This window comes from Phaseolus vulgaris, chromosome 8 (genome assembly GCF_000499845.2).
Source record: "Phaseolus vulgaris cultivar G19833 chromosome 8, P. vulgaris v2.0, whole genome shotgun sequence".
Taxonomy (NCBI): Eukaryota; Viridiplantae; Streptophyta; class Magnoliopsida; order Fabales; family Fabaceae; genus Phaseolus; species Phaseolus vulgaris.
The window spans coordinates 12,999,897-13,071,985 of NC_023752.2; the positions used below are offsets into that span (position 1 = coordinate 12,999,897).

At 34.2% G+C, this 72,089-nt stretch overlaps 2 protein-coding genes and 1 long non-coding RNA gene across 3 annotated transcripts; 2 read left to right on the top strand and 1 right to left on the bottom strand.

Moving 5' to 3' along the window:
• Positions 1-19,139: 19,139 nt before the first annotated feature.
• LOC137824600 (uncharacterized) lies at positions 19,140-19,851 on the bottom strand. Its single transcript, XM_068630264.1, has 3 exons — positions 19,564-19,851; positions 19,348-19,454; positions 19,140-19,242 (listed from the first exon to the last, which is right to left on the bottom strand). The coding sequence occupies exons 1-3, from the start codon at positions 19,849-19,851 to the stop codon at positions 19,140-19,142; spliced, it is 498 nt and encodes a 165-aa protein (XP_068486365.1).
• Positions 19,852-33,711: 13,860 nt separating this feature from the next.
• On the top strand, positions 33,712-43,903 carry LOC137826717 (uncharacterized). Its single transcript, XR_011083577.1, has 2 exons — positions 33,712-34,014; positions 43,461-43,903. It is a non-coding gene; the product is annotated as an uncharacterized lncRNA (long non-coding RNA).
• Positions 43,904-49,133: 5,230 nt separating this feature from the next.
• Positions 49,134-49,907, top strand: LOC137827192 (18.1 kDa class I heat shock protein-like). Its single transcript, XM_068633419.1, has one exon. The coding sequence runs from the start codon at positions 49,218-49,220 to the stop codon at positions 49,728-49,730; it is 513 nt and encodes a 170-aa protein (XP_068489520.1). The 5' UTR covers positions 49,134-49,217; the 3' UTR covers positions 49,731-49,907.
• The last annotated feature ends 22,182 nt before the right edge of the window (positions 49,908-72,089 follow it).

The following is a 72,089-nucleotide window of genomic DNA, read 5'->3' on the forward strand; positions in this document are numbered from 1 at the left end:
CCGTTGAAGCTTCAACAAAAGTTTCATCCTATAATGAGGAGGAACAAACCACGCGAGCATGCATTTTTTTAAATCATACCAAGAGACCACGATTGACCTCTTGTTCAAACCAATGTCCATCACAACTTGATGCCACTACTACATGGCATCATCTACAAAATTCTAGGGAAGCTAACTTAACTTTTTGGTCTTCATCGACCTCATACACATTAAAAATCTGATCTACTTTAGCTTTCCATCCTAGATATACATCGGTGTCCCTTTCCCCTTTAAAACTTGGTAACTTAATAAAAGGAAAAGAAGGTTTTTGGTGGTGGTGTTGGAGACGCCTATTATCCGCATGATGCACTCTCCACTCTTCGTCTTCGTCTTCATAACTCTCGTAGTGCATGTGATGTCATGTTTGGCACTTAGGCTCCCGCCTCCTTTCTCGGGCCATGCTTTCTTGGTTGGCTTCTAAACTCTGTATTTTCTCTAGCAGTTATCTATTCTCCTCTTCTTTTTGGGCTAAAGTTCCTTGGGCTTCGACTAATTCCCCCATAAGACATGCCTTTTGAGGGGACTGGGGCTTGGAAGACTCCCCGGAAGAGAAATTAGCCATTTAAAATTTGCACAAAGAAAGCAAAGGGTTAGTGGAAACAAACATTTTAAACCTTAACTCACGTGTATCACTCAAAAAAGATATTCCCTCAAAAGGGTCTACACTTGTAGCAACACCTCAAGTGAAAGATGACAAAACTCTTACACTTGCTCACAACCGTACCCCCAAAACAAAACTTAAGAAACAATGAAAGACAAGCAAGAAAAGCTTTAAAACAAAGAAAGCAAAACCAAAAGGAATTAAGGTGAAGACAAAACTTTGAACAACAAACAAGAAAAGAACGAAAAAGACGCAAAAAAAACTTACTTAAACTTTAATTATGAAGATTTGAAAGTTCTTAGAAATTGAGAAAGAAAGTGGGATTAAACTCCACAATTATGAAAACATTTTGTCATATACTTAAAACCCCGTTTCGAAATTGAAATTTGGAAAGTGACTGCACTAAAAAAATTTGTTGTTTTTTTTGTTTTTGTTTTGATTTGATGGATTCAAATTTTGAGATGATTTTGTTCATGCAATTGGAATGCACTTTTCAATTATTTGAAAAAGAAAAGACGTTGGGATTCAATTCATATGAACGCTTGTATTCTATGTTTGGAATTAAGTCAACAGTTACTAAAACAACTTCTAATGTGATTTTAGTTCTTCACAATTAAAATGAAAATAAGCAGAATAATAGTAAGACTCCTAGAACACTAAGAACATCAAACACAAGTAAAAGCAGTAAGAAAACTTTTTTTGACACAAAACGAAATTCAAAATGCGGAATTTAAAGTTCTTAACGAATGAAATGGCAGAATTGTAAATGACAAGAATTTAAAGGCAAAATTTAAATTGCTTGAATATAAAAGCGAGACTTTAAAATGTGCAGAAAATTAAAGACAAAATATCAAATCAGAAAGATAAGCACAATTAAAGCCATTCTCTGATTACCACATGATGTGAGTTGATTTTAGGATTTCACATTTTAAAGGTTTCACTTTGTTTATGATTTTTGGGTTTAGCAATTTAAGGTGAGAGCCCTAAGATGATTCCCACTGGACACGAACTTAACCAAGTGGTTAAGTAAGTGTGAAGGTTGACTTCAGAAGGGCAAAGATAAAACACAATAATATGGTGACATTGATGCAATGGTGCGGAATTGAAGAAAACATAAAAGATGGAAAGAAACAAGACAAGAATAATAAAGATGACCGAATGAAAATAACAATAAAGAACATGAAGGAATGGAGCCGCAAAGGAATATTAAAAAAAGGAAGAGATGAGTAGAACTTATGAAGAAAAAGGAAGTCATGCCACTTGGAGAAGAGAAGGCTCCAAGATGAGTGGTGCAAAGAGCCGCCACTTGAGATGTTACTCACCCAAGATAAGACCCAGATAAACTAGAGTACTCAGACTCACAAATTCACTCAACCAGAGTTTCTTTACTTCAAATTTCAATGTGTCAATACATGAGGCAATGCACCTTATTTATAGGAAAGGGTGCCTTGATGGGCAAATTGAGCAAGGGTAGAAAGGGAAAAGGGGAGGGGCAGCCAAAAGGGGTTGACTAAGGTCAAAACTGCCCCTTTGGCTAGGTTTTGTACAAGGTAGGGCAACCTTCCTCCTAAAGAGCTAGGTACAAGCTAAAATGATAAGCACACCCCCTGTTATGCAAAAAGAACCCTACTCTACTGAAATTAAAAATAAAGAAACTAGCTAATGCTCACCTCCCATGACTTGGGTTCTACTTCTTGTGATCTTATGAGGAAGACCAGACGCTGAAGCATTGGCTAGAGGTGGATCCTGACCTAGCCCTAAATCTTGGGTCATGCTCCGAGTCTTCCTTCTGGTACATGTTGGAGAGATTATGTTTTTATAAGAAGTGGATTAGATGGATGAAAGGATGTTTGGAATAATCCACAATCTTTGTTATAGTAAACTGTAGTAAAACCCGAGAGTTCACACCTAGTAAAGGATTAAGAGAAAAAGACTGTTAGAATTGTAGGCCTTAAACAAGAGGGGGGTGAATTGTTTTAAACGTTTTTCGAATGTTTTGAAGGTATGAAAAAAGCCAAAGAACAATCACAACCAAAGGAATCAAAGAAAAACCAGTTGTTTTTGCGATTCAACCGATTGTTTTTATCAGGAGAGTGTAAAAACAACTAAAAACAGATATACAAGAGTTAAAAGAGAGAAAGAATCATACAAGCAATTTTATACTGGTTCACTCTTATTCCAAGAGCTACATCCAATTTCCAAAAACCTCTGGGTATCTACAAAGTAATCAAAACCATATTACAAACACACAACCACCAAAGAAGTGATCTTGATCCCCTCAAGAACACACACTTCCTTTGGCACACCACAAACACACCACAGATCAGAACACCCTTTGACTTTGTCAACACGAGTACTAACAGAATTACAAATCAAGAAGAAATAGGATTGATCACACTTGTTACAAATCAAATCAAAGTACACAGCAAGTCCTACTTCACTCTTAGAGAAATATCCAAAGCTTTACGCAATCTTGGAGAAAACTTGATTTCAAAAACTGATCTTGTAACCTTAATTCTTGGAGCGTGTAACAAAACATTTATACTCCAATTAGTAGTTGAAAACATTTATTGGAAAAGCCAAATCAGTTTCAAATCATTTAAAGCAGATTTAACAAAATTCTGTTAAGGTAGTTAAAAAAATAGTCAGTTGTTTTGTCGAAAAAACCGATTGAATTGGTTTGACAGCAAAGTCAACCAAATTCTAATATGCCAAAACCAGTTTCAAAAACCTTAAGTATGAAACAACTGATTGAAACGATAAAACAACCGGTTGTTTTTCTACTTCTTCATAAAACACTCTTTTCAAAAAGATTTGAAATAAACCAGCTTTTGGATTCAAACTACCCAGAACACACCCAACTATGCTACAAACAACCTCCAAGCAATCCATGGAGATTTGGAGTCATCAAAACTCTTCTTCAACAATCCCCCCTATTTGATGAAGAGAAATCTCTGGTTTCTTACGGTGAATATGCTACAACCTTCTTAGGGTACCCTATTTCTCTGTGAAGGAAGTGTGTTTTATCATCAAAAAAAGTATATTGAGATACTTAGAGCTCATGTGAGGTCTCAAGTTTAATTTTTTTATAAATTCATCTACTTTGGGTTTTCTCCCATTCAAACCACTCTCTTCTCCAATCGAATTCCCAAACCCAGTTGTCCTTGTTCAATTTACCAAAGTGGCACAAGGGATTATATGATGAGAGAGTTATTAAACAACCTTGGGAATCTAACTTTGAATTGACAATTATCAACCCAAATGTCTTCGCACAACTTGACTTTTCACCAGACCCAATCGCCCATTCCATATTAGAATCAAACAAATTGGTGCTCTGTCCATCCTCACACGCTTTGTTTAAATCGAACCACCATCTAGAAGCATTCTTTGAAATTCTAGATTCAGATAAATTTCTCCAAGAACCATATTTAGAAGCAAGAATATCTTTCCATAAATTGTTCTCAAGAGACCCAAGTCTCCATTTCCAGTTGCCAAGTAAATCTTTGTTGAAAATATCTATTTGCCTGATTCGTAACCCACTTTCCGCTTTAGGTTTACATAAATTATCCCATTATTTAATCAAAACAATTTTCCTTCCCTCAGTATCCCAGCCCCACAAGAACTTATGTTTAACTTGGTAATCTTTTTGCATATAGATGATGAAGCTTTGAAGAAAGAGATATAATACAGGGGGATTATATTCAACATAGAACGAATCAAGCACACACGACCAACAAATGATAGATTTTTACCTTTCCACATAGACAACCTCTTCTTAACCTTTGTAAGCATCGAGTCCCAAAAAGAAAAATTCGTAGAATTTCCCCCCAATTGGTAAACCAAGATATAAAAAAGGAATATTCATAATGCTGCAATGGAGAACCTCAAAGAAAGATTCTACAACTACAATTTTGCTATTAAAGAAGTTTATTCTAAGCCCAAAGTAAATTTCAAAACATCTAAGGATCACTTTAATAACTCTAATATTTTGGATATTAGATTCACACATGATGAAAGTGTCATCTGCAAACTGAAGTAATTTCACCTCCACATTTTTTGTGTTGACTTTCAATCCAGAAAACACTTCCTTTCTAGCCACTTGATTTACTAAACCTGATAAGCCTTGAGCCGCAATTAGGAATAAGAACGGTGCAATTGGGTCTCCTAGTCTTAGACCTCTAGATGGTTTGAATTCCTTAGTTGGGCTTCCATTGACTAAAATAGAGATAGAAGAAGATTCTAGGCACTTTTTGATCCAATGTACCCATTTTTCACAAAAACCCATCCTAGCCGTCATATAATACAAGAATTTCCAACTGACTGAGTCATATGCTTTTTCAAAGTCAATCTTTATAATCACCCATCTCTTCTTTTTCCTTTTCATTTCGTCCACTACCTCATTTGCAACTAGAACACTGTCTAACAAACCTATTTAGGATAAGAAAGTTGATTGTGAGATATCGATCAAATTCTCAAGTACTTTCTTGATTTTGATAGATAAAATCTTGGAAATGACCTTCTAAATGCATCCAACTAAAGAAATGAGTCTATACTCATCCAAAGATAGAGGATTAGAAGATTTAGGAATAAGAGTGATGAAAGAAGCATTACAACCTTTTGGTAAACAACCATGAGCATGGAAACTCTGTATTGTCGCACCTATCTATAGTGTGACTCTTCCCACTATTAAGAGAGGAGTTTCCATGGTATCATCCATAAAAGGATGTTAATGTGATGGCGAAAACATGACATTGTGTTTTGATTCTTTGACTACTGTGAGCTTCGTGTGCTTTTGTCATAGAAGGTGAAAGTTGTGAGTAACTTGGGGCATCTTTAACCTTTTCACTGGGATCTGGTTGATATGATTCATTTTATTTTTTCCTCCACTTTTTATTCTATCTAAGTACTCATTAAAAGAAAATCATTAAATAGAAACTAGTTTTAGAGACAAAAAATAATTAGTCATTACATTAACTAAATTAGATACTATTTTAAAGACTAACAAATTTATTGGTGTCTAAAGTAGTTTCTATTATTAATAAAATTTATAAACTAGTTTCTAAATTGGTGTCTAATTGCTACCAATTTAAAGCAAACTTGATTAACATGAAAAATGTTTTGAAATGTGAGGGAGTTTGCAGCTGGGAATGGTGGAGGGGTGACTCTAAGCCCTTGGCGAAAGGATAAATATGTTTACATGTGAAAGATATATAAGGAATAAGGGGTCCATAGTAATTATAGGTAAGTTCGGAAAGGATAGTATACCGATAATTATAGTTAATGTATACTCGAGATCTGAAGACAAAGATAAAAGGGAGATGTAGGAAGCATTTGTTAAGATAACAAAGAAGGAAGCTCGCACAAAATGGTGTGTTGTTGGAGATTTTAATATATAAAGGAATATAGAAGAAGGAAGAGGAATTAATCAAACAAGATATAGTAGGAGGGAAATAACAAGCTTTAATAATTCTATAAAAAATATGAATTTTAGGGACTTACCAATAGAGGGGAAATAGTGCACACAATATATATTAAATGGAACTTAAAAAAGTAGGTTTAATAGAATTCTAGTGTCGTGTGAATGGGTGGTTCAATAGCCTTTGAGTAAACAATATGTAGATAGAGTAATATCAAATCATTGTACTTCAATTCTAAAAATAAAACAGATTAGTTGGGATTAGATGTGTGGCAGAACTATAATGAATTTGGAGACCTAGTTAAAAGGCTAAATGGTAACTATATGGTGAATGGTACGTTCTGGAAGAGGGAGGAGTTTGGGAATGCGAATCAATATAATCAAAGCATAATAAAGGAAATAAGTGCTTTGGACAAGGGGAATGATGAGAGTAGTTTAGATGAGAGGGAAGGATGGAGAGAAAAAGGCAAATACCAAATGGATCAATCAGGGTAATTCTAATATAAAGTATTTTCACACTCTAATAAATTGGAGAAGACTGGAAAATGAGATTAAAGGGATAGAGATTCAAGGTGAGTGGTGTGAGGAATCCAACAAGGTGGAAGGAAAGGTTGGAGAACATTTTGAGGATGAACTCACAAGGGGATGATTTCAAGATTAATCTTAGGAACACATAATTTCCAACTATTAATTTGGAAAATAGTAAAGAACTGACATTTTCATTCACGAAAGTAGAGATTAAGAAAGCGATATAACTATGTGAGTATAAAAAGCCTAGGTCATGATGGATTCAACTTTGGTTTTACTAAGAAGTAATGAAAAAGCATGGATGTGATATATGCTTTAAAAACCTTCCATTATTGTGTGAAATATATCAAAGGGGCGTAACACAACATTTATAACATTAATATCTAAGAAGGACGATCCCATTAGCTTAGAAGAATATATACCTATATCGTTGATTGACCGTATGTATAAGATAATAACTAAAGTATTAGCTAAAAAGTTGAAATTAATTCTACCTAACATCATTGATCAATCTCGACTAGCATTCATTGAAGTCTGATGGTTGATGGATAGTGTATTAGTAACCAATGAGGTTATTGATGTGAAAAATGCACGCGGAAGCAACACACACAATCACAAATCAACTGCAGAAAATAAACAAAGCAAGATTTAACGTGGTTCGATCGCCAACTATAACCTACATCCTCACGAGCAACTATTAGGTTTTATTAATTTCCTGTTGCGTACAAAATTACAAGCACAATGATTTTTTAAATAGAGATAATAAAGGGACACAATGATTAAGCCCACTCACTAAACATGTGTCTAGTCAGCCCAACCCAATTGGTCCTGACTTCATACCCAACAGTTATAGAGGAGTATAAGTGTAAAAAAAAGTCATGTGTAATAGTTAAGGTAGATTTTGAAAAAATATATAGCTATGTGAGATGAAAATAGTTGTGGTACATGATGAAGAGATTATGTTTTTGTAAGAAGTGGATTAGATGGATGAAAGGATGTTTGAAATAATTCACAATCTTTGTAGTAAAACCTGAGAGTTCACATCCAGTAAAGGATTGAGACAAGAGACCCTTTAACACCGTTTTCATTTTTTATTGCGTCTGAAGAATTAATTGGGATAGCTAGACAGGTTATTAAGAAACACATGTTAGAAGGAGTGATAATAGGAAAGAAAAAGGTTGTGGTGAATATGCTACAACTTTCTTAGGGTTACATTTTTCTTTGTGAAGGAAGTGTTTGTGATCATCAAAAATATATTGAGATGCTTTGAGGTCATATGAGGTCTCAAGTTTAATATTTTTAGAAGTAAAATTAGAGGAGTGTGGTTATACAAAAATAGATTGGATAGATTCTTACAAACTCTAAAGCGTAGCCCCATGAGTACGCCCTTTAATTTCTTAGAAATGACTATGGAGAAAATGATAGTAGAAAATAAAAAAGAGGTTGGCTAGGTGAAAAGGTAGGCAACTATCTTTTTAGGTAATAAAATCAGTTATTACAAACTCTATCCCTAATATATAAATTTGTAGTTTTAAATTATCTTGAATGAAATATATATTATATATAAATTTGTAGTTTTAAATTATCTTGAATGAAATATATATATACAGATTTTTTAATAAACTAGTCTTTTTGTATTAATAATATTCATACAAAAATGGAAACTATGGGTATCCACTGCTGTGAGCAGTCCTTTTCTTTCTTCCTGCATGCAGCAAATGTCAACCACCAAGTTCCCGATCAAACAAAGGGTTCAGACTTGAGAAAAAAAAACAGTAGAATGGTAGGATCATTGGTGAGAGTGACAGAAATGAATTGTAGAAACATTCACATGCAATGGTGTAGTGAGGTTCCAAAGCATGTGTGCAGTTTAACTGTTACTCTATGCTGCCCTACTGCTCAATGAAATTATGTTGTCGCCACCATCACATCACCCTCATGGAATTTCTTTATGTATCATGTGGTCATTTCCTCACTTTTCAACTTTGTGGCTCAAAGTATCACTAAGGAATTGCATATTGGTATAGAGAATTTATTACATTGAAAATGAGTATGATTTCCATGTTTATGGGAACATGAAACCCATTTAATTTGGACTCTGCAATATCTTCAATAAATCAACGAGAATTTTTTCATTGAAAATATATCATATACGCTATTTCTTAGGAAAATAAAGGCTTTCTTTCAATTTGTTTTTTTAATTGTATCATATATGCGTAATATTTGTAGATATTGTTCTATTAGAAAACCTGGTCAATTTTATTTTTTTTGTCGTTTTTTCCTTCTCTTACACGTTATTTGAAAATGATAAATGCATTATGGAGAGACTTTTAAACCCTAAAATGCATTAAAGCAGGTGCCCCAGCGAGGGTTTCTTCCATCCATGATAAAGGCTTTTCACCTTTCATAATTGAGAGTGAAATTTTCTCTCCATTTAGGTGTATTTTTTTAGTGAGAGTTCTCTTTACCTTTCATCTCTCTTCTCTTTTCATCATTTCCACAATTTCTCTCTAATTTCCCTTTTTCAATTACTCAACATTGTTGTACTTATAGTTAACATTATGATTGTTTGGGGTACTTGTTTTCAATTTATCTAGTGCTGCTACTCCATAATGAACTACAAAAGAAAAAAAGTAGATAAAGTTTCGGATTCTGTGTTGGTAGAGTAAATATATTTTGGTAATTTATTGTAAATATATGCTTGTTGCTTGAAAATATTGTTTCAAACCCACGTTACATCTAAATTTTAAATAGTTAATTTAGATTAAAATCTAAATTATGAGACGATATTATCAAGTATATTCTAGTGATGGTAAAGTACATGCTTAATTCATTTTTTATATCAGATAATTATGTTGAAAGCTAAGTATTAACAGTTAGGATGATTTTCTCATATAATATAATTTTGAAAAATTGAATTAGTTTATGTTTAATAAAATAGTTAAAAATATATTTTGAAAAATAATATTTTATATTAATTATAATATTTAAAAAAAATCTAATTCAAATTCATAACACCGTCTCTATTATCACACTAGTAAGTAAGTATATTGAAAAAATAGTTATTATAAAACTGAAATAAGTTTAAATTTATCTTTCATAGAAGAGTTTATTGAAATAAAAATAAAATCATTTAAAACTAGAACTAATAAAAACTTTGTGAAATATATCTTTATATCCAAATTCAAATTTGGATAGATATATTATCTTGACTATATAGGTATAAAAATGAGGTATATACGAAACCACGTGTAAGTATGTTAGCACAGATGCGTGATCACAGAAAAACTGGTTTATATAACAGTGATAGTGAAGAGTGGCCACTCATTGGGAGGAGAAGGAGATTGGTGGTTGGCAGTTGCATCACAGTCTCAAAACATAGACGAACTAAAATATGATCATGCCCTTTGCCAATTGTGGTTATTGTAGGTTTCACCCATTCATTGGCTTCGACATGTTGTCAGTATTGCCTGAGATTTTGCCAGCATCCCATGGCAGGAGCTTTCTGGTTTACAGACAAATAAAGGCAGGGATTTTTTTTTTCTTTCCTTTTTCATTTAATTTTTTTTCTTAACAATGAATAAATAAAATAAAATGGAATACTTTATAGATGTCCTAAGCCGTATACAAGATGTTCAAAGCCCTCTAAATAGGTTATGATAAAAAAATAAATACTGTCACGCAACTATACAATGGACCAGAAATTACAAATCCCAAAAAACGAAAACGACCAAACGAGCATAATTGCAGAAATTACACACCCAAATAGATCAAAGAAAAACAATGTAAAAGAATGTCAACACCCAACCTTATTTCCTTCAAAACCTGAGGTCCAACTCAAAAAAACCTGCAACAAACATCAAATCCCTTTTGTTGGCCAAAGATTAACATTAGTAGCACCCAAAACAGGGCTAAAGACAATAGAAACAACCAACAAGAATACACACTTACCTACCAAACCCTCAGGACCTTCCCCCCACTAAAACCGTCCAACCCCTTACTTTTTAATTGACATCAAACAAGCCTTCGGATCCAAACACCATTGTACATAAGTAAACGAAGCGCCATTTACTTTACTCGTAAGCCATGACCACACCTTGAGTTGGGCTAAAGTGAAAATATCATAACAGTCCACTCTACCATTCTTAAATATGATGAGGTTCCTCTCCTTCCAAATTTCCCCAACTACAACAATCCACATACACCCCTAATACTGTTTATCTTCTGTGAAGCCCAGCCAAGATAAAACTGTATAAAATGGGAACAAGCATCCCAATGGTAAACTATGACTTACCCAACCCACTTACTGCACAAACTCCAAACCCTCAAAGCAACCTTACATTTGAAGAAAACATGACTCCCGGATTCCTCCTCTTCCCCACAGAAGACACACGTACTGCTTTCCAAAACAATCCCTCTCTTTTCCAAGTTCACTCGTGTCGGTAGCCTATCTACTAGAATTCTCCAAGCAGTAATCATAGCTGATGGTAATGCCTTAATGCTCCAAAAACCCTCAAATAACGAACCAAAATTTCCAACTTCAACCATCTTAACTGACTGTATGTCGAACTAATTGTGTAACCAAAACCTTCATCCGGCTTCCATACCCAATGATCCTTAGAACCGACTTATAGAGCTTTGTCCTCTAACAGAGACAATATGCGAAGTTCTTCATCCACTTCCCACACAAACAGGATACGCCTCCACTCCACCTTCCATGACCACAAGTTGTTGACCTAGACCCCAACTTGTGACACAACAACACTTTTATCCCTAGCAATCGAGTACAACCTTGGAAATCTTACGTTTAAAGCCTTGTTACCAAGCCATTTATCTTCCCAAAACTTAATATGGTTCCCATGCCCAAGTCTCCATGCAACGTTATCCTCAAAGTTAAGCCCTCACTCCTCCGAAGCCCAAAATTTCTTCAGGTCTTTCCACCAGCTTGACACCTTAGAGTTACTCGCAGCCATTCGAAGCTCCCTCCAGTCGTCGTATTTAGACTCAATAATCTCTTTCCACAACCCACCCTCTATTGACTATAACCACCAAATCCATTTCCCTAAAAGCGCCTAATTGAAAAGCCTTATGTGTTTTATACCTAAACCACCTTTCTCTTTGGGACCACACACTTTCTTCCATGCCACCCAAGCAACTTTCTTACCATCATTCCCCCAACCCCAGAGAAAGTTCCTTTGAATTTTCTTGATAGAGATAATCACAAACATTGGCATTTTGAAAAATGACATGTAAAAAAGGGAATAAAAGATATAAATGACCTAAACAAACACACTCTGTCGGCCACAGATAAAAACTTCCCTTTCTATCTATCCAACCTTTGCCGAATCATATCAACTACATTCTCCCAAAAACACGCTCTCCGATGATTACCACCCACCTCTCTACCCAAATACTTGAAAGGGGCTTTCATAATATCACAATTTAAGATAAACGAATAAATTCACATTTGAGAATGACTTATACCTACCCCTCCAAGCCTGCTCTTTGAGAAATTAACCTTGAGCCTAAAGGCTAATTCAAAGCAACACAATATAGATTTGACCACCATTATATTTTTTGTGGGCTATCCTTACAAAAGAAAAGAGTATAGTCTACAAAGTGCAACATGTTGACCTTTGCTCCTTTAGATCCCACCTCCACGCTCTGTAACAAATCCTTGACGACCACTTCCTTGACCACTCCTATCAAGCCCTTAGCCAAAATCAGGAATACAAAAGGAGCAAGGGAGTCACTGATGAGGACCTAGAAGAGAGTGTGCCCACTGACCAAGCACAACCTTCCCAAAGGATGACTAGGAGCATAACTCAAGACATATAGGGCTAGGTCAGGCTTCATCTCTAGCCAATGCCTCATCACCTAGCCAGCCCTAGAGGATCACGAGGAGTAGAGCACAGACCTTGGGGGTTGAGCATGAGCTAGTATCTTTATTTGTAATTTCAGTAGAATAGGTTTCCTTTAGCATAATAAGAGAGGTGTGCTTACCACTTTAGCTTGTTTTTAACCTAGTTTCTAGAAGAAGTGGCATAGGGTGTGGCATTGACCTCAGTCAATGCTTAAGGTCGCTCCACTTTTAGGTTTACCATCCTACCCTTGCTTATTGTTTTCCAAGGCTCTATCTCCTATAAATAGGGTACCTTCCTCGTATTTTCATGTTGAATTTTATAGAAGAAGGAAAACTTTGAACAATTTGTGTGAGGATTGTTTGCTCTAGCAATAGGTCTTATCTTAAGTGAGTTTGAGAGCTTTCAAGTGGCCTTCTACACTCATTTTGGAGGCAACCATACTCAAAGTGGTGTGTCCATTCTTAACCCAGACCATAAACTTTCTTCTTCCAACCCACATTATCACCTTATCTTGATTTTTCCTCTTTGCCTTTGGAAGTGAACCTTCACACTTACTTAACCACTTAGTTAAGTTCGTGTCCAGTGGGGATCTTCCCTAGTTCTCACCATATACTTGTTAAAATCTCAATCATAAGTAAAATGTCACCTCTAAAATGGAACCATCTAAAATCAACTCACATCATGTGGTTATCAGAGCTTTGGTTTTTTGAGCATATTTGCTTTGAGTTGATTTGGCACTTTACTTTTCTTGCACCTTTAAATTCTTGCCTTTACATTCAAGCAAATTTAAATTCAGCCTTTACTTTCTTGCTTTTTCAATTCGGCATTCTCTTTATTCAATAACTTTTAATTCGCTTTTGAATGTTATTTTGTGTCCAATTTTTGTTCTTACCTTTTTTTGAGTCATATGTTCTTAGTGCTTCTAGGAGTCTTTATTTTGCTTATACTTATTTTACTTTTAATTGTGAATGTATAAAAAGTCACTAGAAATTTGTTTAAGTGGAAGTAGATTTTAGTTCCAAACATAAATTTCAAGTTTTTGTTTAATTTGAATCTCAAACTTTTTTTTTTGTGAAAAAAATTGGAAATGAATGACAATATGCATGAAAAGAATTATGGACATCTTATTTCCATAAACCATAAACAAGGATAAAAAAAAAAAGAGGAAATGACAAGTTGCGCAAACTTCTTTTGCAAGACCAACATTTCTAAAGAGTGGATTCATTTTATTTGACAAATTGATTTTTAACATTGTGGAATTTGATCCTTTTGCTTTTACAATTTTTAGTAAGAGAAAAACTTCATTGTTAAAGGTTAAGTAAGTATCTTAGAGTCTTTTTATGTGTATTTTTTATTAACTTTTTCTTTCACAAATTGTTTGTCTCTTTGTGCAATTTTATGGCTCTTCTTTCTTCAGGGGAATCATCAAAACCTCAATCTCCCCAAAAGACTTTCCTTATGGGAGAGCTTGCGACAACAAAGACATATTTAGCCCAAAAAGAGGAAGAAATGAGACTTTTGGAGAAAAGACTTCAAAGACTTGAAATGGCACGTGAAAGACAACCAGAGGAAGGAGGTGGGAGCAAAGGAGGACTTCTAGGAGCTACAACCATTTTGGCAGCCAAGAGGAAGATGAAGATTGGAGAATTCACCAATATGATGAAAGGAGCCACCCAACACCATCTTTCTAAAATTTATTTTCCCTATGTAAAATTGTCTAGCTTTAGTGGGGAAAGTGATCCCAATATTTACTTAGGATGGGAGGCTAAGGTTGAGCAAATTTTCAATGTGTATGAGGTCCAAGAGGACCAAAAGGTAAAACTAGCCTCCCTAGAATTCTTAGAGTATGACATGCAATGGTGGCACCAGACTGTAATGGACATTGTGCTAAACAAGAGGTCAGCCGTGGTCTCTTAGTATGATTTGAAAGAATGTATGCGCGTGATTTGTTCCTCTTCATTATAGGAAGGAACTCTTGTTGAAGCTCCAACGACTTCAACAAGGACCTAGAAGTGTAGATGAGTACTTTAAAGATCTTGAAACTACTATGACTAAAATTGACATGCATGAAAATGAGGAGTCAAAGATAGCTAGATTTGTAAGTGGCTTAAGAAGAGAAATCCAAGATGTGGTAGAGTTATATGAGTATTTCTCTTTGGAAAAATTGGTTCACCTAGCCATCAAGGTTGAATCACAACTTTTAAAGAAAACCCATTTCAAAACTACTCATAATGATGATTTCTACAAATCATCATGGAAGGACAAAAATCAAACTTCTTCAAAAACCTTTCCTTCCAATTTTGTAAAAGATTCCACTTACAATCCTAAAGTTTCTAAACCCTCAACTTTTACACCTAAGTCACCCACCAAAACTTCAAGTAAAAAATGTTTTAAATGTCTAGGTTTTGGGCACAAAGTAATAAATTGTCCTTAAAAAAGAACCATGATGGTCAAATGGGGGGTTGTCATGAGTGATCATAGCTCCCAAAGGTTTAGGTTCCCTACCTCTTCTAGGAGCCAAAGTGAGGAAGAGTATGAAATGCCATGTGAGGGAGATATATGTTAGTAGTGAGGCGCATGCTTGGTCAACTTCAAACACCCTTTGATGAAAGTTAAAGAGAAAACATTTTTTATACAAGGTGCCTCATTAATGACAAATTATGTTCCTTAATTGTGGACGAGGGTAGTTGTACAAATGTGGCAAGTACAAAAGTGGTGGAAAAAACTTGGGTTACCCACCATCTCTCATGCAAAGCCCTACAAGCTCCATTGGCTAAGTGAAAAGGGGGAAATAATAGTAAGTAAAGAAGTCCTCATAGCCTTCTCAATTGGTAAATATAAGGATGAGTTCTTGTGTGATGTTGTACCTGTGAAAGCCATACACATTCTTTTATCTTCCATGGGCATAAGGTCACACTAAAATCTCTCTCACCAAAAGAGGTCCATGAGGACCAAATCAAAATGAAAGAAAAGAGAGAACATGAAAAAGAAAAAAAGAGTTTTCAGAGAAGCTTTCTCATTTCATCAAAAGAGGTTAAAAAGGTAATGCTTTCTCAAAAGGCTATCTTCACAACATATCCAAAGAAAAACCTTAAGAGTGAGTTGGCGGTAGATAGTTATGTGCTTGGATCCTTTGGTAAAAGAGTTTGAAGATGTGTTTCATGATCCCCCCTAAAGGATTACCTCCTCTAAGGGGAATTGAGCACCAAATAAACTTCATATCAGGGGCTTCTTTACCAAATAGACTTGCATATAGGACCAATTCAACCAAGAGCAAGGAAATTCAACAACAAATGGAGGCATTAATAGCTAAAGGGTGGGTCCAAGATAGCACGAGTCTTTGTGTTATGCTTGTGATTCTTGTCCCTAAAAAGGATGAGAGTTGGAGGATGTGTACGGATTGCCAAGCCATAAACAATATCACCATTAAGTATAGGCATCTCATCCTTAGGTTAGATGACTTGTTGGATGAGTTACATTGGTTTCAAATATTTACCAAAATTGATCTTTAGAGTGGTTATAACCAAATCCGGATTAAACCGGGAGATGAATGAAAAACCGCCTTTAAGGACAAATTTGGTTTATATGAGTAGTTAGTCATGCCCTTTGGCTTAACCAATGCTTCAAGCACCTTCATGCGACTTTTGCACCATGTCTTAAGACCTTTCATTGGCAAGTTTGTAGTGATCTATTTTGATGACATCCTCATCTATAGCTTGTCTTTAGAGGACCATAAGGAACATGTTAGGCAAGTATTAGAAACCCTTAGGAAGGAAAAATTGTATGCTAATCTAGAAAAATGTGTGTTTTCAATAGATGACATAGACTTCCTAGGGTTTGTTGTGAGTTCAAAAGGGGTGCATGTGGATGAAGAAAAGGTTGCAACAATTAGACATTTGCCAACACCCACCAATGTTAGTGAGGTACAGAGCTTTTGTGGCCTTGCTAGTTTTTATAGGAGGTTAGTGAAAGACTTTAGTATCATTGTCACACCTCTCAATTTCATAGTAAAGAAGGATGTGATGTTTAAATAAGGCAAACAACAAGAAATAACTTTTGAAACTTTGAAAGATAAATTGACAAAGACACCCATTTTGGCACTTCCCAACTTTATTAAGACATTTGAAATTGAATGTAATGCCTCTAACATAGGCATTGGGGCTATCCTCCTTCAAAAGGGTCACCCCATAACTTATTTTAGTGAGAAACTCAATGGGAGTCATCTCAATTACTCAACCTATGATAAGAAACTTTATGCTCTTGTAAGGGCCTTGCAAAATTGGCAACATTATTTTTTCCAAAGGAATTTGTGATACATAGTGATCATGAATCCCTTAAATATTTGAAAGGCCAAAGCAAGCTTAACAAGAGACATGCCAAATGGGTAGAATTCATTGAACAATTTCCTTATGTGATCAAACATAAGCAAGGAAAAGATAATGTGGTTGTGGATGCTCTTGCAAGAAGGCACACCTTGCTAAATGTTTTGGATACTAAATACTTAGGCTTTGATCACATAAAGGAAATCTACAAAGATGACCTTGATTTTTCTCACATCTATCAATAGTTCTCAAAGGGAGGACAAACAGACGTTTTCCTAGATGATGGTTTTCTCTTTAAAGGGAAAAGACTTTGTGCCCCTCAAGGGTCTTTGAGACAATCTCTTGTTAGAGAGGAACATGAGGGTGGTCTTATGGGACATTTTGGGGTAGCTAAAACCTTAGATATATTACATGAGCATTTCTTTTGGCCTCACATGCGCAAATCCATACATAGCTTCTTTGATAAATGCATAACATGTAGGAAGGCTAAGTCTAAGGTGCAACCCCATGACTTATATACCCCAATTCCCATCCCGGACATGTCTTAGGTAAACATCTTTAAGGATTTCATTTTAGGTCTTCCCAAAAAATCTAAGGGTATGGATTTTATCTTTGTGGTGGTTGATCGCTTTTAAAAAATGGCTCATTTTATACCATGTCACAAAGTAGATGATTCTTGTTATATTGCAAATCTCTTCTTCAAGGAAGTTGTTAGATTGCATGGGCTTCTTAGAAGTATAATATCTAAGAGAGACTCTAAGTTCTTAAGTCACATCTGGAGGACATTGTGGGAAAAACTTGACACTAAACTCTTGTTTTCTACTACTTGTCACCCCCAAATTGATTGTCAAACAGAAGTGATCAATAGGACTTTGACTCAAATGTTGAGATGCCTTATTTTCGTGAACTCAAGGGTGTGGGAAAACTTGATTCCTCACATTGAGTTTGCCTATAATCAGGTAGTTAATTCTACTACTTCTCACACCCCTTTTGAGGTAGTGTACGGGTTCAATCCCCTCACACCCTTTGACCTACTTCCTATTCTTATACTTGATGAGGTGTTGTGCAATGATGGTTTTGGAAAAACTTCCTTTATTAAAAACTTACACCATCACATCAAGCTTCAAATTGAAATGAAGGTACACAAGTATGTTCAGCATGCCAATAGAGGGCGCAAGGCATTGATCTTTAAACAAGGGGACTAGGTTTGATTTCACTTGAGAAATGATCACTTTCCTACTCAAAGGAAGTCCAAACTTCTACCACGTGGTGATGGCCCTTTCCAAGTCATTAAAAGGATCAATGGCTATGCTTATGAGTTAGATCTACCTGAAACATATATAGGAAGTAATTCTTTCGATGTTAGCAATCTGACTCCTTTCTCTGCAGGTCTTCCAAATTTGTGGACGAATTCTCTCCCACCCAGAGAACATGATGAGGACATAGAAGAGAGTGCGCCCACTAACCAAGCTCAACCTTCCTAGATGATGACTAGGAGTATGACTCAAGACACATGGCTAGGTCAAGATTCTTCTCTAGCCAATGCCTTAACACCTATCCTGCCCTAGAGGATCACAAGGAGTAGAGTATAGGCCTTGGGGGCTGAGCATGTCTTTATTTGTAATTTCAATAGAATAAGTTTCCTTTAGCATAATAGGGGAGGTGTGCTTATCACTTTAGTTTGTTTTTGACCAAGTTTCTAGAAGAAGTGGCATAGGGTGTGGCATTGACCTTAGTCAATGCTTAAGGCCGCCCCACTTTTAGGTTTCTCATCCTACCCTTGCTTCTTGTTTTCCAAGGCACCATCTTCTATAAATAGGGTATCTTCCTCCTTGTATTTTCATGTTGAATTTTATATAAGAAAGAAAACTCTGCACAATTTGTGTGAGGATTGTTTGCTCTAGCAATAGATCTTATCTTGAGTGAGTTTGAGAGCTCTCAAGTGGCGGCCCTCTACACTCATCTTGAAGGCAACCATACTCAAAGTGGCGTGTCCATTCTCAACCCACACCATAAGCTTTCTTCTTCCATCATTTTCTTTCATTTCCATTTACGACACTTTATTTTGTGTTCCTATACTTGTTATAATTCAGTTTTCCTTTGTGTTCTTGTGTTGTTATTTCATTTAGCATTCGGCTATGACCATCTTAGTTGTTTCCTTTCATGTCTTTCAATTTCCGCAATGCATCATCAGTATCACCTTATCTTGATTTTTCCTCTTTGCCTTTGGAAGTGAACCTTCACACTTACTTAACCACTTGATTAAATTTGTGTCCAGTAGGGATCTTCCCTAGGTCTCATTATATACTTGTTAAAATCTCAATCATAAGTGTCACGTCTAAAATGGAACCATCTAAAATCAACTCACATCAGTCACCTTGTCTAAGACCCTTCCCAAGTTTGGATTCCTTTGTTGGACTCCCATTCACAAGGATGGAGACAGACACTAACTCAAGATATGCGTTCACCCATCTAATCCATTTACCCCCAAACCTAAGTCTGTATTACATATAGTAAAGAAAATCCCAACGCACCGAGTCATAAAATTTTTCATAGTCAACCTTTAGGAATAAACACGAGGATTTCTTCCTTTTCGCTTCCTCCAAGATCTCATTTGTTATCAACACACTGTCAAAGAGGCCCCTTCCTTCTAAAACAACAACTTGTCTAACGTCAATAACCCCCTGTCGCACTCTTTTAAGTCTTTTTTTATGGCAACTTGGATACAATTTTATAAATACACCCAATCAAAGAAATCGGTCTAAACTCATTTAAGTTTGAAGGATTATTTACCTTTGGGATGAGGGCAATGAAGGACACATTAAGACCCATAGGCCAAACTTCAGAATTCTCAAAATTCTGAATAGCCCTCACAAAATCTGCCTTTACAATGTCCCAAGTAAACTTTATAAACTCAAAATTGTACCCATCAGGTTCTGGGCTTTTCAAACCTTCACAGTCCCAAATCGCATCCTTAATCTTCTCTTCAGAGAACGCCCTTGAAATATTAACATTACCCTCCTCCGAAATGCAATTAAAGGGAATATTGTCTAATCTAACTTGAATGTTTTCCCCTTCCATGAATCTAGCCTCAAAGAAGTCCTTAATATTCTTTTTTGCCGTTGTCGGTTCCTCCACCCAAACATCATTTTCTAGCAGTCCATTCCCTACCATTCTTAATTCTTCTCCATCTAGTCACTGCATAAAAATATTTCGTGTTCAAATCGTCCTGCTTCACCCATTTAAACTTTGCCTTTTGAAATGCTATATCATTTTGTTTAAGCCTACTCTTGTTAAGATTAGCCAATAGGGTTTTCCTCTCTGACCTTCCACCTTCACTCAACCCACTCTCATCATCCTTGTCATCTAACTCTTGCACTCTCTTACTCAACTCCTCCACTTCATGATTCACATTACCAAACACCTTTTTATTCCAATTGTTATCTCTACTTTGAGCCTTTTCAACTTTTCCTTGAGAACGATCATCCCAGAGCTGGATATCTCAACTCTTCCATTTTGACCTGACAAAGTCCTTAAAACTTGCTTCTTGTTACCAGACATCTAGTGTTCTAAAAGGCTTTGGACCTCAATCAACAACCATGTTCTTCAGAATCAACATACAATAATCTAACACGTCCCCAACACCTGTTGTTTAGACTCCGACCAACAATCCAACAATTCTCTTGAAACCATAATTCTATCCATTCTCCTTTTGCTCGTTGCATTCGGCTTGTACCACGTAAATTTCCTACCGACCATGGGTATATTTAATAACCCTGCCTGTCATATGAATGAAGTAAACTGTGATTTCAGATCCATAATTTGTTTGAGTACCTACTTTTATTCTTTCCTCATTTGAACGAATTGTGTTAAAATCCATCAAAAACACACCATGGTTTCAAAACTTGATTAACCATGACATCCACAATTTCTTGCCACACCTTTGTCTTATCGCGTAAAGTTCCAAATTCGTACACATTTACCACTGTAATTGGTTTTCTTCCCCCCTCCTTCCACATACATTCGATGATCCTATAATTTGTCCCATTAGTAAAACTGGTCAATTCAAAACTACTACATCGCCACATAGTTACAAGATCCCCATGCACTTTGGTGTTCCTCGTTTTCCACCCACCCAACTTCATTAGTTCCCCATAAAGAAGAAATAAAAAACAACTCCAAATTCTTGCTTTTAGTTTCGTGAATGCACATCATACCAACCTGCTCTTTCTAGATAATATCCTTTAAATACTGACGTTTAACACTTCCTCAAAAACCTTAAACCCTAAATCATACCAATCTGCTCTTTCCAAGTAATATCCTTTAAATACGGACGTTTAACACTTATTCCCAAACCCCTAATATTAATACTAATTATTTTCATCATTAAATACTCTTTGATCCCTTACCTCCAAATTCTCAATACATTCAATAACCACTTCTTCCTCCCCATCAAATATAAACCCCATCTCCTTACCCAAATTTCAAAGTTTCCCTGCCTCAAAGTTCTCATTCTTCATCCAAAAAAAAGTCTATTGCAATTTTTAACTGTACTATTAAAATTTAAAATTATTAATATTAATGAAGGGTTCTAACGTTACACTTGTGTTAAGGAAGCAAGTTGCAGTCAAACACCACCCAAACACCTCATCCTATTATGCCCTCTACCATGAAGACAGTTGGCCTTCAAAGGAAATGAATTCCCCAAAACCAGTAAATCCTCCACAATCGTATTCGCCGCGCTATCTTACGTCTGACATACTCGAATCCATCTCCGCAGTCTCCAAGGATGGATTACCATTCTTCACGCTCACCGCAGAACCCCCCATGGACAACAATTGGTCCCTCACCGTGGCTACCTTGGTGTGAATCATCTGTGGAGAGTGACGACCAAACACTACCAAACCGGACTGTTCCACTTCGTTCACGGCACCCCGTCATTCCGTGACACTAACCGGTCCAGGCCAAGAGAGCCTCTCCTCCACCGAGCCGTGTGGAGACACAAGGCAGTGGCCGGCGCTCATGACCATTGCACCTGAATCATCACCGGCTTGCAATGGATGCTTGTCATTCATGTCCACGTCGGAAACGGAGCGCGCGACGTTGCCGCTGCAGCCAGCGCCTCAACCCTCCACCGAATCCACCAACCACACACCATCGAGTTGGGCCAACCCTAGCCTCTCCAATACCGAACCAAGTGGGTAGACCAGCAATGGGCTGGGCTTTGCGCACATAACCGCAACAGGTGCGAAATGAGCCACATTAGCACTGCTACCTGCACCCCTGTCCACCACCAAAGACTCCCAAACACGACCTTCAGAATGGGCCGCCCCATGCCCAGCACGCACCACTTCTTTTTTATAAAAGTCCAATTAAATTAATGCATAAAATAATTTAAAAGAAAATTAAATACTTAAACTTACACGTAAGTATGGTGTGATATCCTGCTGAAATCAGGAATTGGTACTTTCAACTCACCATTCTAAGGCTCATGACAAAGTTAAGAAAAAACCAATAAGAACATATGGATCATCAACCTTACATTATGATAATTTCTCCTCACAAAACTAAATATTTTGTTTGAGACGGGAAATTTTGTTAAGCTGAACAAAGTGAAAAATATAAGAAATGACAATGTGGTACTCCTTGAGTACTTTATTGGAAGAATAGTGTTTTGTTTTACCAATCTTATATGCAATATAGTGATGCATGTAAGTTAAGACATGATTAAACATGATTATGAACGCATACAATAATGTTCACATACAGATCTTATCATATCATGATTCTCACACAATCATACATTCAAGAAGGAATAAACACTTACCTTGAATCCATGAGTGATCTACTTGAGCAGTTACTTTATCACCTTTGTCCCAATCTATCTCTTAGCAATTTCGTTCTTGTCACACACTTTCGTGATGGTTAACAGTGAGACAACTATTATTTGCAGAGACAGAACCCTATAGCCTTTAGTTCCCAATCCCCATCAGATGTAGGTTTTCATTAGGTATATCATCAGATATAAATTTCTCACATTAACCAATAAGCCCTTTAATTCTATTATTATTATTAAATCATATTCGGGCCCAAAGCCCAAACCCTTAGTCGTGTGAGTCACTTTATAGAAATTAATTTACATAATTTCTTACATTCTCCCACTTGACTCATATGAGTTATAATACTTTCATGATTTAATAATTACATAAATGCGCATTTAAAAGGCCTTACATAAATTGGTTCTATCATTAATCAAAATCAAGGATATAGAAATAATAAGAGTCATGGCAGTTACACGTCATTTCAATCAACACATTTCCTTCCATGTACTACTATATCATCCTTTCTCCTTAATATGACTTTATAATGAGAAATCCATAATAGATTCAAACATAATGTAATTTTCATCAATAACAACATAATTTGTTTTCCACAACATAATTTATATGCATATACATAAAGTAGAAAACATAAATTTCAGAAACTTTATTTATTCAATGAGCTTAGAGTGTCAAATAAACATTAATAACAACATTCATCATTCACTAGTAGACATAATGCCGATATTTACAACATGACCAATAAATGTTTTGGGAGGTAACCCTTTTATTAAAGGGTCAACAATCATAAGATCAGTGCTAATATGTTTTATTGACACTCTATGTTTCTGACCTTCTTCTTTAACGGCAAGGTATTTCAATTCCATATGTTTAGCACCTTTGGAACATTTGTCGTTTTTAGAAAAGAAGACGGTTGCGGAGTTATCACAATAAATTCTCAGCGGCTTGACAATACTGTCAACAATTTCAAGTCCTGAAACAAAATTCCGCAACCAATTAGCCTGAACTATGGCCTCAAAGCATGCCACAAATTCAGCCTCCATGGTGGATGCAACAATGACTGTCTGCTTTGCACTTTTCCATGAAATCGCTCCTCTGGCTAAGAGATACACATAACCAAATGTAGACTTTCGTGTATCCACGCAGCCAGCAAAAATCTGAATCCGTATATCCAATCACCTCAAGATGATTAGATCTTTTATAAGTAAGCATGTGATCCTTCGTTCCTTGCAAGTATCTTAAAACTTTCTTTGCAGCTTTCCAATGATCCAATCCTGGATTACTCTAGTATCTTACAAGCATACCAATTGCAAAACTAATATCTGGTCGTGTACAAGTTTGATCATACATTAAACTCCCAACAATAGATGCATAAGGTATATTCTCCATCTGTTTCCGTTCCAAATCATTCTTTGGACATTGCATGAGACTAAATTTGTCTCCTTTTTGTATTGGAACAGGAGATGTTGAACATTTATCCATTCTGAAGCTCTCTAAGGGTTTGTTTGGATTGAGGTGGGGATTTGTGGGGAGGGGAGGGAGGGGATTAGAGAGGATGTGTGAGGTTGTTTGGATTAAGGGATGATAGAGTGGATTTGTGAGGATGGTTTATTGAAGTTTGTGAGTGATGTGATAGTTAGGAGATAATTTTAGAAATTATTTTAAAGGTGTAAAATGTAAATTTACAAATTTATCCTTGTCATTAAAAAATATTTTAATAATGAATTATGATATTTTTTTTTGTAAGTTTGAGTTAATTGTTTTTTTGCAATATATAATATTTATAATTATTCTTATTTTTTAATAAAAGATAATTTTGTGTTAAATTCAAATTAAATTATTAAATATATTAAAATTTATGGTAATTTTTATTGTTATATACATTTGTTATTTTATATAATTATATATATTTTGTTGATATTATCATTTTATTTTATTATTTTTATTATTTATAATTATATGTTGTTATTAATAGTATAATTAAAAATATTTGAAATTATTAAATAAATTTATGTAATATTTAAATTTGTGTATTGTATGTATATAATTATATTAATAATTATAATAGTACTAAAATAAATAATACTGTTAATATTTTGAATAATTATATATTTTAAAAATAATGTACAATTTAAACATAGTATCATGATAAAATTCATATATTTTTATAAATATTATGAAATATTAACTACCAACATGAAAAAAAAAATAACAACTTTCGCTTATCATTAATAAACATTAGATTAACATGAAATAGTCGGTGATTAAAATAAATAAATGAAGTCATTAAATTAGAATCCTAAATGATGTGTCATGAAAATTTTAAAAAAGTTACAAACATAATAATGTCCAATAACACATTAAATTTAACTGACAATCAAAATAAGTTCAACATAAAAAATAATAATAACACAATAAAAATACAATTAATGTTCTTTATTGAGTTTAGGCTAGTGAAGTGTATCTTCGATTCGGTCCAAACATGTGTGGATAGTGTTGATATTTTCCTGCATATTTTGAATTCCCCACCAAATTTATGTTAACATTCCCGAATCATGGGGGATCTCGGGTTGAGGATGACCGCCTGCAACATGAGGCAGTGGAATGTCTTCGTGTTCTTGTTCATGTTCATCGTCAGGCCTTCAAAGTTGCCACACACCATTGACGTCAAAGATATTCATTTTCTTCATGGTTTTTTTCCCGAAGAAATTATTCCACCCTAACGTGATTGATGACTCTCTCATCAAGTTCATGCTATATAGCAACATGAGGTGTATCATATGGAAGAGGCATATCATTGTCACAACATTTTATCATATGTTGCATGATATAATGAGGCCAATTAATCATCACATTACTTTTTATGCACCATAACATGAAAACATCTTCATGAACCAACTGCGAGAAGTTGCTCCCCCGAGGACACAACATGTGCACCCATGTGTAATGAAGTAGTCTATCATTCATAGTTAAACTACCTACGTTTCTTATATTTTGGTCGTGCACCTCTTCTCTTGTCATGGTTAATAGGGCTTGTTGACGATCAAAATGTATGTCCTTGGGGATGGTATCAGGGGTTAACAAGAGACCATCATATTTCAGATTCGCCACGTTCATCCAATCCCTATGTCTAATTATAATCTTGTGGGTGCCAATCTGAGTAGCAAGGTAACCCTGTGTCGTTAGATGGAGATTTGAATAAGAAACCCTAACCATATCCTCATAATATGGTAGTCTTATACTAAGAAAGTTTTGCAATCCTTGGAAGTTCAAATATTCTTGAAACTGAAAAACCAGATGTGGCAAAAAATGGGAAATCTAAGACTTTTGGAGGTATGACTAGTCTTCCATGAAAATTTTCCTCAAATGCAACCATCTAACATTTCGTTTGGAAATACCGGGAATAATCTAAAACACCCTCCCTCCTTTGTAATGGGATCATAGGAACTTCATCATCATTTCTTTCGCTTTTACCCTTACCCTTGGGCATTTTTTGCCTATTCGTAGATGAAGATGCCATCGATAAAGAAATTCAAACCTATGATGAAAATGTTACGAAACAATGACAAAATAATAGTATATTAGAAAATATCCTCACACATAAATTTCAAATGAAAAACAGTTCAACAATAATAATATAAGAAGTACAATGTTTGTCTTAAATTAAAAGTAGATGCAATTAAATTACAAATTGAAGAACATAAAAATATAATTAAACATAATTTATTAACGCCGAGTCATGATGTTAAACAATTTTGCCATTCTTCGCTCTTTCGGCATACCAAATACTCGCATTGCAATAGCTGGATTTTCACATAGAAAGTCATAGCATTGGTCCATGACTGCTTCATCTTGAATATTTAGATCAATTAGCATGGACCAAATATCTGAAGGCGAGTATTGATATGAACTCTTACAACGATCATTTTGTACGTGTTCACCATAATAGTCATTCCGTCGTTTGATTTCCGCAGCGATTTCTTGTGATGAAGTGGCTTGTACACGAGAAATGGCTAATACCTCATCAATGACATCGTTACCACGGTTCATGGAAGCGACACAATTTTGCAGGTTCGTATTCAACATATTGAACTGATTCTCAATTACATCCACCATGGGGCCTTTTCTCTTTGATCCCCTAGATGACGATGTCCCACCGGATAGTTGAGAGGGCGCATATGGAGTATTACTTGGACTTTCTGTTGATTGAACATGCGCTACAGGTGAGCATGGAAGTTCGTGGTCTGCAACATTAAACTCTGGCGGCTCAGGTATGTAGTCCATGTTATGATCGCCTAGGTCCACACTTAAATTTTCCATGTGCACCTGTCTAGATGCCAATCGGGTTGTCCTTTGACCACTTCCAGTGGCCCTGTCGTTTGACCACAACTCCTCCATAAGATTGTAGTGCCGAATGGATTTGGCACGCCACTTATCAGCAGATGGTTTCGCCTACAAAAAGTCAGGTGTTGTTATAATAACAAATTATGGGATATTGTCATCTTTAATTATTGAATATTGTCATCTTTAATTACTTTACCTGAATCAAGTTTTCCCAAACTTCGTCCTTGGCCTCAAAACATTTTGTGGCTTGGTTCCTACCAAAACCACTAAGACCACTAAATAGGTCGTGGACCTCCCGCCACCTGTCCTTCAAACATTTTTGTCGGTTCTTTACATTATTTTTCGTAATGGCAGGGAGTCCGGCCTCGTGTAATGCAAGTACAATGTTTTATATCCCTGAGTCGTCCAACTGCCATCGATTCTCGACCCTCGTCGTGCCTCGTCCACCATGGCATTAAGCAGGATAAAATCCATATCCGTGGTCCACTTTGTTGTTTGTGTGAACCCAATGGATGAACTTAGCTGAACACTTTTACTACGATCCATCTAAACAATCATTATGAAAGTTAGGACCAAATATAGTAAGCATAATATAAAACAACATTTAGTACAGTATCAATTGTTTACATAATCTTGCCACATTTCATTTGCTATAGTGTACCTAATGTGTGAACCTAGTCTATAATCATCGTCACGGACTTGAGAAGCTGAAACTTGTATATCTTGTTGCAACAATTCACGATCCACTTCTTCTATTAAAGAGTCATCATTGTCCACTTCGCGAAGAAAGTTATGCAAAATACAACAAGCTAAAATAATATTTGTCATGGTATGCAAATCGTAATGTGGCTCGGTCCCACTAGCTATAATTGGGAAATGTTTTTTCATGACACCAAATGTCCTTTCAATTACATTTCTAAGCGACGAATGACGATGATTAAACAATTCTCTTGAATCCTATGGTCCTCTTCGAGAATACTCTTTCAAGTGGTATCTAACCTCATGATAAGGTGTTAATATTTGTGGTTTTAACATAAAACCTACATCGCCAATAACATATTTGTGGTTTTAACATATAAAAAAAATTAAACAGTATCTTGTTAATAAAAAAAATAAAAACAATAAAGACATAATATATATATATATATATATATTTATATATTTATAAAATTAAAAACAATAAAAATAAAAAAAACTAAACAGTAAACACAAAATAATAAAAAAAATAAAAACAGTAAAAAAATAAGAAGAAGAAAATATAAATAAATTTTTAAAATTTAAAAACAATAAACACATACAAAATTTTAAATACATTTATAAAAATTAAAAATGATAAATACATAAAAATTAAACAAAACAGTAAATACCTAAAAAAAACTGTAAACAACAATTATTAAAATTAAAAATAATAAACACCTAAAAACAACACATAACATAAAAAGACGTAATAATAATAAAAAATTAAACACCTAATAATATAAAAAATAAAAACAGTAAAATCATAAAATAAAAAACTACACACTAAACATAATAATAAAAACTGTAAAATCAATAAACACATAATAATAAAGAAAAATAAATACATTCAGAAAAAGGTTTTATGAGCTATTTTTTTTTTACCAAAATGGGGTCGTTGTCAAAAAAATATAATTATGGGGCAAGTCGTGTCAACTTGGCACGACTTCATATGTAGAAATTGTGCCAAGTCGGCTCGACTTTGCCACGTCAGCCTGAAGTCGTGTCAACTTGGCACGACTTCTGCCACGTGAACCTGAAGTCGTGCCAAGTGGGCACGACTTTGTCCACATCATATTTTTTTAATTTTTTTGTTTTTAAATAAATATATATTATAATTATTTAATTATAATTAAAATTATAAGTTATGTAATATTTGAAATTAATTTGATAAATAAATTTTTTATGAAGGTATAAATACTTAGGTAAAGAAAATGAGAAAATTAATAATCAAACTTGAAATTGAATTTTATTATCAAGTTTGGTTGTGCGGACAATTACTTTTATTGTGACCTTCAGTTCTGCAATATGAACATTTTTTTTTTTGTTTTTCATATTTTTTATTAACACCCTTAGAAAATTATGTATCAAATTAATTTTAAACATTACATAACTTACTAGTTAATATCTAAATAAGAAAATTTTAAAATATATATATATATATATATATATATATATATATGATTTGGACAAAGTCGTGCCAAGTTGACACGACTTCAGGGGTTGACGTGGCAGAAGTCGTGCCAACTTGGCATGACTTCAGGCTGACGTGACAAAGTCATGCCAACTTGGCACGACTTCTGCATATAAAGTCGTGCCAAGTTGGCACGACTTGCCCATATTTGTAATTTTTTTGAAAACGACCCCATTTTGGTAAAACGAAAAAAAAAGCCCCATGATGGTCATAAAACCTCAGAAAAATAAAAAACATAACCACATAATAATGAAAAATGACTACATTCATAAAAATCTGCAAACAAAAACTGTAAATAGGGATTGCAAAGCGGGACGGGCTGTGCGGGCTGGCCCGCGGCCCGCTGGTAAAAAAATGCGGGGCGGGCTGACCTTTTCAACCCGCTAACCCGCATTAGCCCGCAGCCTGCACGGGCCAGCAGCGAGGCGGGGCGGGTTGGCCCGCTAACTCGCAAGAAAAAAAGAAATTGACACTTAGCAGCAGCAGGGCAATGTAATTAGGTTTTCACAAAATTTCAAAGAAAGAAACATAACACAATCGCGCTTTTGGAATTAATGTTTTTGAATTAATGTTTATGTTTAATGTTTAGGAATTAGGTATTTTTAATGTTTTGGAAGTGGAAAAATAGTGATATTTGACATTTATCTTAATGTTTAATGTTTTGATGTTTGACTATGTTTGAAAAGAAAGAAAAAAAAATTAGGTTTGATATTAACAAATATATAGGTTTAATTTGACAATTTTTTAAGAATAAAATGTAAAAAAAAAAAGAATGCGGGCTGGCCCGCAAACCCGCAGGCCAGCTCTTATGCGAGGTGGGTCGAGAATTCTAGCCCGCAATAACTTTGCGGGGCGGGCTAGCCCGCTTTGCCACCCCTAACTGTAAACGACAAAATAAACTAAACAATAAACACATAACAAAATATAAATATATTTATTAAAAATAATAACAATAAATATATACAAAATAAATGTGAATATATTTTTAAAAATTAAAAAAGTAACAACACATCATAAACTAAACTGTAAATATATTTAGAAAAAAATAAATAAAAACTTACTTGAAGGTGAAGAGCACAAGAAGAAGCACTGCAAAGAAGATGTACTGGAAAGAAGATGCACTAGAAAGAAGAAGAAGAAGAAGCAATGTGATGAAGAGAATGTGGAAATGTAAAAAAAAAAATACATAAAAGAATCCAACATTTTTCTCACACAAGGGAGAATCGATTCTCCTTCTACCTTCAAAAACCACAAAATCGATTCTCCCAAATCACTTCTATATAGAGAATCGATTCTGCATCTTTTGGAAAAATTTAAAATCGATTTTGCACCATCCAACAATATGGAAAATCGATTCTATAGCATACACAAACATTGGAAAATCGATTCTATAGCATGTAAGAGATAAGAAATTTGATTCTACAACTTTTACAATGATACAAAAATCGATTTTGGAAAAGGATGGAGAGAAATCAGTGCGCCAAAACAGTGAGTTTTACCTTCCTCAAACCAATTCTCTTTCGTTTTCTTGTTCTGGGCACAATACAACAATCAAACCTCATCTCTCATCTCATTTATAGCAAACACAACTTTAGTTTCAGATTCACGGGTCTACTGTTTTGGTCAAGATTCTTCTGCAAGTAGCACTGGAGGGTCTAATGAAAAGAAAACTCATTGCCTCAGAACTGCACCACAGTAAATTCATTCACATGTGCACAAAGGATAGGAAAGTAAAATGCTATGTCAATGGTCTTTGCCAGCTGTAATCGTCTCAAATCTCCTCACTTTTGTGAGGAGGAGAAAAACTGCCCCCTCCGCTCACCCATCTTCGCCCGCGCCTTCAATTAAACCGATCCAAACGTAAATCATCCCGCTCGCCCCTCCCTCCTCATTGCTGGAACCCGGAAACAAACACTGCGTAAAACTTTATTTATATATGCTTTATGAGACAAACCTAACAGTCCTTGTGATCTATCACGAAATATTTCTATTCCTATCACATAGTATGCCTCACCCATATCTTTCATCTCAAAGTTATTAGAGAGAAACTTCTTAGTCTCACTTAATAGACCAAGATCATTAGTTGCAAGCAAGATATCATCAACATACAGAATCAGGAATATAAACTTGCTCCCACTGACCTTCAGGTATATACACCGATCAACGATGTTTTCCTTAAATCCAAAGGACACAATAATATCATTGAACTTAAGATACCATTGTCTAGAAGCCTGTTTAAGCCCGTATATTGATTTCTTAAATTTACACACCTGTGTTCCTTTCCTTCTTCAATGAACCCCACTGGTTGGTCCATATAAACATCCTCTTCTAAATCCCCATTCAGAAAGGCAGTTTTGACATCCATCTGATGCAACTCAAGATCATAATGAGCTACTAATGCCATGATAATTCTAAAGGAATCTTTCTTAGAAACAGGTGAAAATGTTTCCTTATAATCAATGTCATCTTTTTGAGTAAAACTTTTGGCAACAAGTCGGGCCTTGTAATGTTCGATATTGCCATGAGAGTCACGTTTAGTCTTTAAGACCCATTTACACCCGACTCTCTTGCATCCTTCTGGCAATTCTATAAGGTCCCATACATCTTTATGTGCCATTGATTTAAGCTCCTCTTTCATGGCATCTAACCACTTATCAGAATTATCATCATTGATGGCGTCTGAAAATGAAACTGAATCATTATCAATACTTAAGTCATTTTCTGACTCTTGTAGATAAACCACATAATCATTCGAAATAGCTGACATTCTTTCTCTTTGAGATCTTCTTAATACTATTTATTGTGGTTGTTCTACTACAGGTTCATTGTTAACTTCATGATCATTAATTTGTTGTTCTTCTTCATCGTTGAGTGATTCAACTACATTAGGAACAACAATACTTGAAGTAGATGTACTAGTTAAAGGAACTTGTACTCTAACTTCTTTAATCTCCACATTTTGTGAAGTATCACTCCCACTGGTTTCACCATTTTCAATGAACCTTGCATTTCCAGATTCAACAATTCTTGTGCTATGGGTAGGACAGTAAAAGATATACCCTTTTGACTTTGTTGGATAACCAATGAAATATCCACTGATTGTTCTTGCATCCAATTTCTTTTCTTGCGGATTGTATATTCTAACTTCTGCCTGACATCCCCAAACATGCATGTGTCTCAAACTGGGTTTCCTTCCTGTCCACAATTCAAAAGGTGTCTTTTGAACTGTCTTACTAGGAACTCTGTTCAACAGATACATGACCGTTTTTAAAGCATACATCCACAATGAAACAGGTACAATTGACTTACTTAACATGCTCCTAACCATATCCATTAAGGTTTGATTACGCCTTTCTGAAACACTATTTTGTTGTGGTGTACCTGACATTGTGTATTGAGCACAAATACCACGTCTCTCAAGGAACTTAGCAAACGGACCAGGGTGTTGTCCACTTTCATCATACTTAGGTATGAAATTCTCTAATTAGTCCCAAATAACACTTAATTTTGTAAAATACTCCGTAACAGACAAATCAAACTGCTTAAAGAAGCACCCTCAAGTTGTAAATCAGAAATGCGAGATAAACCCCTTTGTGAGTATGTGACTTTTAAATCATTCCAAATATCAAAAGCTACATCCATTCAAACGATATTTTGCCTAATATGTATAGAAATGGAGTGTACGAACCAGGAGACAACCATATTATTACAGTGTGTCCAAGCCAAGAACGTGGGATCATCCTTTTGCGGGCATGGGTGTAAACAAAGAATGAACGCCACCTTATTCTTGGCATTGAGAGCAGTGGTGAAGGATTGACTCCACGAATGATAATTTGTTAAATCAAGAACAGGCGATACCGGCGAGGTAGCAGGATTCTCACTAGGGTGCAGATATAGGTAGGTTTTTGTTGGTTGCTTCGATGAGGAGGCCGATGTAGGGTTCTCGTCAGACATTTTCTGCAAAGCAAAGAATAGTCAATTATGCAAGAAAACAGTAACAAATAACGAGAACATAAAAAAGAAAAGGAGAAATCAGAGAGGGGCGCATTGCCTAGGTGACACTCCAATAACGAAGAGCACGTAACCACAGAGAAAGAAAAGCAGAGATGAACCCTAATCAAAACAAATTGAAACAGTGACAAAAACGTAAAAGGGGAGAAGAAGAAGATTCTTAGAAAAAATAAAAGATGAATGAATTATATTCATTTGTATGCAAAAGAATAAAATACAACGGTATATATATAAAAAAAATGCCTAACAAAAAAAAAAGTTGGGCCTAAACTGCCTAAAAGAGTCAAACAACTTAAAACAGAAAATAAACTATTTAAACAAAAATGTTATGTTAACATTTTCGACTTGAATAAATTTTAAAATTTTAAAATAAACATGTTGAAAACAGTTGACCAATTATATGTATTGATTGTATCAATAAATTTAATAATGTAAGGGTCCAAGAAGCAGTACGTTAGTACACATTTTGTTCAGTACTAATGTGCAGTACAAACTAGCCTACACATATAAATCAGTGGCGTGAGAAAATAAATCAATGGCTGCAAAAGATCTATACTTGGAGTGGGATGTTTCTTTAGGACTATGGTTTGGATGAGTCACTGCAACAGGGCAATATACATACCAGGTATATCCATCTTTTGGTCATCTTCTCATCACTCTTTTTCCTTGCAATTGCAAGTAATTTTGGGCAGCTTCTACTCCAAAATCCTCAAGAGGTTGTTATGACATTGAAGAATTTGGTTGCTACTTGTCCAATCCATAGTTTTAAAGGAATCAACCACTCCACAATTTTGTTTGTAACAGATTTCAGCATCAAGCTATATATACCCCTTCGATGAGGTAGGCTTCTTTTCACTGTTATTTCTTAATTTTAATTGGCTGCGTTGTTCTCTATGTAGGTATCTTCGCTTCAAAGCATAACCAGAATTCATGAAACAGATTTACATATAATAAACACAAACTTATATCTATTAAGCTCAATGTTACTCACTCGTTAATCCAAACTCAGTACACCTGGACTCAAGTGCTATTTCTTTATTTATCTACTAAATAATGGGACACCTTTTATTTCTCTTTCGCTTCTTATATTTGCTGCTGATGTGCTTATTTTTACTCAATCAACTCTTTTAGTTGAAGCTTGGTGCTCCCCGAACCCTCTCTCATCTTAAAAATTATTTTCATCCGATTATATTTTTAAATAGATTAAGTTTTTTATTTTGAAGATTCTTTATTTTTTTTTCTTTTTCTTATGAATTTGTTGCATGGAGTTAGGTGAGAAAAATGATTTTAACTTAGTTAGATTTATATTAAATTGTTTTTATTATGTTTGAATACTTTGCTTTAGATCTCTAGATTTTGAATGATTATCTTAATTAAGTTGAGATTTTTAAAAAAAAATATATAATAAATTATTATAGGTAAGAGAAGTTATTATTTATGATTTTGATAGTGTCTTAGGTAGATGATCTAAATATGAAGGTGACGCGATCACATTATTTTAAGTCTTATGCAGGTTTATGTGTTTTTTAAATATATGTTAAATGTTTGAGTTTGAGATAAATCTTAATTGAGAAAATATTTTTATAGTTTGAAGGAATGAAATTTGTTGTGTGCCAATTTTGTGTTAGAATACAAGATTGGGAGAAAATTTGATCAAGCTAAAGAAAATTCTTTTTGTTTTCTTTCTTCTTATCTCTTTAATAGATTGAATATAAATGAAAATAAAATATTAATTTGTTTATTTAATTGATTTGTGGTTTTATTTAAATGGGTTATGTTATTATACGAAAATTGTTGTTATGAATGATACAAACTATATGAATTTGGACTCACAATTATGGGATGACACGTGAACCATTAATTGAGTTGTGGTATTAAGTAAAGACACGTGTTATAACATGGATTTCCTTGTTTTCCTGATAGTCTAAAATATTATGCATGAGAAGTTGGGGGAGTTATAATGCGTGATAGTCTAAAATATTATGCGTAAGTTATAATGAACTTACCTTAATCAATTACTCTTAAGTTCAATTATTAATCTAAGTTTTGGCTTGAATTATATGTTATTGTCTAGTGAGACACAAATATTTTGAAAATCACTAGTTGATATTTCATTTGTTGAATATGTTATATATATATGATCTTTACTATTTGTGTGTGTTGGTGTTTATCAAATTGAATTGTTTTTGGATTTCTAATGAAAATATTTCCTTTTATATACTTTTCTTACTTAAAAATTTGAATAACTTACCCTTTATGTATAGTTCGCATTATGATCTGTGATGACTATATTATCTAAATATATACGTATACATACATGTACAAGAACAATATTTAGAAGAGATTGAAGTTTTATTTGTGACTCTCACTAGCGCAAAAATGCTAATCAAGTGCGGTTATTTTACATTTACAAATGCGGCTATAGAGCCGCATTTGATCAACACGCATTCGTAAATAAGAGAGGTACAAATGCGGCTCTATAGCCGCATTTGTAAATACTATTTATAAGTACGGCTATTTCAAATAGCCGCATTTGTATATTCGTCTGAATGAGGGGTAAGGGTTTAGGGGTTTAGGGTTTACAAATGCGGCTATTACCATAGCCACATTTGTAAATCATGTTTTTGATTTACAAATGCGGCTTTGGTAAATAACCGCACTTGTAAATAGTGTTTTTTTTAGTGCAATCTGTTTTGTCCCTAAACCATATAAATTAACATGCATATTGATCAAAAGGTACCCAACCAGACAAATACATAAATATAGAGATAAATTCAGAGAATCAAAATGTACATTACAAACAAGTAATCAAATTACATATAAAACCTAAACTATTGATCAGCTATGCTAGAGTTATAAAAATTTACGAAATATGTGGACCAAGAATGTCTCACATATGACATGGCTTCCAAATTCATTGGTATTTCTTCTGTGAATAACTGCATTGCAAAATATAGTTGACATAAATTAGTTTTTAGATACATATATGTTCAAGAATTATAAAAATGATTTAACATATCATGTTACCTCTTTCCAACCAGTTTTAACACCTAGTCTTATAATGGTAATCATCCATTGCATAATGTAATAGCCACAGTCATAGCTTCCTGGTTGTTTATTACACTATAATTCAATAAAAAGTAAAAGTTAGTATATTGATAAACAATGATAAGAGAAAGAAAAAAATTATAAACCTTTATTCTTATCCAGTTCAAATTATTTGAATTGGATCGACCTTTTAGGATGTTATATCCACGCCATGAACTGGTTAATAAAAAAAACCTCGTTAGTAGATGGTTAATTAGTAAAATACAAAGTTAAGTTTATAGTGTACTTACGTATCAATGATATCCTTAAATTTTGTGGGTATCTTCTTGTGTAGGGAACATAACCACACAACAGTCTTATCAACAATTGATAAGACAAGTAACTGCCAATGATGCCTATATCATTCATGAAAATAGTTTGTAAATATTTAAAACATGAAATAGTAATAATTGATGACATATAATTCAACTTACTCATTAATATAAAAGCATAAATAAATTTCTTTTCCCTCTTTTTCCAGGGTGTTAGTGATGTATGTTTGAGTCTCATATGACCTTGGTCCAACAGGATTAGTATATGCAGGATCTAAGAATCCAAACACATTTTCCTTCCCCTCAGTGAGACAAACTCCATGCAAAAACCTACAAGTTATTAGTTAAAGCATAAGCAATAATAATTTAACATAAAGTAAATTGAATAATAGGTAAAGATACTTACATCATAAAAAATTAAATTATATTTATATTGAGCGCCTGATTCCCATATACAAATTCTAATAAATCTGTGTTGTACATCATTAGTGGCAGTTCAGTGTTTATTTGAAAAAACGTATCATCCCACGGAACTACAAAAGGTTCATTACCAATCTGACTAGCAATGAGACCTAAGGAAACTATAGGATCGTCAACTGGAACCTCACGCTTCTTCTCCGGACTTGGTTTCCGAAAAGGTTTCTACAAGATAAAGAACATTTGTATTAAATTATATGTAATATATAAATATAAATAAAAATTAATATAATGAAATGAAATTATTACATGAGGTTGGGGCATAAATTGAATGAGGTCTCTGGGCCAGGCAACGAATGTCTGAAATGCATCGGCCACAGTGGTTACCTCATCTGAAGGTAGTGGAACACGAGCATCAGGTACTCGTACTTTTTCAACTGTTACCTTCGCCACATCAGGGGAGAGAGGAACGTTATGTAAGGTGGTGGCCTCTTCATAGACTTTTCCAAGGTCCACCACCCGAGGAAGTTTGTCGCCCGCTATCAGTAGCTCACAATCCTTCGTCTGCCCAATGATATCATCCCCTGATGTTGTAGGAGTCGCACAACTCCCTTTTGTGCTCTTGGGAGTGGGACTAACAAGGGGTTGAATCGGCTCAGCACAAAGTTGTTGCGATAGAAACTCTTGTCGCATTCAATCATTCTCCTTTCTCATCTCTAGCCGCATCAAATCGGTCTCCCTTCTCATCTCCTCCATTAATTCTTCACGTATCTTAGTCTTCATTTGAGTTTCGTTCTCTTTGAAGGAGGAGGATGAATGTCATTCTGAAACTCCAAAATATAGTTTAATTTCAACCCATTGTCCAGCTTCACGAATAGAACCACAGTGCTCAGGTCGTCCAATTGCTTCAACCAGGATATCGTGACGACCTTCAACAACAAATTTACAGTTGTATTCCAAGGAATCCTGCAAGAGAAAAAAATCATATCAGTTTTTAATATAATTAATGCTTTAAAATAAATGAAAATAACGAAAATAGCTTACAATTTTTTCGGTGATAACCCCGGATTGCTCAAAACTTGGTGCACCCGACTTTTTAATTCGGGTCTTCTTCCATTTTACATGGCAAAAAGGTGGTGATGGAGGAGAAGTGACCCCTGTTTCCACATTCTCAGACGACATCCCCTGTTTAGATTGCTCTTTTTCCACCATCAGTTCTTGCTCAAGTTTTCGATACCCCTAACGAGACATTACGTGTGGGGTAACTTTCTTCAAAGCTATCTCTTGAGCTTTCTTCCGACGATCCTGTCATAATTGAAATAAATAAAGTGAAGTAAATAAGATAAACTTATTAATGTTATATAAATAAAAAAAGTTAAGTTACTTCACTTACCATCCAAGCCTCATTTTGACGACTTTCTTTAAAAAGACGCCATGTCTCTTCATCAATATGTTTGTACTTTAAACATGGATTTTCGTCTTTAAGGTCGCCAAAAACGTATCTCGAAGTCAGTCTTGACTTAAAGGTACGAAATTTAAGTCCGATATTGGATATATTCTTTGATTGAAGCGGTTCCACATCAAGAATTTCAAAGTTTGCCTGGAAAATAACATCACCAAATTAAAATTAATCAATGAATATTAAAAAGCATTATATCAAAATGTAAAGTTTACCAGAACATCCTCCCAGATCATGTTCCAATCGACCTTTGACACCTCATCCCATGAATTAATCAAAATGGAGAGCCTCTCACGAGAAACAACTCCAAGATAGCTCATAAACTCATCTGCTTTAGGACCAAAAGGCACTCTAGTGTTGACGTCAATGTCAACACGTGTCTTCTCACCAGCAGCACGTCTCAATGCGAGACGCTTCAATCTAGTAGGTCCTAAGCTACCTCGTCCGCATCGAGGTCTGAGTGGGGTTTGATCGTCATCCATGTCTCTGTTAAAAAAATTAGGTAACAAACATTAGTTAATCTGCATCGAATTAAAATCATATAAAAATAATACATAAAGTTCTAAATGCTTATTTACGGGTTGCATGTGGGTTGAATGTTCATATGTAAATTCCTTCACTGTGGTCTTTACGGGTTGCATGTAGATCATCAAGTACATCGTCATCTTTATTAATTATCATTGGTGTGAATGAACGGGGGTCACCATTTTCAATTTCATTTATGGCCTCCCCTTGTTTTTTCCCGTGTAAAACGACATACCAATGTTCTGACGTAGGATCTTTCACGTAGAAAACTTGAGATGCTTGTTGAACCATTATAAATGGCTCATCTCGATACCCTATCTTTCGAAAGTCCACTAGTGTGAATCATGATTTATCAATTTTAACCCCACTTTTATTGTCAACCCATTTACACTTGAAAACTGGAACGCAAAACTTAGTGTAGTCAACCTCCCATATCTCTTCTATAAACCCATAGTATGTCATTGATCCAAGTACTGGATTTGTATCTTTCGAAGTCGAAAACTGTATTGACTCGACTTCAAGAGTAACACCAGAATTTTGAACTGTACTCTTTTCATCCATGGACTTTAGGTAAAATATACAATTATTCACTTCGTGTGTTGTACATGAGATGACATCAAACTTCAATCCAGCAGCCAACCAGGTCAAGGTCTCTTATGCCGTTGAATCCTTGAACACCTCGTCTTTAAACCAAGGCATGAAAGTTCTATTATGTTCCATCAAGACTCATTTCTCTGCTTGTCTTGGGTTATTTGTCTTCACAATGGCTTTATGAGCTTCTATGTAAGGTATAACTTCATTTGTGTTATTCAATATGTATAAATGTGCTTGCAAGACTTCTGATCGAGATTTGCTTACAATACTCACACCACGTAAACATTTACTTGTAGAATGCCTGTGGTGCCATGAATTAGCTGGAAAACCTATTGAATTTGCTTTTGTCATGTACTCTGAACAAAATTCAATACTTTCTTAAGCTATGTACCTTTCAATCATTGAAGCCTTTGGACGATAATGATTTTTCACATAACCTTTTAAAATTTTCATATACCGCTCAACAGGATACATCCATCTTAAGTACACTAGTCCACACAATCTAACCTCTCTTACCAGATGCACCACTAGATGAACCATGATGTCAAAAAAAGATGGAGGAAAAAACATCTCCAATTCACACAAGATAACAACATTTCATTTTGAAGTTCATATAATTCTGATGGATCAATGACTTTACAACAGATGGAAGAGAAGAATGAGCACAAACGGGTTATGGTAAGATGTGGCAATCATGAGACTTCAACCCAATTAACTTCAAATCTTGCATTGACACTAGGCTCTTCACATTTGAGGAATGTCCTTGTGGAACTTTCACACCCTTTAGACATTGACAAAAACTAATTTTTTCATCTTTTGACATTGTGTAACAGGCTGGGGGCAAATATGTATGCTTACCCATTTCTATGGGTGCCAACTCGCCGCGTATGTTCATCTCAATCAAATCTAAACGAGCATTTAGACCATCCTTCATCTTCCCATTAATGTTAAGAAGTGTACCAATTAAGCTATCACACACATTCTTCTCAACATGCATTACATTTATACAATGTCTGACTTCTAACCTCGACCAGTAAGGAAGATCAAAGAAGATTGATTTCTTCTTCCAAATGTTTGTCACAGATGACTTTTTTTTTTACTTACCGAAGTTGTGGTCTATGTTATTTACCTTTTCGTAAACCTCAACACCGGTTAATGGAGTTGGTGGACCACTAGCCTCTTGGTGTCCATTAAAGGCTTTTTTCAACCTCCGGTAAGGATGATGACTTCTAAGAAACCTCTGATGCCGAAGATATATTGTTTTCCTTTCATGTTTCAATTGTTGAGAAACAGTGTCTTCTTCGCATATTGGACATGCTTTATGACCCTTAACACTATAACCTAATAAGTTACCATATGTCGGAAAGTCATTGATGTTGCAAAATAACATGGCATGAAGCTTGAAAGTTTCATTAACAAATTCGTCAAATACTTCAACACCCTGGTCCCACATTAACTTCAAATCTTCAATTAGAGGACTTAGATATACATCAATATCATTCCCTGGTTGTTTCGGACCGGATATCATCATAGACAACATCATGTATTTTCACTTCATGCACAATCCAGGAGGTAAGTTGTAAATAACTAGTAAAACAGGCCATGAACTGTGATTTGTACTCATAGTACCAAACGGATTCATTCCGTCTGTAGCTAAACCAAGTCGAATATTTCTTGATTCTTTAACAAATTCTGGAAACTCATCATTAAATTTCTTCCATTGAATAGAATCAGCTGGATGTCGGTACATGCCATCACATTTCCTCTCATCTACATGCCATCTAAGATTCTTAGCATCGTTTGGCTTTGCAAACAAACGCTTCATCCTTGGAATGATGGGAAGATACCACATAACCTTCATTAGGGGTTCATGATTTTCTATGTCTTCAATAGTATCACCATCTTTTTTGTTTCAACTTATAACGTGATAACCCACACCTCAGACAACTTTTCAACAATTCAAAATCTTTCCGGTATAATATACAATCATTAGGACATGCATGTATCTTTTTATACTCCATACCCATTGGACAAAGAATCTTTTTGGCCTCATAATTACGATTAGGTAGAGTATTTTCCTCTAGAAGCATATCCTTCAACAACTGAAGCAATTCTGTGAAGCTTTTATCAGTCCATCCATTTATTGCCTTCAAATTCATGAATCTTAACACCGCCGACAACCGTGTGAAGTTAGTTGATCCAGGATACAATGGAGTCTCTGCATCGCTTGACATACTTCCATATCCATGCGTTTTTGCAAAAGACTCAGCTCCTACATCATGAATCATGTCTTCCAATCGATCATCATCTACATATCGTGTACTACTTCATCCATGGTGGACCCCACGTATTCTTCAATTACGGAAACACGTGGTAAATTTAATAATTCAGCATGCCATGTCCAAGTTGTATAAGATCGAAGAAACTCATCACATAGCAGGTGTTCCCTCATTATATTAACATCCAATATCCTTCCATTCAAACAATTAACGCACGGACATCTGATCTTTGCTCCATCATGACCAGTATTAATCGTGTTACGTTGTGCAAATTGTATAAATTCTTCTACTCCTCTTTCGTACTCCTCACTTATACGAACATAATTCATCCAATTTCGATTCATTATATATTCTGGAATAGTTAGAATATTTAAATCAGTGTTCTATCTCACGCGTTTGCCGAGGGTCGAACACTCTCGGACTCAATACCAAAACGTATTATTGCTAAATATAACATATAAAGTAACAACTAGCTACTAAATAATACAAATTTTAATATAAATTACATAATACATAAAAAAGAACAAATTCAAAATATAATAAGTACTAATACTAAATAATATAAAATTTGAAAAATAAAAATAATAATACATAAAAAAACATAAAAATTCAAAATATAATAAATACTAAATAATATCAAATTTAAAATATAAAATAAATTATAATACATCAAAACAAAAAATCAAAAAAATGCAAAAAAAAAATTAAAAAATTTAAAACAGCATACACCAACCTTGTGCATGAACCAAAGTTGGTGGTGAAGAGTGGTAGGGGAGCAAGAGCAACAACGTCAGCAGCGGCGACAGCGACAGCAGTGGAAGCGGTGGCGGAGCAAGGACAAAGAACTAATGGAACAGTATGTACCTTCGACCCACAATGCAAGGAAACGAAAGCCATTAAAAAACAGACATTGTGAAGATTGAAAGGAAGAAAGCGGATCAATGGAATCAGTACGTACCTTCGACCAACAATGCAATGAACAACGCAAACGAAAGGAAGAACAGAAAGAAACTATGAAAGTGGTGAGGCGCGTAAAAAAATTTAAGGTAAAAAGAATTTACAAATGTGGCTAAACGTAATAACCGCATTTGTAAATCAAAGCGCTTGATTTACAAATGCGGCTATACAAACAACCGCATTTGTAAATCAAATTAATTTAAAAAATGTCACCGCGTTTTTTACGAATACGTTTAAGCGCAAAGCCGCATTAAATAAAGAGCGTTCTTTTCTTCATTTTGCACTAGTGTCTATTTATATATATATATATATATATATATTATTGAATAAGTTGTATTTTAAAATATTGTATATTTTGTATAAATAGTTTGTTCGATCTATAATAAAATAAATAATTTTGTGAGATATTACAATTGCTCAAACAATAAAAGAATTATAAGAAAAACAATTTTTTATTTTTCAACACTAACAAGATTTGAAATTTAAAATGGTGAATCAAATCACGGTGTTTGCTCATGAACATCTATTTTTTAAGCTTATGCATAAAACACTAGACATGTTTATATATATACAATAAGATGTTATGAGTGAGTGAGTTTGACATCAACGGTTCATTTTGAGATAAGAATGCACTTCTCTCAATTCAAGATGGCTAAGGAAAGTGAAGCTATTAATCAAATATGGCTCTACGTGTAGATAACAGTTGTAGGAGAACTATGGAAACAGAGAAATAAGAAGATATTTAGAAATGGACAGGTGGATCATAATGAAGTCTTCACGATGGCTCAAATGAAGGTATGGTCATCGGTAACTGCGAAGGTACTTCTAGCGAGTTTTTCATACACTGATTGGTGTCTCGAACCTATTGTGTGTTTGAGGTCAATTAAAGCCAATAGAGGTTAGGTGTATGAGTAATTTTTAGCGGTAAGGCCGGTATTGCACAACTCATCTGATTTGTTGTAGTTGTGTCAGCCGAGCTGCGCTTTGTTGGTAGTTGTTGCGAATCTTTATATTCTTGCGTTTTGTAAGGGTGGAGGTGTCTTTTAGTCTCTTGTATAAGGGTTGAGATATCTCTTAAATATTTTATTAATTATTCTTTTCTTGCTAATAAAAAAAATTACGGAAAGTGTCATTACAAAGTCCAAATCTCAAAGCTAACAAAAAGGCATCAGCATACGTTTGATAAAAACATTGCGCATTATATCTCAAGAAATATCAAAAAAATATGATTCCGACATTGAATTAACAAAAATTGCATAAAATAAGAATGATGACAGAAAAGTAAACACAACATACTGATTAATCACATCAACTAATTGAAAGAGGGTACATAACAAGTCCACTAATTTAAAATATTACTTGGACACAATATTGATTGATATAGGTATCTAACGAGCAGAACCGACCAACAGTAGTCTAAGGAAATGTGGTGCTGTAAAGACATGCTGCTATAAATATTGCTACTGTTGAAAATTATGCAGAATTTTACTGCATAACTATGTCATATAAAGCACTAGAGGATGTGCCAAAAAACTTAGGCTTATTTATGTTGTTATGCGTTAGATTGTAGATGGATTTGGGACACGATGTTTCGTTTTAATTTATTTAATTTTTGCTATAAAAAAAAGTAGACACAACCCACAAAACAATGACTGATTGAAGCAAATAGTACAATATTGCAATTCTATATCATAGAATTTGACAAGAAAAAGACCCTGAAACAAAGATCTAGGAGAGATGAAGAGAGAAAGAGGAATGCAAATAAGGCCTCTGTATACATTAAAAGAGAAGGCATTGGAGTGGCTCTGAATCCCTTGAAAGCATAACTTGGAGAAGCTAGTGGAGCTCACTGTTTTTTCCTCTCCATCATCCTATAAAAAGGAATGTGAGTCACCCAGAAGGGGACTTGGATTGTGATCATTCACAAAATTTTCAACTTTAAAAGTTTAGATTCTTCTGAGTTGATTTTCAAATTAAACACAACTTGGTGTTGAAAGAGTTGTAAAGTTACAGATTCGCTTAAAGGAATTTCACAAGTGCAAGACACAATTGTATACTTTCACAATAAAGCTAATTGAGCTTCTGATCAACTTATAGACTACTCAAGATTAAGAATATAGTATTAGAGTCCATCTTCTAATCAACTAAAGAGTTTATGGACTTTAACAGTTAACCAAAGCACTCAATATGATCTAAGATGTTGAATCAGATTAAGAAAATATTTTACCTTGTACAAGATAATTATTAATTAATTCTAATGTATTTAATTAGACATTTTAGTCAACAAACATTATGGCATCGTCACCACCCACCACGCGATGATTAATAAATTATATTATTCTTAAGTATTTTTTTATTACATTATTTTATAGCTTCTCTTTTTTTTTTATTCTCTTTGTCAGATCATTTAGTTTTTTCACACTAATTTTATTTCTCTTGATTATAGAAATACAAAATAATCATAAGAATATAATTCTTCTTGTACTGTTTATTCATCGTAACTAACTGATATTTTTTAAACAAAAAGGGTGAGAGCGATATATATATATATATATATATATATATATATATATATATATATATATATATATATATATATTTGATTATCTTCATGATAAAGCAGAACCAGTTTCATATTCTGATATGAATTAATGCATTCACACATGCAATCTTTCCGTGGATTTTTGTTGATTCTTATATTATTAATACAAAACATTTTCTAATTTTATTGATTTTTTTTATCAGTAATAAGCAATGAATAAATGTGAACCACTTTAGGAATGGTTCTACCCTTATACAGAGCACACAACCTTTAACACGTACCCGTCAAAGCCTAAAGATACCACTTCTTAATTAAATCCGAAAAGAAATCACCTACGACACTCACTCTTATTCCCAAAAAAATACATCATGACATCATCCTCATACAGACGAAAATGTCAATACACCAATCAGAAGGAGAAAAGTGCAGCCTCGTAAGACTTGGATGTAACCCAAGACTAAGCCTTTAGTTGAACCAAAGCAAACACTTCCAATGCATCTATGTTGGAGATCTCACATCGACCAGAGATGAGGACAATCTATTGTATATAAGTGGGTGCAAACCTCAACTTCATGAGCCGGTTTTATAGGGTTGAGTTAGACTTAAAGTCCATTTTGTAATAATCTATTACACCCTCTTTAAATATTACTCTGTTTCTATGCTTCAAAATCACTCCCCAAACCTCATTTATCGAAGCAGACACATCACACATCCTAAACTGAGAGAAATTTAGTAATTAAACATTATAAAACGAACTTTACACACTCAACCATGCACATCAATAATTTCAAAATAACCACACAAATTTACACTCGAAGAACAGATGTGTACGAGACTCATCATAACTGAATAATTTTATTAGAGTATTATTTGATTGATGGTGGAGGTTGAAAAGGAAGCTCCATCTTGATAGCTGCAAGCCATTAATCATATATTCTGCACCATTTCATATTTTATGTGGCTTTTCTGATTGTTCCATAGTCCCATCACAGTGCAAAGTAGATTCGCAATGGAATTGACGAAATTCAAGACCTGCACCATAATAACCATACAAAATGTCTTCAGAATAAATCCTATAAACCCCGTTCTTATCCTACCAGTAATGCATTCTGGCATCGCATATTTAAAGCAGAATTCATACTAGTAAGCCTCATATCATTTAACAAAAACCCCTATTAACATAAACTTTTCAATAAATATTCTTAATTTTTCTATTGCCTAAAACTGAGTTTTTTTTTATAAGTTAATTAGTAAATAACGTTTAATTATATCAGTTGTTGTTCTTAAATATTATTTTGAATTCATGTATACCCTAATTTTAGTGTCATGTTTCTCTTTAGTTGAGCATGAATATAGTGTCATATTTTACCCTAATTTGTAATCCAAAAACATAATTTTTTTAATTTTATCAATAGATTAATTAAATATAATTTAAAATATTTACAATTTCAAAAAAAAAATATTAGAGTAATCATGTTTTAATAATCATTCCTTATAAAAACAACTTTAACTAAATATAATTTAAATATTTATAATTAAAGACAATATTTTTATTATTGTAAGTCACAATTTTATTGTCATTTATTTTTTTCTGAAAAGTCATGCCATAAAATTTTGACGTAAAACTCAAAACATGTTGTCTATCGTGAATTAAAAGTTATATTTGTAAATTTATAACAATTTTATTGTTTAACTCACTTTATTCTAAAAGTAACACTTGTGGGATATAAATAAACAATAACTACTTTTGAAATATAAATAAACAATAATTTTACAAATATAATATTTGATAATTATTAAATAACACTTATAAAATTACTGTCTTTCTTATATGTAAGAAATAGTTATATAAGTCTTAACTAGTTTAGTGTTCACTAGTAAAAGAATTATAGTTAAAAGAAAAAACAGATCTTAACAAAATTATTAAGTGCATTCAAAATAGGAAAATAACTATGAAGAAATGTGTATCAAATTCATAATCAAGGTTTCATTATGACAATTAAATGTAAAATCATTTTGAGGGAGTGAATGTATAAGAATATGAGAGGAAAGTGTGAATAAAGTAATGATATTTAGATTGGGGTATCTATGAAGCTCAGTCACTTCTCTTAAGTGGCGTGTCGGTGTCGGATACTTGTATCGGACACCGATACTCGTATGACACTTGTAGGACATGTATCCATGAAGTGTTCAATTTAAAAAATATTTGTTGGATTTCTAAAAATTATAGTATGGTTCTAACACAATTTAAAAAAAAGACATTAATTTTCTAAAAACTCAAACTTATTGTATAAATATTTATTATGATTATAAAAATAAAAAACAAATCATTTTGAACCAGTCATGAAAAAATATCTTTCTGCTCCAAAAAATAATATGAAACATCCTTGTGCACATAAATATTTATTGTCAAATTTATATAATTCATAATTATATAATATATAGATTTGTGTCCCCGTGTCCCCGTGTCCTACGTTTTAGAGATTATACGTAACTTCGTGTCGTGCTCGTGTCATATCAGTGTCCGTGTCAGTATATGTGCTACATAGGGGGTATGTTAAAGTGAATGTGTGAGAAAAGTTGACAAAAGTTTGTGAGTGATGTGATAGTTGTGAGGAAATTTTGATTTTTTTTTAAAGGTGTAAAATGTTACTTTACAAATTTACCCTTAGTTATTACAAAAATTTAATAATAAAATGAGTTTTTTTTATTTAAAACATATTCATAAATTTAAAAACTATAATTAAAAATATTAAATATATATTAAATGTAAATAAGTATAATTTAAAAATTATAATTAAAAAAATTAAATAAAAACAAAGAGTTGACATAATTTCTTAAAATATTAAACATGTATTATAAAATTCGAAAATAAATAATAAAATAAATCAAATATTATATAAATAAATAAAATATTATTTTTTAATATTAAAAATCCTGTAATAATAAAAAAAATAAAAAATACTATAAAAAATATAAGATAATTAACAATAGAGAAGTATTTCATAAAAAAATTATAACTCATCAACATAATAATTATACACAAAAAAATATATTAATATAAACACAACAACAAATTAAATAAAAACATAAATTCAAATAATTTCTTAAAATATTAAATATATATTATAAAATTAAAAAATAAATCACATCTTATATAAATAAAAAAATACTATTTTTAATATTAAAAAATTTACAATAATAATAAATAAAAAATACATAACAGTAGAATAAATGAAGATAAAAAATATTAAACACATACGTTTTCCTCTTAAAGAAAAAAATATTTACTTTTCACAAATAAATCTTTTCATTTATTTACTTGTACTTGTGAAACATGCACGAGCAAACCGACCCTAATCTCTATCATTCCTGGAAACACACGTGGGATAACCTCGTTACTTACTTGCATGATATTCATATACTGTCAACTCTACTTTTACTTTTATTTTTCTTAAACTAAACATTTCTAAAAATTCATTTTAGTTTTTACTTATTTTTATTTATTTTTTCCTTCCCTAATTTCTATTGTTATAATTTAGTAAAGGTCATAATAGTTTGACATATCTTTTTTTTTTTCTAACATTTAAATTATATATATCCTTATAAATTATCATTTTATTATGATATTTTTTATTCTAATATAATATTTTATTATGAATAGCAATTGTCAAATTAATATAAATAAAAAAAAGTGGTGTGAAAAGACTAATTTTTTCTTTAGGTAAAGATCTAGAAACTCGTTTTTTACTCTACCAAAAAGATAAACAGAATCGGCCAAAAGCACGGTATAAATCTTCTAACCACATTCCCATGCTTATAAATAAGTGCTTCCTTCATTGGCTCACAAGCAGCATCATATTCCTCAGCACCATAAGAAACACTACCATCCTCACCAAATAGGAAAACAAATGTCCCTCACTCACACTCGTCCCTTCTTCAGCAGAAGAAGGCCTGATCATTCAACCCACCAACCAACCTGGGAGCCCTTCCAAGCCCAGGAACACCACACCATGGGCCTGGCACAGTCCAACCCACCACCACCGTTCATGGCTTTTCCCGCCGCCGATCCCTCACCGATCCTCAACTCGCACATAGATTTCAAGGAGACTGCGGAGGCGCACGTGTACAAGGTCCACCTTCCTGGGTACAAGCGCAACGATGTGCGTGTGGAGGTGGACGACGACAGGGTTCTCTGCATCACTTGCGGGAAGAGCGTGGAGAAGGAGGAGCAGCGAGAAGGGTGGCACTGCGTAGAACTCTCCAGCGGTCACTTCATTCAGCGCCTCACTCTCCCCGAGAACTCAGTTGTCGACCACGTCAAAGCCTTCATGGAAAACGGGGTCCTCAACATTACTGTTCCTAAATACAACAAAGGCTCTCACACTCGTGCCAGAAACATCAACATTTCTTCTCGTCCCTAAATGTTTGAACCTAAGTTTAAAACTCAACTGTTATCTTTGTACGAGAAACATGGTGGTTGTCTAAATAATAACTAAAGTTGTGTGCGTGAGTCTATGCTTTTGCATGCTTTCAACTATATATGTTATCGTGTATTTGATCAATAATTAATTTGGGGGACTCGTTACCTTCCAAACAAACACTTCCCGCATGGAACTTCCAGAGGCAAAGTGATTATTACACGCTGCTTTGGTATTTTTGTTTGTATTTTTTGATAGGTGATATACAGAGAGATTTAACAGTAATATGCAAGGCACATCACAGAATATTTATTCAATATAAAACTTAAAAGTTTTTGTAATCTAGCAGTAGAAATTTGTGGTCTGCCCTTTCTCATTTGCAGGGCCCTTGGTGATTTTAATGTGATTCTTTCTGGTGATGAGTTTAGCAGCTGGGTGGATTCTAATGGTTTGATTGCTTTGTCTTTTTTGGTCCGATTTTTGCTTGGTCTAATGGTAGAGTAGGTGATAATAAAATCGATAGGAAATTAGAGAGAGCTTTTGGCAACATGGATTGTTTGGATATGCGGAGGAATTGCAGGTATATCTAATGTGCTCCCGAGAATCAGTTTTGACCATCATCCTCTGCTCATGTCCATGTCTGATCATGTATCTGCTAGAACTTTTAATTTCATATTCTTCCGGATGTCATTATAACACCCTGGTTAAAGAGTGTCTATCTTGGCTGCCCTGTGCTTGTTCTCGAAAAGAAGCTTCAAAAGTTCAAAATGGTATTGAAGGGTTGGAATATGAAGCCAATACGGCCTACACACGGAGATATAATTAAATTATATAAAAAGTATAGACAAACTTTTTTATAAAAATAATTTAAAAGAAGATGTATTTATACATCATAACGTTTAACTTTTACATTTATTCACCTTTATTAAAAAAAATATAATTTTTAATTCTGCTTCATAAAATAATAAAAAACAATCATAATAAATATAATTATATATAAATTATTTGAAAATATTAAAAACAATTAGAAAATTTAAATTCAAAATGAAATTGTATTATATCAAAGAGGAAGCTGGTACTTTATTACAAAAGAAAAAGAATATAATAAATTATATATAAATTATTTGAAAATATTAAAAATTCAATTAGAAAATTTAAATTCAAAATGGGATTGTATTATATGAAAGAGTAAGCTGGATGGGAGTAAGTTCGGAGAACTATAATGTATTGAATCATCATTTTGAACAATTTCCTGGCATATGTTCTAATCAAGAGGGCAATAGGTTATGGAAAGGTCTTTGGGTATCAGTTGTTCGGTGTATATGGAAACACAAAAATAGGATTATCTTCAACCAAGCCAAGTTAGATGTGGAGGAAATTTTCACTTTGGCACAAGTAGAATCATGGGTTTGGATGAAACACAAAGAAAGGAAAGTCACTTTTTCATTTTCCGATTGGATTTTATCTCCTATAACATGCATCAATATGGTTATTAGATAATGTTTTATACTGTTATTTATATCATGCATGTTGGTTGGCTGCTGCAACAATTATAAAATCAAATTGCTTAAGACCTATGGGTTGGATCTGGTTTTGTATATCTAAGTTTTGATGAGGTGGGGAAGGTGTTTTTTCTCTTTATTGCAGGAAAATAGGGAGGATATAAGATAAAAATCAGCATATATTCCTATAATGAAGTGGTAAATGAAGTGTGAATGCTTCCTATCTTTGACAATTTCTACATGCAGGGTTGGCTGTTGCAGCAATTATAAGTAAATTGATTAATACCAATTGGGATGAAACTGTTTTTATTTACCTATGTTACTGGGAAGGTGTGGAAGGTATTTTTCTTGGTGCAGGTAAACGGGAGGACAACAACTAACATTTCCAGATGTTAGAGGATTAGGGGAAGCGGAAGAGTGAAGAATATTGATGGAAGCTGGGGAATAGGGAGATTATAGAACAATCACAATCTTAAGTTGTTACTGTTGAAGATGGTTGATGCCCCTTCAAGATTGTGTTTGATGAAGACTTCTATGTACATTACATTTGTATTTTGCTTTGCTTTAAGTGTGTCTTAGGTAGTGCTTAGAGGTTGTCTAAGAATGGGCTTTTTACTGAGTAACTCACCTCATAACCACTGGCCATGTGATAAGAACAAACATAAGTTTTCTTAAACTGTTTTTCACATGTTTTACAAAAAACACGTTTACTGCATAAAAATAAATCTGTTCTTTTCTAAATAAACAAATTCATTTTTACACTGATGCCTTGGTTAAGTCTTGTGAAAATTAGATTTTGTGCATCATGTATTTTGACTAAGTCTTCTATCTTTCAAAACGACTGAGTTTTAAATAGTTAAACTTTCTCTGTTTTCGTTTTGAAAAAATAAATCTGTTCATCTGTAAATGAATAGATTCTTTTTGTCTCTGGTGCCATGTCAAGCTTAAACGTTTTTTCAGTTTTATCTCTGCACCAGAATGGTTGACTAAGTCTCCTCACTTAACAAATTCTCTAACTGTTTTTGAAAATAAATCTGTTCATTTTATTTTCAATATGTTCATTTTATAACAGCTTTAACTGTTTTTCAAAAATCTGTTATAAGTTGGTTTTCTATAAAATGCAAACTTGTTTCTAAGTTTAAAAAGCGTTCATACATTTGCAAAAACAAGTTTTACAGCAGAGAATCAAAAGTTTACAAAGGATTAGCATTTGTTCTTCAAGATTTCGAAAATCACAAAGTGCTGGTTCTTGGTTTGGTTCCAAAAGCTTGGTGTGAGGTGCAACTACTGTTCTAGCAATCTTGCCTACTGGTTTAAGGCAGATCTTTGTATCCTCAATCAGGTGTAGTCGTTTCACTTCTAATCTCCTGTAATAGTTTGGTTGAACACTCTTCTTGATAGGTTTTCTTGAAGAGTGGGTGTGAGCTGAAATAGGTTTTTTCAGCAAGAGTACCTAAGTTCTTGTAGGTTTCAAGAACAGTGGGAATTGTACTTGGTTGTACTGTGTTTTAGTGATTTCCACCTGGTTTTGGTGAAGACTGGATGTAGCTCAGTTGAGTGAACCAGTATAACTGCTTGTGTTCATTCTCTCTCACTCTCTGCAATTTCGTTTCTGCATAATTGATAAAACAGCAAAGAAATAAATCTGTTCAATTGAAAATAAATCTGTTCTTTCTGGGCACTGTGCATACTGTTCTTAATTTCTGAAAAAGTTGTTTGAATCTGATAAGAACATATAAAATCTGCTAAAAGCCACTGGAACAGATTGACTGTGATAGGTTGCTCAAGAAATTGTCAAAGCTATTAATTGAACCTTAAACAATTGCTTAAAGTTGAAGCTTGTTGTTATGTGATTCATTGTTCTTAATTTCTGGAAAACTGTCTGGTTTGAATAAGAACACTGATAATCTGTTAAAGGCTAATAAAACAGGTTGTGTGTGATAGATTGTCTCACTAATTGTCAAGCCCTTAACTGAACCTAAATCACACGAATTGGAATTAAGGTTTGCTGTTTTTTTGTTTCACTGTTTTTCAATCTGATATCTGTGTGTGTGCATCTGGAAAATCTATCTGCATAATCTTGTGATTAACCTTGCTGTATTAAAAGCTTTCCAAACAAAAACAGTGCTGAAATAAATCTGTTCATTTTCACATAAATCGATTTATTTTTTGTAAAACTGTGTTAAATACTGTTTCTGCGAGAAAGTTTTAAAAGGTCAATTCACCCCCCTCTTGAACTTTGGCACTATTAAACCCAACAATTGGTATCAAGAGCTAAGACTTGTATTTTAATCAAGTTTGTTTGTAATAATGTCTGAGTTTAATGTGCTTTTTGCTGAGGGTTCTGCTGTTAATAGACCACCTATGTTCAATGGAATGAATTATGCATTTTGGAAAGTTAGAATGAGAATTTTCATGGAATCCATTGATGCATTAATTTGGGAAGCTGTGGTCAATGGACCTTATGTGCCAATGCAGGTTGTCAAGGATGAAGAAAAGGTAAAGCCAAGATCATAATGGAATGAGACCGAAAGGAGGAAGGCTCAACATGATCTTGTGGCCAAGAACATCATAACCTCTGCATTGACAATGGATGAGTTCTTCAGGATATCTCAATGTAAGTCAGCTAAGGAGATGTGGGAAGTCTTAGAAGTGACTCATGAGGGTACTGAAGATGTGAAAAGGTCAAGGAAACATGCTCTCATCCAAGAATATGAAATGTTCAGAATGCAACCCGAGGATAGCATTGCTGATGTGCAAAAAAGATTCACCCATATTGTGAATCACCTCACTGGCTTGGGAAAACAATTTGACAGAGAGGAACTCAACATAAAGATATTGAAGTGCCTCGACAAAAGCTGGCAACCAAAGGTGACAACTATCTCTGAAAGCCGTGATCTGTCAAAGTTGGGAACTGCTGCACTGTTTGGAAAGCTGATGGAGCATGAGCTAGAGCTTAAAAGACTTAAAGAGCAGGAAACAACAGAGAGAAAACCCAAAGGTCTTGCACTGAAAGCAACTGAACTGAATGAGATCAAGGAAGAAAAGGAAGATGCTGAAGTTGATGACACAATTAGCCTTCTTACAAAAAGATTCAGCAAATTCCTGAGGAAGAAAAGCAGAAACAGGAACCAGCAGAAAAGAAGGTATCCTAAACCCAATGATTCAAATTCCTCTAAATATACTTGCTTTGGATGTGGCAAAACAGGGCATATCAAAACAGATTGTCCAGACAATCAAACAAGGGACAAATCTGCCAGCAAGAAATTTGAAAGGAACAAGGGAAGAAGAGCCTACATCTCATGGGAGGAAAATGAAGCATCCTCAACCAGCAGTTCTTCAACAGAAGACGAGGAGAACAATTTGTGCTTCATGATGAAGGATGAGGAGTCAAGCTCTGATTCAGTAAGTAATTTTTCTGCTGATTCTGATAACTATGATGATTTGCTTGCTACCTTCAAGGAAACACATGATGAAGCCAATAGGCTAGCTGTAATATGCAATAAGCTGCAAAAGGTAAATAATGTGCTTGCACCTAAAGTAAAAACACTTGAGGAAGAATTGCATAAAGCCAAAACAGATTTGGTAAGCCTTGAACTAACTTGCTTGCATGCCTCTATTAAATCCTATGAAAACTGCAAAAAATTGGAAAAACAAGTAGAGTATTTGCTGAAAACCCTTTCCAATTTCACCAAGGGAAGAGAAAACCTTGAGTCTCTCCTTGGATCACAGAATGCTGTTTTCAATAAGAATGGACTTGGTTATACCCCTGGAAATGTAACCAATGTCAAAAAGCTTTCAAGTTTTTTTGTTCCAGCAAAATCAGTTTTTTCAACTTTTAACAGTGGCAAAAAGGCATCTCATGTAACCTGTTTTTACTGCATGAAATCTGGTCATACATCTAGGTCTTGCATTGCTAGAAAACATCTTGTGCCTAAGAACTTAGCAAAATGGCTACCAAAGAGAAGGTTTTAATCTGTGCTGGACCCTATACTGAAAATGGTACCATTTGTATCATTTTTATTCTGTTTTGCAGATTGGCAGCAAGAAAAATCAGTGGTACTTGGATAGTGGCTGTTCCAAGCATATGACTGGAGATCTCACAAAGTTTACCAGCTTGAAGCTCAAAGCAGAAGGACATGTAACCTATGGTGATAATAACCGAGGGAGGATTTTGGGCAGAGGCACTGTTGGAACAGGGAATTCAACAACCATTGAGAACGTGTTGTATGTAGAAGGACTCAAGCATAGTCTTCTCAGCATAAGTCAGCTTTGTGACAAAGGATACAAAGTGAATTTTGAGTCAACTGGCTGCACAATCTCAAGTAATTCATCTAGTAAGGTACTGTTTACTGGTAAGAGAGTGAATAACATTTATCTGTTGAATATCATGGAAACTAACTCTTCAAATGAGTGCTTGCTGTCCAGAAGTGATGAGTCTTGGTTGTGGCACAGGAGGTTAGCTCACATACACACAAATCACTTGAATAAATTGAAATCTAAAGATTTAGTTTCTGGTTTGCCTAACATTAAATTTCAGAACAACAGGCTTTGTGATGCTTGTGTGAAAGGTAAACAAATCAAATCCTCTTTCAAGTTAAAGGATATTGTCTCTACAAAAAATCCATTGGATGTGTTACATATGGACTTATTTGGTCCATCTAGAGTTGCTAGCTTGGCTGGAAATTTGTATGCTTTAGTTGTTTTGGATGATTACTCTAGATTTACATGGACTTTATTTCTTGCACATAAACATGATGCTTACACTGCCTTAAAGAAATTAGCAAAAATTCTGCAAAATGAAAATGGTTGCTGCATTAAATCAATTCGAAGTGATCATGGGGGAGAGTTTCAAAATGCTAAGTTTGAGAGGTTCTGTGAGAAGCATGGGATAGCTCATACCTTTTCAGCCCCTAGGACACCCCAACAAAATGGTGTAGTTGAAAGGAAAAATAGATCACTAGAGGAACTAGCTAGAACTATGTTAAATGAATCTAAGCTACCTAAGTATTTTTGGGCTGATGCTGTTTGTACTGCAGGTTATGTCTTAAATAGGACCTTAATAAGACCAATTCTTAAGAAAACCCCATATGAATTGTATAAGGGCAGAAAACCTAGTGTAAGCCACCTTAGAGTATTTGGGTGTAAATGCTTTGTATTGAATAATGGCAAAGAAAATCTTGGTAAGTTTGATGCTAAATCTGATGAAGGTGTGCACATTGGTTATGCTTTGAATGGTCATGCATATAGAGTCTTCAATAAAAGGTTGCTTATTGTAGAAGAATCAATGCATGTTGTTTTTGATGAAACTGATCATAGCATATCTAAAACTGCTGCTGATGACCCTGACAGTAATGAATTTAAATCTGTTTTAAATCAAAATGAATCGATTCATTTTGATACTGCTGATACACATGCTATACAAGAATCTACTGCAGCTGCAGGTTTGCCAAAAGAGTGGAAAACCCCAAGAGACTTAACCCTTGATAATGTCATTGGGAACATTGAGAAAGGAGTGTCAACTAGAAAATCCTTGAACAATTTCTGTGAAGCAATGGCCTTTGTATCTCAAGTTGAACCCAAGAATTTGAATGAAGTTCTCAAGGACAGCAACTGGATTTTAGCTATGCAAGAGGAACTGAATCAATTTTCTCTTAATGAGGTCTGGACTCTTGTTCCTAGAATACCTGAAATGAATGTAATTGGAACAAAATGGGTATTTAGAAACAAGATGGATGAGCATGGAGTGATCACCAGAAACAAGGCTAGGCTTGTAGCTAAAGGGTACAATCAAGAAGAAGGAATAGACTATGATGAGACATATGCACCAGTGGCTTGGTTAGAAGCTGTTAGACTACTGCTTGCCTTCTCCTGCATCAAAGGGTTCAAGCTATTTCAAATGGATGTGAAAAGTGCCTTTCTAAATGGCTATATAAATGAAGAGGTATTTGTATCACAACCACCAGGTTTTGAAGACCATCAACATCCAGAATATGTGTTCAAACTCCAAAAGGCTCTCTATGGACTCAAGCAAGCTCCTAGACAATGGTATGAGAGGCTAAGTGATTTTCTCACCTCACAAGGCTATGACAGAGGCACATCAGATAAGACCTTGTTCATTAAGAAGAAAGGAGATGACTCAATTCTAGTACAAGTTTATGTGGATGATATCATTTTTGGATCAAACAATGGAGAATTGTGTGAAGCTTTCGTGAAAGTCATGAAAATTGAGTTTGAAATGTCAATGATGGGTGAGTTGAACTATTTTCTAGGCTTGCAGGTCAAACAACTCAAGGATGGCATTTTCCTAAGTCAAGCTAAGTATTGCAAGGATTTGCTGAAGAAATTTGAAATGGACAAGTGTAAACCAATCAGCACACCCTTCTCAACAAGCTGTCATTTGGATCATGATGAAGCTGGAATTTCTGTTGATGAAACCAAATACAGAGGACTCATAGGATCACTACTGTATCTCACTGCCAGCAGGCCAGATATAATGTTTGCAGTGTGCATGTGTGCAAGGTTTCAATCTGCTCCTAAAGAATCACACTACAATGCTGTCAAAAGGATTTTGAAGTATTTGCAAGGAACTAAAGAAGTTGGCTTGTGGTATCCAGGTAATATTTCATTAAGCTTAACTGGTTATTCTGATTCAGATTTTGTAGGTTGCAAAATTGACAGGAAGAGCACAAGTGGAACCTGTCATTTGCTTGGATCAAGCTTGATCTCATGGCAATGCAAAAAGCAGGCTTGTGTAGCTCTTTCCACTGCTGAAGCAGAATACATTGCAGCAGGGAGTTGCTGTGCTCAAACTATATGGCTAAGACAACAATTGAACGATTTTGGTATCTTACTTAACCATATACCTCTGTTGTGTGATAATACAAGTGCAATCAACTTAACCAAAAATCCTGTCATGCATTCAAGAACCAAACACATTGAAATTAGGCATCATTTTCTAAGGGAACACATATCTAATGGAACATGTGATATTAAATTCATTGGTACTGATTTACAACTTGCTGATTTGTTCACAAAACCATTAGCCAAAGATAGGTTTAATTTTCTGCTTAATGAATTGGGTATTATAAATGTCAATTGTGCCTAGCAGTGAAAAATTAAATCTGTTTATTCGCAATTGAATGTGTTTATTTTCTGCACTGATATGTATTGATGACTAGGAAAGAGAAATTTTGATCTTTGACTGCTTGACTGACCTAGTGGGCATTAACCTCTGTACCTTTGACGGTTTTGGTCATGGTTATGTAACCGGTTTGATGGTTTGGGTGCTCAATAAAGGCATGAGTATATGCACCGTGACCCTAAATATTTGTTGCACATTTTCAAAGATTCTCTGCACAAATTCAGAGCATAAAATCTTCATGCATATCCACTCATAACTGCCATATCAACACATTCATTTCTATATAAATCTGTGTGAATACTTGCTACCCACATTGGCTATTCGTTTTCTGTTCTCACCATTTGAAACCAAGAAAAGAATTCAGGTTCAACCATGGCTTCTTCTTCCAAGAAACAGAAAAATAAGGGGAAGCAAACCACCTTTCAAGGTGTGTTAGAAGGATGGTTCGCTGGAAATGAAGAAGGCATCAATGCCTACATTCATGAGACAAGCAGGAAGCAGATCAACATACCCAAAGTGCTGGATTTCAACTGGCTGAAATCTGAAAAACTGGTAGAAACAATGGCTGTGTTGAAGCACCAGAAACTGAAAAAGATGTTGGAATTAACGGGTAATGTATATCCTGACTTAGTTAAGGTGTTTTACACTAACCTCACATTGGATGGAAAAAATGTTGTCTCTTATGTGAAAGGGACCAAGATGAAGATAACAAGTGAGGTGTGGAATTCTGTGGCTGGAGTAAAATATGCTGGATTGAAAGTAGGAAAGGGAAACACCAGTGGAATCCAAGAATTCAACAAGCTGCAATATTATAAGAGTTGCATGAGGAATCCTACAGAGAGTATAAACAGGTTCCATGCAGGGCATTTGAACCTCACTCCACGCCTAGTTGCATACATCATAGCATGGCAACTGATTCCTAGAGGGACAAACCATGTTGTCTTACATGAAGAGGATCTCATTCTCCTATATTGCATCATGAACCAGATCAAGGTAAACTGGGTGTTCATTGTCAATGAACACATGCTCAAGTAAAAAAGGTTGGCCGATTACCGCTTTCCCTATGCTATTCTTGTTTCCAAATTAATTGATTACTTTGGTGTTGATGTTACAAATGAGAGAAACGACTCTATTAAAGCTGTAAGTGAGATTGATAATTCAACTCTCACCAAAATGGGTTTTCACAAAATTGAGGACAAGTGGGTGGTTCTCAAGGAGAAGGACCCTCAAGCAGAACATGAGGATGAGGATGAAGTTGTTCCTATGGATGATGACTCACCTGCTACCCAATCTGAACATGAGAAAGTTGCTGCAAATGCCATAGTTGCCTATCAAGCTCCAGAATACCGAGGAGAACCAATGTCTATGTTTGAAAGGCAAGTGTTGTATCGTCTTCATGTAATGTCTGCAGAACAAAGGGCATACTTTGAGACTACTCATGCAAGGTTTCAACACCTTGATGATCAGATTGAAGGGGTTCAGGCACAACTTGTAGAGCTTTACTGCAAGGATCAGTAGTCTTCTGTTTTTAATGTTGTTTTTATCATTTTTCAAATGTCTGTAATGCTGAACAATATGGTTTTATTTTTCTTGACTATTATGGTTATGATTTCTGTTTCATATTTGCTTTCCCTATGCTTATATGCTGTTTGATGAATCCAAAGGGGGAGAAAAATAGCTGCTGAAAACTGAAACAGGGAGTTAATTCTGCACCTTAAAACCATGTCTTATGCTATGCAATACTGCTGTTTTTTTCTGGTTTAAAATCTGGTGCAGTGCAGGTGCTTAAAGCAACAAAGCTACGAGGTTAGCTATGGGGATTTGTCTCCATCAAATAGGGGGAGATTGTTGAAGATGGTTGTTGCCCCTTCAAGATTGTGTTTGATGAAGACTTCTATGTACATTACATTTGTATTTTGCTTTGCTTTAAGTGTGTCTTAGGTAGTACTTAGAGGTTGTCTAAGAATGGGCTTTTTGCTGAGTAACTCACCTCATAACCACTGGCCATGTGATCAGAACAAACATAAGTTTTCTTAAACTGTTTTTCACATGTTTTACAAAAAACACGTTTACTGCATAAAAATAAATCTGTTCTTTTCTAAATAAACAGATTCATTTTTACATTGATGCCTTGGCTAAGTCTTGTGAAAATTAGATTTTGTGCATCATGTATTTTGACTAAGTCTTCTATCTTTCAAAACGACTGAGTTTTAAATAGTTAAACTTTCTCTGTTTTCGTTTTGAAAAAATAAATCTGTTCATTTGTAAATGAATAGATTCTTTTTGTCTCTGGTGCCATGTCAAGCTTAAACGTTTTTTCAGTTTTATCTCTGCACCAGAATGGTTGACTAAGTCTCCTCACTTAACAAATTCTCTAACTGTTTTTGAAAATAAATCTGTTCATTTTATTTTCAATCTGTTCATTTTATAACAGCTTTAACTGTTTTTCAAAAATCTGTTATAAGTTGGTTTTCTATAAAATGCAAACTTGTTTCTAAGTTTAAAAAGCGTTCATACATTTGCAAAAACAAGTTTTACAGCAGAGAATCAAAAGTTTACAAAGGATTAGCATTTGTTCTTCAAGATTTCGAAAATCACAAAGTGCTAGTTCTTGGTTTGGTTCCAAAAGCTTGGTGTGAGGTGCAGCTACTGTTCTAGCAATCTTGCCTACTGGTTTAAGGCAGATCTTTGTATCCTCAATCAGGTGTAGTCGTTTCACTTCTAATCTCCTGTAATAGTTTGGTTGAACACTCTTCTTGATAGGTTTTCTTGAAGAGTGGGTGTGAGCTGAAATAGGTTTTTTCAGCAAGAGTACCTAAGTTCTTGTAGGTTTCAAGAACAGTGAGAATTGTACTTGGTTGTACTGTGTTTTAGTGATTTCCACCTGGTTTTGGTGAAGACTGGATGTAGCTCAGTTGAGTGAACCAGTATAACTGCTTGTGTTCATTCTCTCTCACTCTCTGCAATTTCGTTTCTGCATAATTGATAAAACAGCAAAGAAATAAATCTGTTCAATTGAAAATAAATCTATTCTTTCTGGGCACAGTGCATACTGTTCTTAATTTCTGAAAAAGTTGTTTGAATCTGATAAGAACATATAAAATCTGCTAAAAGCCACTGGAACAGATTGACTGTGATAGGTTGCTCAAGAAATTGTCAAAGCTATTAATTGAACCTTAAACAATTGCTTAAAGTTGAAGCTTGCTGTTCTGTGATTCATTGTTCTTAATTTCTGGAAAACTGTCTGGTTTCAATAAGAACACTGATAATCTGTTAAAGGCTAATAAAACAGGTTGTGTGTGATAGATTGTCTCACTAATTGTCAAGCCCTTAACTGAACCTAAATCACACGAATTGGAATTAAGGTTTGCTGTTTTTGTGTTTCACTGTTTTTCAATCTGATATCTGTGTGTGTGCATCTGGAAAATCTATCTGCATAATCTTGTGATTAACCTTGCTGTATTAAAAGCTTTTCAAACAAAAACAGTGCTGAAATAAATCTGTTCATTTTCACATAAATCGATTTATTTTCTGTAAAACTGTGTTAAACACTGTTTCTGCGAGAAAGTTTTAAAAGGTCAATTCACCCCCCCTCTTGAACTTTGGCACTATTAAACCCAACAGTTACATATTCTGTTAAAGGAGCTACCTTAGAAGTTAGAATTTTGGAAACCAAAACTAGTTTGTGCAGTAAGTGATGGTGTGAGGTTCTGTAATGTTAGAATGTATAAGTGGCTTGGGGGTTAGATTTATGTAGCTATTTTGTTTAAGGTTGTGTGGAAGTACCTGTTTTGTTAGTTTGTTGTCAGGATTTTATAAGTAGCTGTAAGAAGGTAAGTTTTCTTTTTCTTTCTTTTTTGTTTGATATTTCCTTTTTCCTAACCCATTTTTAGTGGGTTTGTATAAGGGTTGAGACACCCCTAAAGTGTTCCATTATTTTATTTAATTCTTTGCTGAAAAAAAATATGAAAGAGTAAGCTGGTACTTTATTACAAAAGAAAAAGCATACATTCCTATGTGACAATGGTAGGTACGTTTATAATGCCAAAGAAAACATTGGAACATTCGCGAAGGGATTTTACTTACCTCTCTCCAGGTTCTGTTCTTTTTTCTTCTTTGTCTTCTTCTGCGTTCAACAATGCTTACCACACTAGAGCGTTACACGTCCTAACTCAGATTTATAAAGTATATTTTTCATATTATAAATTATTTGAAGAAAAAAAAAGTATATTATTTGTTCCTAATTTATTCTTTTCTTTCTTGAACTTTTTAAGATTTTTGTATAATTTTTTATTTAAATAATTCGTTTGAGATTTTGTTTCAGATTTTATGAATTTGTTTCAATTTTTTTCTGAAATTGTGTGGAAGATGTGTTTAAACAGTGGATCGCGTCCTTTCCGGCGTGTCAAGGAATGAACCGCGTCCTTTCCGGCGTGTCCAGAAAGAAGGTCGTATCTGGCCCATAAAAATGCGTTCGACACCGCGTCGTGCACGCATCTTTCATGTGTCCGCGTCGGTGGTGTATCGGAAACACGAACGACACCATTTTTGTCGTATCCGGGCTTCATAACAAAAAAATTTTTGGAAACATTCATTCTGCAGTGGCTGTTAAATAGAAACTATTGGTTGACATTCAAGATCATATTGTTGCCTCTTCAAGTTCTGATTTATCTCCACTACTGAGCAAGGAAAATAAGTTTTGCATGACCTGATTTGGCCTTTGATAGACAAACTACTTTTTGGAAGGAAAAACTAAGATGAAATGCTTTAAGATAGTGATAGGAACACAACTTTTTTTTCCATTCTTTAGTGAAAAAAGAGGTATAATGTCAGTGACATTCATAAGTTGGTTTTTGATGGTTCGATTCTAAATGGTTACAGCCTCATTAAAGACTCCATCCTCAACTTCTATACTCAGTTGTATACGACTGATTTTGTTGTTGCTTCTGAGGGTCAAGTTTCTAATTTTATATTTAAGTATATCCCTCCTCTTTTTACTTAGGATGAGTATCTCATTCTAACCAAGGTGCCCCGATGGTGGTTGGAATGGATACGATTGGTTTATTTCCTCTAATATTTGGATTTCATCATGAGTTCAATTATTTGGATAATTTGGTTGTCATTTATCTGTTTGATGTTCCCAATTGGAGCTTGGAGGAAAATGGGGTTTTGACTAAAAAAGTTGTCACGAAATTCTTTTCTTCTTTCTCTCATTGTGATTAGGGGAAGTTGGTTTGGTCCTTTTCCATTCTTCCTTCTAAGAAGCCTCTTGTGTTTTGGAAGGTTCTTCATAGACGCCTCCCTACTGATAATGAGACTTAAGAAAGAGATATTGTTTATGTTCTATGTGTTTTCTATGTAAAGAGCAAGAGGAAAGTATATTGATCATCTGTTGTCACTTTTATTTGGTGTTGGCTTTATAACATTTTTCCAGATCTCACTAACTTTCCGAAAGTATATTGATCATATGTATTTTAATTGTTTTGTTGTTACTTTTATTTGGTTTTGGCTTTATAACATTTTTCCAGATCTCACTAACTTTTCAGGCTTGGACTTGGTTGCGTTTCTCAAGTCCCCTAGTAGCCCTCTTATTCAACACCTTAGAATTGTTGTTATCTTCTCCACATGGATGATCTGGCGCATGAGAAATTATGTCAAATTTCAATAATGCATCAATATGTAATCTGCTCATCATACGATCAAAGACCACATATGTATTTCTCACTACCTGTCAAGGAAGGATATGTCTAATCATATTCAAGATTTTTCTATTTTAATGTTTTTTGTTTGCACTAGACCTGAGAGGGTTCTCAACCCCTACTCAATTCTTCTAACATTTCCCTAAGGCGGGTTAGGTCAAAAATCAACATTGATGGTGTTGTCCGAGGATCTTCTAGTTTGGCTGCTTGTGGAGGCATCTTCAGAGGGCGTCTTAGGAGTACACTGGTGGATTTTTTTGCTTCTTTTGGGGATTCATACAACTTTATATGTTAAGATTATGGGTATTATCCTTGCTATTGAACATGCTCATTCTCATGGAATACTTCTACGCAAGTATTCTTAGCTAAATCTCACTACCTTTGTAGATGTAGATTGGGGTTCAAATCCAGATGATAGAAAGTCCAGCACAGGTTATATTGTTTTTCTTAGCAAAAATCCCAGTACACTAAGCAAACAAAAAGTTGTCTCTCGTAGAACAACTTAAGCTAAATATCGAAGTATTTTAGTTGCCTTAGCTAAACTCTAATCATCATGCAATCTTCTTCACGAGCTTCATAATCAAATTTCACCTCCAACTCTATACTCTAGTAATCTATGTGTCGTTTTTATTGCCACCAATGAAATTATGCATTCTAAAAACAAACAATTTGATTTTGACTTGCACTTTGTTTGTAACTTCATTCATTAGAAAAAAAAAACTCTTATTCACCTTCCAAATACTCTACAAATCGTTGACATCCTTACTAAGTCACTTTCTGCTTTCTCTTTTCAATTATTCAAGGATAAATTAATGGTTGTTTCAAATTCAACCATTAGTTTAGGGGAGATGTTACATAGACCCTATAATAGCTCCTATACACTTGCATGTGTCATGCTGTGTATATAAACCATGTATCTTCGTTTCTCTGCGTACTAGAATCCATATAAGTGTATATAACTTTTCTCATTCATTTTTCTCTTTCTACATTTTGTTTATCGTTTCTTCTCTCTCTAGCTATCCTCACATTTGTCAATGAGTTTGCCACCATGGAGAACCTTATTGATTCTATCTGAAGGCTGGCATGAGAAAGTGGAAGAGGAGGAGTTTCAAACCAAGCCAAGAGATCGAAGGAGGAGGTTTGTGGGTTTTTTGAAGTTGTAGATCGAGAGGATGCCATCCTAATGTTCTCTTCAGCTTTCAATGATGCACGTTGAGACACATCAATGCCTGCATAATCCCACGTCTCTCAGAAACCCAAACCCCAAGCTCTCATAACCAAAACCATACCCACTAGAGGTGGCAAGAATTCTAAGAAGGGGAGAGGGTGTGCACAACAAAGATTAGAAAAAATAATGAAAACCCAAGAGAGGAAAACGAGACTATGCCTATATCTTAAATTGAGAAATTACAATGAAATAAATTGAATTTTATAAAAAGAAGAATACCTCTCAAGCTTTGTTATTTACTGATGTATCCTTTCTATCAATTGAAATATTATTAGTTATAGTTATTTGCTTATAATTTGAGACAATTAATGTGAAGTTGAGTAGAGTTAAGGGTTATACCCATAATCTACTATTTGTGTGTGAGGCTAAGTAGAGTTAAGGGTTGTTGCTTATAATCTAACAAGACTTATTGATAAGATGTATGCTACCCGGGGAGCATTTAGTGTAGTAAGCTATGTTAGAGAAAATTCAATGAGATCACACATTTCACTGGTAGCCCTAATCACATGGACTAAGGTGCTATGAGAGAAGCCCATGAGAGGATATTGGAGGCATTCATTGAGGCTACAATGAGGTAGACTAGATTGGGGTAAGGTTACTATGGGTAGGGTATTTGGATTGATCGCAAGTATGATGACTTTTAACGGCAAGTGCACCACGTTGTCAAAAGTAATAATGTGTCCCTAATGACGGATATCGAATCCACAAGGAACAGTTGAATATTCAAGTAAAAGATTCGCTAAATATAAAACAAAATAATAAAAGTTTGTTGAGAGTTGTTATGATGGCAAGGATTAACAAGAAAACAAGTCACAAAGTTGTTGCTTCAATTGGAAAAATAGGGATTGGGTTTCATCTTTCTCACTATTTTGTATTTTGATTAGCATGACAATATTGTGCGCTTTGATTGATATCAATTCCTCACATATAAAATTAGTAACGTGCTTCCTAAATATCAATTTCTCACATATTTATAAAAACAACTTATTATTCTTGATCAAGTCTATTCCTAGCACCCAAATATGTTAAGTATAATTGTTAAGGTCAGAACCATAAAAATACTTTACAATCAGATTTAAGATTCTAGATCAAGAATTAGAAGCAAAAAAATAAACCAATAATAAATAAAGAACAAAATATTATATTCAGATATCACCTCAATACATATGAGATTGAACAAATTACTCCCCAATCCACAAGATAGAATTAGTCACACATTTTCTAACACTTTCTATTCTCCAAATTGGATTACAAGTCACTCAATGATGTTTTCCTTTCAATCTTGCACACTAGGGTTGTGCCTTAAGCCTCCTATTTAACCTAATTTGCTTCGGCTTCGCTTAGGTGCTAATGGGCTTGTTTGGGAAAATAAAACATAAAAGGGGTCCAACGTTACTGGCGCTATCTCGCTCAAGCGAGATCCACTGGTGGCATCTTGGCTTTTTGCAAATTTGGGCAACTTTGGTGAGTGTTGATGCATTCCAACTTTCTCTTTTTAGCTTTGTATATTTTCCTTTTGCCCAATCATCTCCATTCTCCCCTAGATTCCTGAAGTTAACACTAAATTTTGGAGTAAATCGTTCCTATTCAATTATAAATCACAAAATATGTCAAAAGGTATAAATTCATAAATTAGGGGTTATTTTATACTTATTTTAGCAATTAATACTCATAAGTGCTTATGTTTTAATATGAAATATTACTGAAATTTGGCACTTATCAATTTTCCCCAACATAGAATCTTGCTTGTCTTCAAGCAAAGTAAACGAATATATTTGAATTTAAATATCAAACCAGCTTAATTCACTAAATAACATATCAAATAAGAAACTTATGATGCTTCCAAATTCGAATATAGAAAAATATAGATACAATCAATTTTAAGGATCAAATCAAAACAATAAAATGACAATTCATTAAGGAATTTATTCTCATATGCTCACAGGTAAGTGTTTCTCTCAATTTTCTCTGAATCATAACAAATCAAAGTTGCTTTTCATTTCATCTTCCTATCACAAACACATTAGAAACATGAATCTTGAGTTCTTTTCTAGGGTTATAATGAGACTGTGCTTCCAAAAAGTATTGGTTTTTCAGATAACAAAATGCACATTTCAATGAAGAACACACCTACAATCCAATTATAGCACATATGTATTATCTAATCACCATTTTCCTTTGACTTCACACTTTTTCTCATTTTTCTTTTTTTTCTTATTCAAGATTTTCAACATGAATTTTTCTTTTTTTTTCTTTGAGAAAATTTTTTCTCTTTTTTTTTCATCAACAGGAATATATTCTTCCTATTTTCAACTTTTTGAGTTTTCAACAATTAGAACCAACCATTCCCTTTTCTATATTTATTGCATTTATGTTCTCCTTCCTTAAACATGCTAAAGGGTAGGAAAATATATCATTAAAGGTTTAGGGTGCAATAATAATAAAAATTCTTGGCTCAAAGGGGATATAAAAAAAAATTCTAATAAGATAAAGGTTGTCAATTTGGCCTTGGGTTCCTAATTAACACAAATGTCCCAATCATCGTCATGCTCTTTTATGATGCAGCAAAAAATAAAAATTAAGCAACCACAATGTCAATTCATCAGTAAAACTCTCAAAACTGTTTAATGATCACACACTCACTTGGTTTAATTGGTCTCATTCCTTTTTGTTTTGTCATTCTCTGTCCTAATCAATCATCCTGTTAAATTTTTATGTATCACAATTTCAACTACATTTGAATAGGGATTAAATCATATTTTCTTGTCTAACATGTGTCTAATTCATCTCATTATTTAATATTTAAACACAAATTCTTTTTTTCACAATTCAAAATTAATATTCTAGTTCTTTTTTTTTATTTAACAAAAATAAAACTAGAAAACTACTCAATAATTAAATTAAACTGAAATTTATTCAAGAAAAATAATTTAAAACATAAATAACCAAATAAGCACATAAGAGAACATTAAAAATAAAAATAAAAATAACAAAATGATCAATTAAGCAAATAAAAATAAACCAAAACAATTCAAATAAATAAATAAAAAAATTCAAATAACTGAAAAGAAAATAAAATTAGAAAGATAAAATTTTATTTTTGCTCAATCCTCTCTTCCTAAGAAGTTATCCAGTTGTGTGTTAAAATCTTCATCTATAGTCGTAGATGATCCTGCTTTGTTTGTTGGATCTGTCCCCAAAATAATATAACCTATCCCGAGACTAAAATCATAACTTGCAAACTGATCCGAAGGCATATAAGGATTTGGGTTGCCTTTGAGGATTTTTTTTTTTTTTATTGCAAAAATTGCTCGCTTGAGCGAGATTCCATGTAGGAACTCATTTTTTTGTCATAGAACTCGTTTGAGCGAGATTTGTCTCGCTTGAGCGAGATTTCCTGCAAGAAACTCAAATTTTACGTCGTCAAACTCGCTGAAGCGAGATTTATCTCGCTTGAGCAAGATGAATCCAGAAAGCACCAATTTTTTCATCATCTAACTCATCTAGGTGAGAATCCCTCTAAGAAAACATGGTTTTTGAAAGGTAAAATCAAAACAAAGATAACTAAACAACATAAAACTAAAATGTGGACTGGGTTGCCTCCTAATAAGTGCTCGTTTAACGTCATCTAGCTTGACGCCTATTTTTCTCAAGGTGGATCACCCCCTTTGTTGCAGCCTTTTGTACGCATTCTTCTCCTGCATCAAAATTTTTTAGACCATGAAAAAAGATTAAAAGTTACAGCATTATCTTAAGCTCTAACTTGAAGTTCTCCTTTATCAACATCAATAATGACTCTAGCAGTCTTCATGAAAGGTCTGTCAAGAATCAAGAGAACCTCTTCATCTTCTGTCATGTCCATGACAACAAAATCCACAGGGAATATGAACTTTTCCACCTTCACAAGAACATCTTCAACCACACCATAAGGATATTTGGTTACTCTATTAGCTAATTGTAATGTCATCTTGGTGGGTTTAATCGTCAAATCTCCTATTCTCTTTAACATTGCCAAAGGAATTAGATTTATGCTTGCCCCCAAATCTAGTAAGGCATTGTCCATAGATAAAACACCTATAGACACGAAAGATTAAAACTTCCTGAGTCCATGGATTTTTTAGGCAAGCCTTTTTTAATGATGACAATGTATCTATCCTCCAGCTCTATATTTCTCTCTTCAATATAGCTCTTATTCTTTCGAAATTTGTCAAATGTTTAATCTTGCTTTAGATTTCCTGCAAAAAAATTTAGGAGCAAATTGTCAAAAAAAATTCTTTCCTTCTCTTTTTTTGAAGGATTATGAGGATATGATAAATCTTTTTCAATAACACCTTGACGACTTTTTACGGCAAGTGCACCGCGTTATTAGAAGTAATAATCTGTCCCTAAGGACGGATATCGAACCCACAAGGAACAATTGAATATTCAAGTAAAAGATTTGATAAATATAAAAACAAAATAATAAAAGTTGGTTTGAAAATTGTTATGATGGCAAGAATTAACAAGAAAACAAATCAAAGAGTTTTTGCTTCAATTGGAAAAATAGGATTTTGTTTCATCTTTCTCACTCTTTTGTATTTTGATTAGCATTATAATATTTTTCTCTTTTGATTGTTATTGATGCCCGTATAAAATTCATTTATATTGATTCCTCGCATATAAAATTCTTAAGATGCTTCCTAAATATCGATTCCTCGCGTATTTAATAAAAACAACTTAGCTTTATGATTAGACGTTAATAGCAATTAACCTAATTTGTTAGGTTTAGGTGACTTCTTGCGTTGCGCTGGTGGGCTCATTTGAAAACACAAAAAGGCCCACTCTGATGCTATCTCGCTTGAGCGAGCAAGGCGTCGATTTTTTCCAACGCTTCTGGAGCATTTTCGCTCAAGCGAGAATGGGCTCGCTTGAGCGAGATGCTCTTATGCTGATTTGGGATTTTTGTACTTTTGTACGTTCCAGGGCCTTCTCGCTTTCTCCTTTTGGCTTAAATTATTCCTTTTTTAGCCATTCAACTCTATTTTTTCCAAGAAACCTGAAATTAACACCAAATTTGGGAATAAAACATTCTTATTCAAATAAAGATCATAAAATATGTAAAAATGTATAAATTCATAAATTATGGATTATTTTATATATACTTTAGCAATTAATACTCATAAGTGTCTATATTTTAATATGAAATATTACTGAAATTAGGCACTTATCACACCTCTCTCCTTATTTTCACTTTTTCTCTTTATTTTTTCCTCCTCACTTCTTTTATTTTCTCTTTCTTTCTAATCTCTCTTCCCCTCAATCTCATTTTTTTTCTTCTTTTTCAATCAGTACATTATTGCAATGCTATTTTGGGTTGGTTTGGTTGTTGATTGAAAACTGACCATTTTGTCTCTCTGCTAATTGTTTGGACATTTGCCCCATATGAATTTCCATATTCTTGATTGTTGCCATATTATTCTCATGACTATCCATAGTAGCTTTCATGAATTTCTCCAAGTTATCTTCCAATTTATTCAGTCTTTCAGTATCTGAAGGATATAGGAGTTGTTGTTGTTATTGGAAAGGACCTTGCATATTAGATGAACCATGATCTTGCCTCCACCCAAAATTTTGATTTTTTTTGCTTCTCCAACCTAGAGAATAATTGTTGGAGAAGCCACCTCCTTGCCTTCCCTGATTACTCATGTAATTTACCTCAACTTTAGGTGAATTGTTCTGATAAGAACAGTGACCATTAGGATGATCACTTCCACATAAATCACACCTGATTGGTTGACTCTGGCTTTGAGATGAATGAACAACATGTAATTGTTGGGGAAGTTTAGCCATTTGTGTTGTTAGTTGCTCAATTTGTTGTGTCATAATTTTATTTTGAGCCAAGAGGGCATCTTCATACAACCTTTTTTTCTAAATACCTTGCCTATCATGTTGGGCTTGATAATCAGTTTATGTCAATGCATCAATAACCCTTGTCGCTTGTTCAACATGAAGAGCCATTATTGTGCCACCAACTGCGACATTTAAGAGCATCTTTGTGTCAGATCTGAGACCATTCAGGAATATGCTCAGTTGAGCAATATCTTCAAACCCATGATTTGGGCCTTTTCTTAGCATCATTTTGAATATTTCCCATGTCTCACAGAAAAATTCATCTGCTCTTTTTCTGAACATAGAAATTTCAGAATTTGCTTTGATGTAGCGAGAGATTGAAAAAAATCTTTGCAGAAATTTTTCCTTTACACCCTTCCAGCTAGTGAGGCTATAATTTGGATGTGAGTTGAGTCATTCCTTAACTTTTCCTGCCAATGAAAAAGGAAACAAGCTCATATAAACATTTTCAATATCATCTTATTAAAAGCTCATTATTCCCACCAATTCATAAAATGTAGACAAATGTGTATATGGATCCTCATGATCCATAGTTGTAAATTGATTGGTACCGATGAGACTAAGGAAAGCAAGTTTCATCACCAAGGCCTTGATGGTAATAGGTATTGCAATACTAGAAAAATGACTTGGCCCTCGATGCATGACATAATCTCTAAGTGTCCTCCTATGAGGTAGTGTTTGTTCTTCTGCCATGTTGTTTTCCTCTTTTAGTGGGAAAGAAAGTGGTTGAGGATCCCTCTCTAGTGTCTCCTTGCCTTTCTTTTATCTTTGTCTTGTTGATTCTTTTGGTTGCCCTTTCAATCTCTGCTTCAAATAATAATTGATCTTTGAGAATTTGACCTCTCAATATCATATAAACCGCTAATGCAAGGGTTAACAAAAGGATTCACTAGCAGTAAC

What these genes read in the sequence shown, in the direction of transcription:
- LOC137827192 (XM_068633419.1), top strand. Translation starts at nt 49,218, where the DNA reads ATGTCCCTCACTCACACTCGTCCCTTCTTCAGCAGAAGAAGGCCTGAT.
- LOC137824600 (XM_068630264.1), bottom strand. Translation starts at nt 19,851, where the DNA reads ATGGAAGGGGAAAACATTCAAGTTAGATTAGACAATATTCCCTTTAAT. An exon ending in TCATTGCCCTCATCCCAAAG is followed by an intron (nt 19,455 to 19,563) that starts GTAAATAATCCT and finishes AGAGTGCGACAG; the next exon opens with GGGGTTATTGACGTTAGACA. An exon ending in GCGAAAAGGAAGAAATCCTC is followed by an intron (nt 19,243 to 19,347) that starts GTGTTTATTCCT and finishes TAAATGGATTAG; the next exon opens with ATGGGTGAACGCATATCTTG.